We start from the raw sequence: 59345 nt of genomic DNA on the forward strand, positions 1-59345 counted from the left end.
TTTGATTTTAATACTTTAGGCAATTTCTTTTGTAAATTCATCCTTTTCAGAGTCATTCTATTGGCCTCTCAGTGTTAAATATACTGTTGATACCATCTCTTATCTTGTCAGATAAAATATGTTCTACATCTATCATTTCTTCAATAACATTTTTGGACTTAAGTCTATTTGTAGAAGCAGACATCGTTATGGACATTGTTTATGTTGTAGCTACCAGTACTAACTTCAGACTCCATTTTTCAAAAGTATTCTTCATAGCTTTTAATTTTCTTGCATTTTTGTATATAGCAATCTACAGGTGCACAGGCTCAACAATGGCAAAACAAAACAAAAACATCTTTGGAGCTACCATATCAGTGACAGTGCTGAACACAGTTTAGAGAAAGGAAAGCACTCAGATGCTAGCTATTGTTCTTGGTAAGTAGAAGGTTCCCACTCTTTTAGAAATGTAATTATTCAACATCAGTATATAAAGGTAAAGGTTTCCTCTGCGCAGCCATGTCCAAATCTAGAGAATGATGCTCATCTCCATTTCTTAACCGAGAGAGCCAGCATTGTCCAAAAACACTTCTGTGGTCATGTGATCAACATGACTATACACCAAGATAACCTGAAGATCCTGATAACCATCTTATAATGTGAGGGCACTTTCACAAGGACACATATGGAACCACTGGTAAAACAGGCAGGTTACTCTAAAGACTATTTTTCCTGAAGCACAATAAACTATTTGTTTAATAAATCCACTTGTCCCAATCCACCAACCAAATGAGTTACTTCTTTTCATACAAAGAAGTCATTGTAATTACTTGCAATATATTTATTAGGTCAAGAAATTGAATTCAAACAGTAAAATGTGGACTCTGGGTACATAGGACTTATCAAAACAACTTGAAACCAAATGTAGCTTTTCCCAGGATTGAAGGTCCAAATCCGGTCTAGATATCTGGCTGACTGTGAAGCAACTATAAATTTTTTTTTAAAGATGCACTTTACTAGGAAATAAATCAACCCAATGTCAGTGATGTTTCTAGATAATTTATTTACAGTACAATCCTACATTATAATTTGGGTACATTCAAAACTGAGCATACACAAAATGGTTGCCTCTTAAATCTATTTAGGCTCCAAGGATTCCTTGGATGCTTTGGTAGAACTACAGTGCACATTCCCTCAGTTCTGATGACTGTAAATACAGCAATAGGTAAGTTTGTTACTCAAATACAACTGTTTTGGAATATAATAGTATGTTCGGTCTATTACATATTGTAGTGACATTCCTGACAACCTTGACTAAAAACTGACTATATAACTTTCAAATTTTATGTGGTTATATCATAATATCACATGTTCTCGATAGCTGGAATATTTCCTCAGCTCCCTCAAGTGCTGCCTACTCTGCAGTATGTTACTCCTGTTATATTGTGACTATAATTTAATATAATTGTTTAGGGCTTGGATTCTGAAGAATTGGAATTGATCGTCAACAGGCAGTTCATTGTGGTTGACTGTAAAATATCCATTAGATCAAATTTGCATCAGTGCAATATTTTTATTAGTAGTTCATATTAGTCCTAAATGGCTTTTCCAGGAAGAATACTAGCTCGTTTTGCTCAATATCCTCCCTGAAGTAATTCCAGAAGTTGTACATTGTTTACGTGGCTTGATGATTCAGGGACTAGTGTTCAGAATTTATATTAAGGTATAACTATTACCTACTTTTCCTAAACTTATAGGTCTGTTACTCGAACCTCTTAGCTTCTGAATAGCCTCAGCCATGTAGCATTTCTCACAGAAAGGATTCTTTATTTTCTAACATTTAGGGTGTGTGTGTTTCCCTTTCCTTTGAAACCATATACATGGAGAGAGGCACTATAAAATATCAACAGTGAAATCAGTAAAAGAATTAAAACCATTTACACGTATAGATTACTTATTGTACAAATTCACTATATTAATTTTATTTTCCAAAACACGATTTTCCATGTTTCCATGTTCAAGTTCAGAAATGAGAGCTGCGTGTCAAATTTTAGACATACTGTATCTCTTCCTATGTCATTTTACATGAAAGCTGTGATTGGGGATATTGTGTCTTTTCTAAACAAACTAGAATTATGAGTTGGTTTTTCTGCATTACTGAAACTTCCAGAACCACTAACTCCAGAAAGTATCCAAGAATTACAACATATATTGAGTAGTCAAGATAATCAAGTTAACAAACATGATTGACCTTCAGGCTTAATCATTAATAACAATAATTACATACACTACATAGGATTGTTTTAGCAATTGAGAGTTCCATCAGGCCCTTTCTCCCTCTGATTTGCTCTTTGTGAATCTTACCTTGAAGCAGATGATGAAACTTGGTCCCACCTTGAAACTAAATCTCACCTTAAGGGGAAGTTTTCATCTTGTCTTCAACCTTCGCTTTCTGGGGAAGGTCGTCAAGAAGGGAGTGTGCCGCAGCCCCAGAAGATCCTGGAGGAAATGAATTTTTTGGGCCCATTCTGTTGGCATTTCAGGCCTGGATATGGGATGGAAATGCCATAGATCATGTTTTCTGGTGATCTCTGTCAGGAGTGGGATAGGGATAGTGCAGTGTTGTTCTAGGTTACCTTCTTCCTCTGAGGCCGTTTCCAGTCAGTGTTGATCAGGAGCAAGCGCTATGACCCTCTGCATCTGCTTTAGATGATCCTGCAGGGATCAATGGTCTCTTTGCTCCTGTTTAATATCTACATGAAGCTGCTGGGTCATCATGGGGTGAGATATTATCAGTATGCTGATAATACTCACCTGTACATTTCTGCCCATGGTGAGCTAAGCAATGCTATAACTGTCCTCTCCTGGTGCCTGGAGAGTGTTGAGGTCTGAGTGAGGAGCAACAAGTTAAACTGAGCCATGGCAAGATGTAGCAATATAAGATGCAGGGCTCCTTGGTTCTTGGGGACTTGCCATTTTGTGGATTGGATTGCACTACCCCAGACACCTGGTGCATAACCTGAGAGTTCTCCTGGACTCACAACTCCTGATGGCAGTAATGGCCAGGGGAGCCTTTGCACAACTGTGTGTTGTGTGCCAGTTACATCATCACCAGGCCCTTCTCAAAGTCACTTGTGCCCTGTTCACCTCCCCTTTGGACTATTGCAATGTGCTCTACATGGGACTACTCTGAAGAGTATCTGGTAATTTCAGTGTGTTCAAAACACAGTGGCCCACATAATTTTGTGCAAGCCAAATCTGTGCACCCCCACCTTTTACAGGAGCTGCATTGATTGCCAATTTGCTTCTGGGTGTAATTGAAGATGCTGCCTATCACCTTTAAACCCTGACATAGTTGAAACCAGGTTATTTAAAGGACTACCTCTCCCAGTTACATCTATGTGGCCCACCAGAGTGGGAAGGAAGAGCATTTTGTGAGTTTCGTCTATTAAGGAAATACATTTGGTGGTACCAAGAAAAGTGACTTATCTGCAGTGACCATCCTCAACTGAGGAGAGAATATTCCAGAGGATAGGGACTATGACAGAAAAGGTATGTCTCCTAGGCCCTGCCAGCCAACATTCCTTGGTTGACAGGACCCTTAGCATGCTCAACCTAACAGACAACTTTGGACAGGTAGAAATCACTGCACAATGGTTTTAAGTAATCTGGTCCCAAGCCTGAAGAGCTTTAAAGGTGACAACCAGCACCTTGAACTGCATCTGAAAACAACCAGGTAATCAATACAGCTCATACTGTAATGGTATTACATGTGTGAATCATGTAACATGATTGATCAAAACATGAGATAAGGTAAGTCAATTAAGATTTGTTTTTGACAAATTCATATTGACCACTGATAATTACTGCATTGTTTTCAGTAATGCTTAAATTCAGCACTTTCTTAATTAGACTTGGCTCTTACAAGAGAGATGGGGACAATTTATCCTTCCAGTCTTCATATTGGCCTTTTGAAGGATCATCTTGCCTGGTCTTCCCTCTTTCACACTATTTCTCTATTTTATGAGTTCCCTCCCTCTCTTTTTCCCCTCATTCCTCACTGCATATATAATATATGATACAATATAATAAATATAAGATATAATACAAAAATTTAAGGGTTTTGTTAAAGTTCCCCCTGCAGTATAATAAATTTAATAATATAAAAACTTTTAACGTTCAAATATAGTAGTAAAAACTCCAGTAAAAAAGAAAATTGAAGCAAATGATATAAAGAAACCTGAAATATATTATTTGCTAGATTTGCTTTTACTATCAAAACCTTACTCATCCCCTCTCAAAACACTGCCGTAAAAGGATATTGTTGAAAGAGTGCAATCCATACCCTTGAGATAAACAGCCACCTTGTTATTATTAAAATCAGGTTGTCTAATAGGCAACTTACAACATATGAAAAAAGCTCTCTGTTCAACAAGAACACAGAGGACTTTTAAGGAATGCATCATTTTAAAATGTTCCCACCATCAGAAGTGTCCAAGTGAGACATAATCCATAACAGGAACTATTTTTTTTCCTATGATTTTTAGCTACTGTATGTCACCTCTTCCTGATATATTTTTTTAAAAAACCCAAAATAAATTAATATACAATAATAGTACACTTGTATCGCAAGCTGATGTGGCGTGGTTTTCCCATTCTCCTGATTAGTGGATGTTCTTTTCTTCTCACTGAAGTTCAAATGTCCATAAATTATTAATAACATTAATACAATTCAGAAAAATATGTGAATTCTTCCAAGAGAATATTCTTATTTTTATCCTTTTCAAAGATTAATACCTCTGGAAAAAAAATCTCAGCCTTTCCCAAAATTACAGGGACTAAGAAAGTTATACTCAGATATGAGATGTTGGGCAAAATATGGATTTTCGTCTGTCATGGTATCCCTCGTTGTATACCATAATCTTGATCCAGAAGGGTAAGCCAAGTTGGTGAAGCAGGGTTGTTTTTTTTACATATCTGACCTTAGAGGGCTTGCCTGCTGATAATCATGCTCAACTGATCCAACTTATCTTCTTTCAAAGCATTTCGGATAGAAGAAAAGAAACTAAAGTAATGCTGAAAGTTATGCATCGTAAGAAGCACATAAGCCAGCAGCTCTTTGGTCATGAGGAGGTGATGAATATAGGCACGACTGTGGTTTTCACAGCAATAGCATGAGCATCCATTTACTAAAGGGTTAAAATCTTCCTGGTACCTAAAAGAGAAAAAGCACATTCAGGAATAAGAAGTAAATTTTTATATATTGTATTTTATTGTATTGCCCTGTACACCGCCCTGAGTCCTTCGGGAGAAGGGCGGTATAAAAATTAAATAAATAAATAAATAAATAAATAAATAAATAAATAAATAAATATCATCCGTGCAGCTAAGCCTAAACATTTGGACCAATGTGGTAACTCTAAAAACTAACTATAAGCTAATTGCTGAATACAGCATGAACACTTAACGATCACTGATATTATCATCATTATATACCATTATCCATATACATGGTTCTTAAAAAAAATGTCAGAACAGGTCATCAGTATAAGGAGCTTACAATCTAGAGACCTGCTAGCATATTCTGCTGTAATATTGTGGTTAAAATTAACAACAGATATTAGATCAGTTGACAAAAGATTTATCAGTCAAGAAAACACCAACCAGAATATTATGAAATTTAAAAATATGTGCTGTCGTGATCCTCATAATGAAAAATTTTAGCAATTTCTTTTTAGTTTGAATTACTGCTGTTCTCTGTATTTTATACTTTTATTCAGACTTATTTTTGATAAGGATTATATTTTATTGTATTCCCTAGTGGTCCAACCCGCATAGAAAAAAATATGAAAAGGAATGTTTAATATGGGGAACTGCCCCTACAAGTCTGGCATGCTGGATTTTTTTTTAGAATTTTTTTTAATACATGACATGATTACAGCAGGACCAAAGTAGTAGGGGACAAGGAACAAGACAGAACCAGCAAGTATGACCCTGTTCTCTTCTAAATGATGTCACTCATGGAGAAAAAACACTCTGAGAAAGCTCTATTACATTTTTAACATTACAAGAGATCCATGTAACCAGACTGTTAAGCACATAGTTGCAAAAACATCATGATGAAGATATCTAAGTATCCTGTTAACCCTATGAAATTATATGGCTCAACACATCATATAATAAGACAATTAAGCTTTCATGAATGTCTCTAACTATAAGATCATCCCCCAAGAATGTCTAAAGCAGACCATCAAATCCCAAGCCGTTAAAAATGTTGTTTTTTAAAAAAAATAGTTGTGAACTAATTTTTCCTTCACCCAGACAAACCTAGTTTTAAAAGCATCAACAGTGTTTAGTAGCAAATAGGAGACAGGATATTTATTCAATAGCAACTAGGAATGAATGATTATTGGCATTCTGCAGAATTATTGATCAGCCATGACTTGACTCAAGACCCAGTAAATTCATATGCAGAATGACTTAACAGTTCCTTTAAATTCAGTGGTACTTGTTTTCAGATAAATAAATAAAGTATAAAAAGGACCCTTTTGACGACAATGGTTTCCATGTAATTTGTCAGATCGTGCAAAATTTGAAGAGTTAAGGTTTTATCAGAGAATAATTGAGAATTTTTCTTTTCAAATGCTAAACTTCTGTTAGGGCTAAAACTTCACTTTTTGAGTGAAATTGGTAAACAACCACAATAATAATTTTCAGCAACTGTAATTAGTAGTAGTCCTCAAGATGGCAAAAAAAGGTGGGAGTGGGGAATATTAAACAACCACCTGTTTATGAAATTAGGCACACAATGTTCAGGAGAACTTATTTCCCAATTAATGCAAAGACCACAATAACATTACTCGGGATCCACCTATAGGAAAAGCTGGAATTTTAAGTAACTGTCAGAATCCATTTATATCATATTCATAAATGGAATGTTTCAAACATTATCCCATGGATTCTGTCATCTCCCGAAGAGAAGAGGATAGATGTGTATTGAACCGGCAATAGGCATTTCAAAGGAAAGGAGAAGCCTTTTGAACTGGGGAAACAAAAGGGGGGGTTAGCATCTGGGTTTTGTCAGCAATAAACAAAAGGGTCCTAACTTCCTCTTTCCCACGAGATGGATGATACGAGAGGAAGGATGGGGGGGGACTGACCAAATGGGGATTAAGGGGGGTTAAACCGGGAACTCTTTATAAGGGTTTACATCGTGGAAATATTAAGCCCTGTCTCATTTCCTACAACCGAGCACGTCATAGTAAAGATTTCTTTTGGACTAAAATCCTGACTCCAAGAGTTTTTGTCTTCCTAAGACGTGGTTTGGGGTGGGTCCTGACAGTAACCAGAAACCAACATACTTTATTTCTTTCAGACATATTTCAAATGAAGTCATTTCTTGAGCTTCACTGCATGTTTCATCTTTTGTTTTTTCATCATCTTTCCTTACTTCTGTTTTTCCATCTTCTTTTATATCTGCAAAAAAGGAGAAGTTCATACTTAAAGGCTATGGCACGATTTAAAATGTTTAAATAGTTGTCACAAAATATGGAATCAAATAGTCTTGATACTTACAAGGTACTAAAATAGGTTAGAGAGAGACAATCTAATGTTAAAAGCTTGAAATGTAAATGGCTGCATTTCTCATTGTTTTATAACTATCCAGTTACTCAAAATAAGCAACTTTCTAACCAAATTTTATTAAATGCAATGTGGACTTGTACTTATTTTTAATTAAAACATTCATGTTCTATCAATTTACTCTTACAATTTAATCAGAAAAAGGAGGTTGAGCCATCAAGGCAGTGATATAATGTTAAAAAGGAAAACATCCTATTTTCCAACTGTAAATGTCTAGCAGAATGAATCTTTCATAATCATGATCAGGAAAAAAGATATCAAATACATAGAAATGCTCTTCATTTTTTGAATATTCTAAAACTATATGAGTTTGTATATACTTTAATAAAATGCACAGAGATCTGACAGCTTGTCTTATAATGGTGAGCAAAACAATAGATTATTTAATATTTGCATGTTACTGTAGAATCTGTATGACTTGTTAAATTGTGAGAAGCTTCTAAACAATGTTAAAGATAACAGATATAAAAGATCTGAGCTGTCAAGGTATGAAAATCCTAGCCATTAAGAACAAAACAACAAATTGTGCACATATGACTCTGATTAACATATAAGGGTTTTTTACTTTGCTTTTTAAAGAAAAATGCAGCACAAGAAAAAGTCCTTAAAAAGTATCTTGGTTTCTTCACCCTATGGGGTTGAAATGAGGAGTTATTTAAATCTTCTGATTTAAAATGCTAATCATCAGCAAAACCTTGTTTTAATAAATGAATGTGGGGAAAGAGATGTCATTTTTCATAACAAGTCAAATATGAAGTCACTGGGATGATTTACATAATTTGCAAAATCTCATTGCCAATATGATGGAAATTAGATCACGTGTATCTACATATCATTTATGTGATGAAATTATTACAGTAATTGTATAAACTGTTGTAGAACTTTAGTTCACTGAATGCAAAATCTGCTGTTCTGAGATATGCTAAACTGAGGTCTTACTATAAATAATAGTGGTCTTAATATAACCATAAGCCTCCATTGGAAGAAGCACTTCTAATATAAGAAGTGAGGTTTTATTTACAGTGCAATAGGACAAAAAAGAGAAGGTGATTAACAACATAATTAGAACATTCTTAGAAGGATGTTAAACAGAAGAATAGGTGAACAGATTGGAATCTAAGAAATTTAAGGAAAATTTAAAGAATTTTAAAACTCACATTTTATTCAAATATCCCAATAAAATGCACAAAAGGTTATCAAGACCAATACCTGCTGATTCAGGATTCTGTTGATAATCATAACTGAAGGACAAAGCACAGCATCGTTCTGTCACCTGGTAAGGAAAACAACTATCAAAAATATCTATTCCTCTTTTAATGCACTCCAGAACTTCATCTGGTTTACCAATTCCATGGATTAGTCTGCAATGGATCAAAACAAAAAGTAATAATTGACATTTTTGCAATTTATTTTATTCTATCCATATACTCCTTTCCTATTTTACCTTGGTAAGTTCTGGAGTTATACTTACAATTTCTGAGTTATATTTACAGTAATTATGCCTAATAATGAAGTCATGTAGATATTTGTAACCAGGGCTTTTTTTCTCATAGAACGCTCAGAACGGAGTTCCGGCACCTTTTTTGGATGGAACCTTGTAGGGTTGGCAAGGCGGGTTATACAGTATGACATGTGAGTTCCGGCACCTTTTTCTTTTACACAAAAAGCACTGTTTGTAACTAGTCCCAAACAACCAACAAAATTTCTGAGTAATAGATGAAGCATGTCACATAAAGTCTGACAGAAGAGGAAGGCCTTATGTCCTCTCTAAATGTCTTGGGATTCATATACTCTGATTTATCAGAATTCCAAAACAGCCTTGTTCCAAGATTTAGAAGTAGATGAGAAAAACCTCAAAGGCTAACTTCCTATCCTACTTTATGAGGTAATTTATGTGAAGGTTACTCATTGTATAAGCCATTCTCTCAAAACGGGAAGCCTCTAGAAGTGTTGTACTTCTTCCAAAATCTGTCTACAGAAAGGAAGATTGGATGGAAATTCTGGGAATCATCTGAAAGGCACTTAGTTGGCGAAAAAAACTGCTGTAAGGATCTATAAGTTACCAACCATATCTTGAACATCTTGAGCACGTGAAATAGTAGTTGAATCCACTAAATTTAATCAAAACTTTCTCTATAACTATTTTTTTGTTTCTAAGTTCTTCAACATTTCCCAATGAACATCAAATTGCTTTGCATCCCAATGGACATTATATTTGACTAATTACACTATTTTAGTAACACACTGGAACAGGTACTGAAATTGTAACAGTCAAGAGACTGTGTTTTTAATTTCTTAAACTTGCTAGTTTATGCCTTTTGCTGTTTCATAATATATGTTCCCTTAACAGTGAAAGAAAATGAAAAAGGGAACATTCTCATCACCTAAAACTCTGAAGGATACATCATACTTATGTGTGTAATGTGGCCCTAAACATTCCAGCTGCAGACTCCAGTATCCTCAGATTCTTGATGGTGGTGATATTTTTCCAAAATAAATGGAGACAAAATCCAGCCATTCTTTCAAATGGTATTTTAATGATATTTTTGCACTGCCAGAAGCCTCTGTACCATTCTGGAAGTAGGGAAAGCTGCACTGGGCTCCTGGCATTACATCACTACCGAACTATACATAATGACAGTATTGTAATATACAGAGCTTCTCAAAACTTGGTGGAGCAGTGGGCTAATGCCTCCTTAAGTAACACCAGCTGCCTGCAATTAGTGCAGGTTCGCGTCCCACCAGGCTCAAGGTTGACTCAGCCTTCCATCCTTCCGAGGTAGGTAAAATGAGGACCCAGATTGTTGGGGGCAATAAGCTGACTTTGTAATAATGCCACTTGGGGGGGGGGGCGAAAGCCCTAATAAGCAGGCATATACATAGAATGAAGGCTATTGCTAAGCACATTGATTTGTGCTTCTTAGATTGTAAGCCGCCCTGAGTCTTCGGAGAAGGGCGGGATATAAATGGGATTAAAAAAAACAACAACTGAGGATGCATAAAAATATACCTGACAGCTCATTTGATCTAATGGCTAATGTACTGGACTTGAAGCAAGAAAACTTGGTCTACTCTTGCTTTGGCACAGAAACTAACTAAAGGATTTTGTACCAGTCATCCTCTCTTAGCCCTAAAATAAGCCAATGGCAAATCACTTCTGAAAATGTTGACTTGACTTTTCCATACAATCATCCCAAGTCATGTTTGGTTGAAGCAAAAAAAAAAAAAAACAACCCCAACTAAGTTCAAATACACAATACACACAATTTTTAGAATTCTCTTGTCATGGAAAAACCAAAGCAAAGCAAAAGGGATGAATCAATTGCAAAATTGACTTTCAGAATTTCTAATTCAACGTAACCTTGTTGTGATCAAAATAATATTTGGAAATACAAATGAAACAATGTTTTTCCAACAGCATACACCAAAATGTCTCCCTGGGGCTTGAAAATGTAGCTGGGTTTACCAAGCTTCTTGCACTGTTATTAGGCATGCCAGACTCTAAATTCATTTGGCACATCTGACAAGACTGGAGAGGTGAAGGAATAGCAATTTTGCTCTCCACAGGAGTAATGTGCTGACAACTATATAAACTAATTTAGTTTTTAAGCTTCCTGAATAAGATAATTACATTCTGTTAACAAAACAATTACACAATTCACTAACATCTGTAGTTCCTTAAATGCAACCTTTCTAATAGCAATCTAAGATACTTATTAAAAATAGGGTAATGCATACTGTTGTCTCCCTTTATTTGTATAATACATCTTTATCTAAACCTGAGAGAACAAAAATGATAATTATTATAAAAATGACCTGTTTATCACAAGGAAGGCAAACTGTGCTATTATTCAATATAAATTATTTTTGAAAGACTTTTTGGTTAGAATTAAAGAGAAATGGGTTCGCTTAAGGAACATTGAACAATAGGATTCGAAGCTGAACTAGACAACTCTGAAACCAATTCTTCTTTCCATGTACAAACACATACACACATGCACTTTAAAAACTGGAAAGCAAGCTGATCCCTGGGTATGCTCCAGGTGGAGGGGGGTGGATGGGTCCCATTTATTGGTTGAGTCTTTGTATATACAATGCATTGCGTGATCAGATGTTATCTTATTTTTATTGTATTGTGTTTTTGTCTTGTTGCTTGTTTGATATTGTGTACTATGTAGAGTCATTTTGGCAGTGGGTAATCAAATCAAATCAACATTCTTTACCCAAAATGGTTATTTGCAGATGGCTTTATAAAATAAGGATCTGCAATTCACAGAATGAATTGATTGAGGCCTCATTGTCAGTTTGAAGTAGTACTACAATAGTTGAAAAATACTAGTATCATTTGTCATTGGTATTTTTTTTAAATAATAATTTTATGGTGCTAAATGAATTTACAAAAATAATGTAAAACTTGTATGTATCTGTATTAATGATACTATAATAACTTCAAACTTAATAATCACAAATAATGGGATCACAAATTCCAATCTTTTCTCCCTGATTTTGAATGTATTTGGGTGAATGACATAACTTTATAAAAGATTGCCAAATCGCTTTAAAAATGGCCATTTTCTTACTTCCTAGCATAATTGTGGGTGCTGTGGACAATAAAACAAAGGGACAGGAGCAGCTCATGCAGCAAACATCAGCTGAAAATTTTTCAAGACTGTCTTAAATTACTAAAATCTAATTTTGCAATACCACCTAACACAGTAATTCCTTTCAAAGTGCTCTGAGTTTCCGAAAATCCATCCAAGTGCTGTATTAGGTATGCTTAAATAAAAATCCCATTTAGCTCTGACCTTGGTTTATCTTCTGGCAACTCAGCTGTAACTGAGGATAAGAGCTCCAATTTAGTCTCTTTAGTCATGGTATTTCCTTGAAAGGCATCCAAAAGAAATCCAGCCACTGGTCTCTTGGCAGTCTCCCTGGCTGACCTTACTCTTTCCTCCAGCACATCTCCACCTTCAATAACCCCAATCATTAAACTCTGTTGCAATTCCTGGTATAAAAGAAAGTCATATACTTATATAAAATATAAATACATCTTTGGCTCAACAGATGTTAGACAGAGTTGGAATGGCAAGTAGTCTGCTTTTCTGCAAATGGTTGCACCAGTGATATCAAACAATAAGTATAGGGTGAGCATAGAACAAAAAACTGACATTTATTTTTTTCTTCCATCCCCATATCATTAATATTATGATCTTAGGCAATACCTTAAATTCATGTATGATTCATAGTCCTACTATTGATGGCTCTAGTTAACAATATTTTAACTATTTTTTAACTATTTTCCCTAGCAGATTGAAATTTTCTTCCATCAGAGACATATAATTTCCCATTCAGATTTAATTGCCACTTCTTTATAAAAGACTCCTGGGCATTATTTTTCCTACCTGAAATTTAAACTAGTTTTTTTATTATTATTATTTTAAAAGGCCAAATGACTAATACTAGAGCAATTTTTGTTTTGCAAAGAAAAGATAATGTATATACTAGTTTCTCAATACTTATATTAAAGTTATTTTTTCGTTATAATTGGCATTTCTGCCAACACAAAGATAGAGACTCCATATGAAATTTATTTTGTATTATTATTTTAAATATTTATTCCAAGCTTCAAGGGCTTTATAAAGACAAATATGAACATTTTAAATAAAATGATATTCACAGATTCTGAGAGAGAAATTAAGTTTCCATTTGATAAACTGAAATGGTTCCAATTAGAGTGCTGTGATATTTTGCAAAAGGGTTTCGCGGAAGAGTGCACAACAACACAGCTTTAAAATAATTTGGTTTAGTAATATAAAATTAAATTAATAATACAAAGGGGATGAATCTTATATTTAGCGCTATACAACAGAAAAGAAGACAGAAAGAATGAAAAAGGCAGCGTATTTATTCTGTTCTATAAATTCATAAATATAGGAGTTGTCTGAAACAATGCAAAAATTTTGCAAGTTGCGTTGACCAAACTATCTAAAAAATAGCAAGTAACTACAATGTGTATAAACCCCTCAGAAAGATTTAATACTTACTGGAGAATTTTCTTGCAGCTGTAGACATTCATCCAAAAAGCACAATGATCGATCTACAGATTTCTTGGCTCTCTTTCTAGAGGTGTCTCCTGTAATAGTGTCTCCATCTGATAAACACTGGAACCAGTCTGGTTGGATAACCTTTTGGATGTCCATGAACTTTGATGCTGTGAATTCTTTCCGTCCTCTATTGTTCCATATAGATACAGCCTGCCAGAAATAAAGAAAGAAAGAAATTAGATGATTTTATCCACTATGAATTAATCCCACTCACCTACTTGTTTTTTCATCTGGCTATGCAGGAATCTTCAGTTGCTGCCACTATTACAGTGCTATCATTCCTTAAAAAACAGTAGGGAGGGGAGTGAATAGCAAAGACTGAAAAGTCACTAAATACTCAAATTTACTATACCTTCATGCTGTTGTAGCCATGAGGGGAGCAAACAGCAGGGTCTTGAAGAGAGCAATATAATATAGATTCTGGCATACCTGAGTCCAAAATAAAATGTTATCTTTAATATACAGAATGAATTTTTCTATCATAATACTGTATTGTATCACTTAAATAAAGTATTAATAGCCAAAACTTCCAAAAACTATAACATTCCACTAATCATTTCTAGTTACTTTTCAGGACAATGTAAGAGAAAGATCTACCTTGTTAGTTTCTGGTAACAAAAAATCAGAAGGAATCTGATAGCAACTTATCCCAGCAACATTTTTTTTAAAAAAGAGCATGCGTTTTCAGGAACTAAAGCTGACTTCATCATTTGCACAGAATGGCTAGAGTGTTGTATGATGTAAGTGGTATAGAATTTAAGGATTTCAAATTTAATAATAAAAATGAAGAGGCCTCTAGGTTTGACACATCATACAGACTAGTCAAAAATTATATTAAACTTCCAAATAAATCCTAAGTAATTTAATCAACATCCTTTGCAACAAGCAAAAGTCAATCACCAGTGCCATCTCTATCCCATAATTTCAAATGGATCATGTCTTTATCTACCTCATTCTTATTTAAATCCAAAGGCATATCTCCTGGATCATAACTGATCAAAAATTAGTAAACAAAGGTTGCCAAAAGCATGCCTTATGGGGATCGCTCACAAAAAGTATTAATTTTATTTCCAGGAATTCAGCTCCCTAAGCTCTCACATGGGAGTATCACATTTATTGATTTCACTTAGACAAAAAAGATACTTTCTTTTGCAATGTCAACTTAGAGCATTGGAAAAAAACCATCAGAATTTCTTACTGACTCTTACAATTAGTCAAAATGGAAGAAACTTACTATTGCCAATAAAAGTCCTTGATGCTCTCTGAACAATCAAGCTGAGACAGCACCAAGGATTCCACATTTGTTATTGTTCCCATCATGAGAGCTGGAGAGTTATGGGGACAATTAATTTCTGCTCAGATATTTTCTTCCTTTCTCCTCTGTTCCTCCTTCCTTCCATCCCTTGCCCAAGTGGCTGCTGCTAATTGAGGGAACCATAATTCCTTAGAATAATGCAAGCAGCCTGGAAATTATCACTGAATTGCTGAATTTCAGGCTCACACAGTAGCCCGGCAGCACTGAACCAGTTACAACAGATTCATTCATTTTATTTCTTCAGGAGTATTGGATCATGGCATTCTGTAGGTTAGCTCATTTGAGGTACTTTGTTGACATATTTTTGCCCTATGATGCATCTTTTTTGCCCAGTTTAAAGTTAGAGACATAAAGGTTTTAGTGGTATATGGATAACATGCTATTCCAAATAGTTTTCAGTGCAATGACACATACTTTAATATGCTCCTTTAATGATTGAAAAGCCACCCCTGTACTTTTACCTATGAATTTTCCAATTCCTTCTTTATATTCCTGCAAAACCTCTTGAAGATCTGCTCTGCATCCAAACAGAAAAGCATGTTAGATATAGACAGCTATCCAAGTGATGCATTTTAGACATAAGACATAAATGGACAAAAATGTAAATAATGCATTTTGAAAAAACATCTCAGCATATGAATTCACTGAAGTCCGAGGTGATAGCTTCTCACTATCCAATAAATATCTTTTATCTAATATAGTTGAGGAATTATAATGCAAAGTATTTCTTAAAGTGCAAAAACAGCTTCCTCAGAAGTGACTAGTGTTGCTATAGATGGCCAGTAAACTAAAAGATTATGCAATTTAATGCTAGCTCATAAAACCACTGTATCATTGGAATCTCAGGCTGCAATCCGAGAGCTAATTGAAGAATTTTGAGAATGAATCCTGCTGAAATTAAAAGGCCTATATTTGCACAAATAGGACAGCAGTATTTGAATATAATTCTATCAGGAGTGTAAAAATTAATATATTACATACATGATGTGTGCCATTGTTCCCACAGTAAAAAAATGGCAATAAAGGTTATCTTATCTTTTATATACATATGTAAAACACACACCTATCTTAAAAGAAATCAGATCAAAGTCTGCATTTGCCACATCTCTTTTACCTACAAAAGCTGAAATTGCACTCACAGTGTTGTAAGTGGAATCTGGCGAACCACAGGAACACCTTGAACATTCTGTAGTGTATCGTAGGTAAGGTGTGGTGCTGATCCCATTTTGGTATAAAGCAGACATCCTGGAATTTCCATCGACTGAGCCCCTTTCTTGCCGAGATTTGTCAGTGTCCCAAGGCGACAGTTATCAACTATTTTGCAGAGATTTAGTTTCATCTTCATCAACACACCTGAGACAACAGCAAAATGATCAGTAAGCACAGCATTTTGTCAAACAAATACAGCACCTCTCTGACTTTAATAATATTCTTTCAGTAAGTTGAGAAAGTCCCTTCTGAGGAAAACTGTAAAAAGCAAAGAACTTATTTTTTTCCAATAGCTCCCATTCCATTTTATCTTATAAAATATAGAGCATCTATTGATTCTTGTAAAATATAAATTATATTCTATACACATATGGATTTCTAGTGTAATTATAAGACTAGAGAATGTGTTATAATTCTAACATAGAATTATAACAGAGAATGTGGCTGCTGCTGTCATGAAATCATTGGAATGAGAGAGGCCAATATTTTGGAACATTTGTGGAGTTTGTATTTAAGACATTTATTCATAACACTTCCCCAAATCAAGAAAAATAGCACAGTAGTAAATTTTTAATACAATTTTTTATTTTATTAGTTATTTTTTAAAAAAAATCTAGAGAAAATGGAAAGGAAAATAAGAAAAAAATAGAAAACAGGCTGACATACTTCACAATCCTCAATAAAAATTTCAAAGCAACATTTGATTGGTGCTGCATATTAGAGCAACTTATATCAATTAAAATATTTACAAATATTTTCATAGTATCAAGTCAATGTGCAATAATTAACTACAACAGTGGTTAATGGTAATCATGTCAAAATGAAAAATTACAAAATTTCTGCATGATCTAAGAATTTTACCTTTATTTAGGAAACCAAATAAAAACTTAGATATGAAAGCCGTGTATTAAGAGAAACTCAAAGTATGAATGCAATAAAAGCCTATATGTGAGAAGATGCACAGTGTTACAACATATTTTTTCTATGGAGGGAATTATATGTGATTTCCAATTAAAAGCATATAGTATCCTGGCAGCTGTTACCATATGCAAGTCAACTAGCTATACTTTGTACCTTGGGTACCTTTAACAGAAAAATGGCTGTCAGAAAGGGAATTCAACATTTAGAATTTGTTTTCATTCTATAATAAATTATCTTCCAGAACTGATGGACTTTACGATGTTGTCATCAAATATGAAATGTTTCAAGATGATTATGGAATTTCTAACAACTTGTAGAAAATGAGTTATTTTAACTGTCAATACTGAAGCAATATAGCATCAATAAACATCTTGAACCAGTTTTCTCTAGTATAATGATCATGATGTATTATTTATCTTACACTGATATTGCATGAAATTTTGTATCATGGAGGGCATTACTATTTTCCCTGCATTCAAATAAAAGTAATGAATTACTATGCATGTTTTGTTTTCAACTCTCATAAGCACCAATGAGAATGGACTGCATGAAGTAGAATCCAAACTATGTATAAGACAACAGGATACCTTACTTAATTTATACACCAAAACATGCCACTTACATGGACTAGGAAATAATATTTATAACACTGGTAATAGACTGGAATAACACTTTGTGGTACAGGAACTAAATCTGGGCTTCATGCAAATCTATAATGAGCAGTAAAGGGATGGCAAGGGGTATATTTTCTTGTCTCTTTGTATTGACATTTTGTGATCCTTCAGATTTTTGCAACCAAGATTTGGAAGGCCCCACTAGAGTGACAGCCTCATAACACTGAATGCTTTAATTCCATTAAATGAAAAGAGGTTTGTATTAATTTTTTTAAAAGGCTTAATTTTCTCTATATCTCCAAACTCTCTCTCCAAACTACAGTAGTAAAAGCCAAGTTTACAGTAGAAACTTTTGATATATTTTGCCTATAATGTACAGAAAACCCAATTCAACACCCTCCAAATATGCTCCAAAAGTACTTTTTCCAAAGGCAACTGGACTTTGTCAGAACTGAAGAAACTTCTTGGAGGAGAAGCAAAACGTTTTCAAGAAAAAAATATCAAGAAAGCCCAGTTGCCTTTTGAAAAAGCACCTTTGGAACCATGACCTGGATGATTGAGAATCTCCATAGACCTCCAAATGTGCTGTGACAGCATCTCCAGAATCAGTGCACTGAGGGATATAGAAGTCACGATTACGATACAACTGAGGCACCAGGGTTTTTCTTTTGGGGTGGGTGGGTGTTATCTAGTCCTATGGACAAAATAGGTCACAGGTCTGCAACCTGCGGCTCCGGAGCCACATGCCGCTCTTTCAGCCGTCTCCTGCGGCTCCTGGTCCTCTGCCATGTGCAGTCCAAAAAAAAAAAAAGTGGGACTAAAAAAGTTCAACCAATGAATTCAAATATGCAGGGTAGGTGCATATCTCGCCTTGGCTCTACTCTTCAGTCAAACCCTGTTCTGTGCATGTGCGCATGTACACGCATGCGCACATATTTTTTGCGGCTCCCAGTTTTTCCTTTTGTGAGGTTACCGGTTCCGAGTGGCTCTTTCACTGTTTGAGGTTGCTGACCCCTGAACTAGGTAGTAGGAGACGAAACTAGCAAACCCCGTGTTTCCACAATACGGTACCTATCTATGGAGATTCTAAGTCACCCAGATCGTGATTGTCCCAAAGGTGCTTTTTCAGGAGGCAACTGGACTTTCTTGATTTTCTTTGAAGACGTTTCGCGTCTCATCCAAGAAACTTCAGCTCTGACTGAATAGTGGGAAATGGAAGGATTTATATTCCTTGCACAATGCAAATGACCAGGAATATAATCAGCCAGGAATATAAATCCTTCCATCCCGACCATCCAATCTTGAGCTGAAGAAGCTTTTTGGATGAGAAGCGAAACGTCTTCAAAGAAAAAACAAGCTGCCTCCTGAAAAAGCACCTTTAGGACAATACGGCGCTTGCTTTTGGCCAAGAGAGCGTAAATAGCAATTGAATCACGCGCAATTACACTTACACATCAATCCCCGCACGCGACAAAACGCCGTTTCCGTTACGGCCTTTGCTTTTTTTTTTTTCGTAACACTGGTTCTCCAATGGAGAACGTTTACGTCATAAAAAGTCGACGGCTGCGGATTTGATAAGGAAGGAGGGAGAGAAGCGCTCGCGACTTGGCGGAAATGTTGCCATGGCAAAGCTGGGAGACGCCACTGCCCGCTTGACCTCCGAAGCGTTACGGCTTCGGCGCTTTGCCTTCGACGTCGGTCGTCGGTCGTCGGTCCGGCTTTAAGGAAAGGACTTCGCCTCCCAACCCGAACTTGCGCGGGTAACAAGCGCAGTGAGAGGCGAAGAGAAAATCGAGGAGCCGGAGAGGAAATCGAGCAGTCTTCTTTCGGCTTTTTCCATGGCGATCGTACCAGCCCGACCTGAGCTTTATCGTTGGCGACGTTTCAATCAGCCAGCATCGCGACAAAAGGTAAAAAAAAAAAGAAGAAGAAGCCTGTGACGTTGACTCGGTCCGCTGCTTATTGCTGAAGGGAAGTCGCTTTCCAAACAGTCTGTGCCGCTATTCGATGGTCACATTTTTGGATAACGTTAAAGCAGGGGTCTTCAAACTTGGCCCTTTTATGACTTGTGGACTTCAACTCCCAGAATTCCTCAGCCAGCTTTGCTGGCTGAGGAATTCTGGGAGTTGAAGTCCACAAGTCATAAAAGGGCCAAGTTTAAAGACCCCTGCGTTAAAGCGTACCTTTATTTCATGTAACTGAATAGCAAGGAAGCGCATGTACTCACACAGCGCACACGGAACTCCTTGCCACAGGATATGGGGAATTGGACCAATTCAGGGAAAGAGTAGCAGTATCGGGATAGATAACAGTGAGATGTAGCAGTTGCTGGGCAGCAGTAGACTTCCAGTCCCCGGGGGCTTGCTTTGTCATCTGGTTCTTGCTATGCAACCTGAGCTTTTTTGTGATTCGAAGGGCACTGTTGCACTGTAATAAAATTCACGGAGTGCCTTACTACAGAAAAGTCTACTTCAAGTCTAGCTCAGCTATTGTGGACACATTGTTTTCTTGGGAGCAATACAGAAGCACTTGTGTGAGCATCTGGTTTGCTTTTTTGACTTCTCAGTCTATCCCCCAGCTCTAAGATGTCTCAGTGGCTTCCCATCCAAAAAAAATAATTAAATCTCATCCTATGTAACTTTTTGAGATCAAAGCCAGGTTTGCACTGCTATTTAAGTGGACCTTAAAGGTTATGAAGTGATGAAGAACCACTAGAGCCCCTTTGATCAATGAAAGAACAGAAGAAAGCATTTTTCTGTAGACACCTGAGTATGTGTATTTCCATCATTTCTTTAAATGTGCTTGCAGTAATAACTAATATTTTGTCTCATTTATTTTGAGAATATTTACTGTAAAATGAGTTAATGTAAATAAAGACTATGCCTATTGAATAGCATTGCATAAATAAGGTAAAGGTTCCCCCACACATGCGTGCTAGTCGTTTCCGACTCTAGGGGCCAGTGCTCATCTCCGTTTCAAAGCCGAAGAGCCAGTGCTTGTCCAAGGACGTCTCTGTGGTCATGTGGCCGGCATGACTAGACGCCAAAAGCACACGGAACGCTGTTACCTTCCCACCATAGTGGTCCCTATTTTTCTACTTGCATTTTTACGTGCTTTCAAACTGCTAGGTTGGCAGAAGCTGGGACAAGTAACAGGCGCTCACTCTGCTACGCGGCACTCAGGATCCGACCGGCCAAACTGCCGATCTTCTGATCGACAAGCTCAGCGTCCTAACCCACTGAGCCACTGTGTCCCTTTTGCATAAATATATGGTAGTAAATAAAAATATACTAGCTAGTTTCATTAAAGTTTTACAAAATGGGAGATCTTATATAAAGGCATCCATAGAGCTCTCTTAATTTTACTTTAATTTTATCTTTAACTGAAAATTTCAAAAAAATATTCTTTAATTCCCAGCCACAGTTTGATGCTGACAATATAGAGCACTGGATAAAGGTAAGGAAAAATAATGTTCAGTCTTAAATATCTGAAAAAAATAACTTCTTATTCAATGGGAGGAAATCTTGAATTCCCTGGTAAGATTCCTTTAATCCAATAAGACTCCTTTTCTGAATAATTATGAACAATACTGGACTGTTAATTGCACAAATGTTAAAGTCTATTACAATTATTATTAGAAGAAAATAATAAATACATATAGATGTAATTATATTGAGAAATTTGTATAAATCTATAATTTACTGATAGAACCAGTGTGACATAATGGTTAAGAGTTGGACAAGGACAGTCCAAATTCATGCCTGTCTTAGTAATGGAAATTTTGAGCCCCAGTATATATACACCGCATATACTGTATGCCCATGGGATATATACATATGTATATATGCCATATAAATGTGTATCATTCATATATATATATATATATATATATATATATATATATATATATATATGTATGTATGATTTTACTTAAGCCTTGTAATTGCGGTTAATCATGTTCTTCTAAACTGCTGTAGACAACTGAGAAGCAATTGGGTGTTTAAAACCTGGATTTATGGAATTAAAAGTGCCTTATTTTGAAGACAGCAACATTTATTCACTAACTAAACAGCCTCTTGTTGTGGGTGAAGAAGGAGAGTGCAAAACGTGGGTTGAAACTTAACATTAAGAAAACCAAGATCATGGCATCCGGCCCTCTCAATTCCTGGCAAATAGATGGGGAAGAAATGGAGGTAGTGACAGATTTTATTTTCCTGGGCTCCAAGATCACTGCAGATGGGGACTGTAGCCAAGAAATTAAAAGACGCTTGCTCCTGGGGAGGAAAGCCATGGCAAATCTAGACAGCACACTAAAAAGCAGAGAGATCACCCTGCCAACAAAAGTGCGTATAGTCAAGGCTATGGTCTTCCCAGTTGCAATGTATGGCTGTGAAAGCTGGACCATAAGAAAGTCCGAGCGCCAAAGAATTGAGGCCTTTGAGCTATGGTGCTGGAGAAGACTCCTGCGAGTCCCTTGGACTGTAAGGCGATCAAACCGGTCAGTCCTAGAGGACATCAACCCTGACTGCTCTTTAGAAGGCCAGATCCTGAAGTTGAAACTCAAATACTTTGGCCACCTAATGTGAAGGAAGGACTCACTGGAGAAGAGCCTAATGGTGGGAAAGATTGAGGGCAAGAGAAGAATGGGACGACAGAGAATGAGGTGGCTGGATGGAGTCACTGAAGCAGTAGGCGTGAGCTTAAATGGACTCCAGAAGATGGTAGAGGACAGGAAGGCTTGGAGGAACGTTGTCCATGGGGTTGCGATGGGTTGGACACGACTTCACAGCTAACAACAACAACAACATATTTCTAGTACAGTTCAAAGTACAGCTATTAAGTGCTAGACTTCCTTTGGTCATAGTAGGGGTGGGAAAAAAGCTCCTCAGGCCAGGATAGATGAAAATATATGGTTTACATAGTCTTTTCTTTGCTCTTTCCTTATGGAAATTCATCCATATGGCATTTCTAAAGGACTCTTCATGTGTATCCAAAGAATTGAGACCACTCAATTCTAACATCCTCTCAGAATTACAATTGTTGTGGGTTTAGTTATGTTTTAATCAAATTCACTGAAATCAGTGGGACAGATAATTAAAATTCTAGTCATTTTAGTGGATACTATCCTAAGTATTAAATATTAATATGCTTTTCAGTTTCAAAAAACTCTGTGTCTAACAATATTAATATAAAATAATGCATTAATAAAAGAGATACCCTCCAATACATAAAAAGACCAAAATCAAAAAGATAAAGCCAGCAGAATAAATACCATGTGCTTCCAACCTTAGTGCCAATCCAAGTATCTTCTTTTGTGCTACACAAAATTAGTGGATCTTAATAACCTTTCTATTTTTTTAAAAAAACATTTCAGCGGGTGGAACAAGCCTCTGAATTTGCTGTTTCTGAAGCTTTTTCATTAAAAAAGGCATCCCAGTCTCATGGATTTCATGGTCCAGTGCTGGACTTGGAAACAACAGATCAGCTGCTAGATCATGATGAAGCATATGTAGAAGGTATTTTGTAAACATTTTGTTGTGGACTCTAGCTAATCCAGAATAATTTGTGTTTTTTACTATATTGTAGATCATTGAGCAATAGATTACCCATCCCTAGAAAAGCAGGGATCTCTTCTCTCATCTCCCTATTACAATTTTGTAATTTTGTGGGAGATGGGAGTTGGAACATCCTGTTATGCCAAGAGATTGTGAAAATACCTGATTTATGTATGATGGTGGAAGGGAATATCTGTTAACTTTATACAGAAATTTGAAGAAACATGTCTCAGTTATTCAAAATGGTGATTCTGTGTAATTGAGGATAGCTTTAAATTTATTGTATAGATGTTTTTAAATATCTACGCATCATTTTAACTAATGAGATTTATACCTTCCCAATTCCTCCTAGGCTTGTGAGCTTTCAAATATAAATAAGGTCAACTATAAATAATAACAAGAATTTTTAACAAATCAGAATACAAATTTTGGATAAATCTCCTTGGGACTAATAGTGCAGAAGCCAGTATGATTTGCCTCTAAGCAGAGTTTGGGTTTGGGGAGTAAGACTCCTTTTCATATTTCAAACTTTTGCTTATTGATAATTTTGAATCTAATAATATTTTTATTGCTTTCATTACTGCAGCTCAAGAGTTGCTTAATGACTGGATGAATTCAAAATTGAAATTGGAACTGGCAAGTGATGAAGACAACGATGTTCAAAATTCAGCACCTAACTCTGTTCCTTTACAAAATCCTGTTGCTGGCTTTCAGAAATATAAAAAATTTGATGGTGCGTCTGATTTTAAATTTATTTTAAGTATTCCCATAATAGCAAAAACTCTCCTGGTTCACTATTATAATAGCAAGTACTGGTAAAATTCACACAAAACAATTAAATTGAAAGTAAAACACTACTTTATCTAATAATCTAAATAGTCAATAAAGCCCACTCTGAGAAAATTGCATTGTTGTGGCATTAACTAAGCCCCAAAACTATCCTTTTCCAGAAAGACAGGGCTGTCATGGAAGAGCTCTTCTCTCATTTGTTGTGTTCCTTGTAGGCAATCTTACAGAGAAATTAAAATATTTTTTAGAAAATGATGTAACAAATATTACTTTGATTTGTATCCAATCTTTCCACCCTCAGAACAATCAAGGAAAGTAACTGTTAAAAAAATAGCCACTCATGCTTTCAAAGGCTTAGTACCTGTATTTTCCACTCTTATTTTAACATTCTTAAGCTGAAAATCATGCTACTGGAAAGTGATATTTTGCTACTGAATTTCAGAGTTCCAAACTCAGTGTAATTGGGCTGTGTATGGAGAGATTTTTAAGGATAAAAATAAGTGTATTTCAGCTCACAGAGGCTTATGATTTCCACTATAGTTTCTAAATATAAATGCCTTCATGAAACAAACATTTGTAGCTCATTTTTGGTGTTGTGGAGTGCTCTAGGAAACACAAATAGGACATTGGGGATGGCACCTGTGGAGATTGCAAGTTGAAACTCCTGATTTAGGATAGAAACATGCCATTTTATATTCAATTTCAATATGATTTATGTTTTCTAGATTTCTATGGTTATTTGGAGCAAGAGGTGGAAAGCACCACGGTACAAGATTTTTTACAGCATCTATTGCAAAGTGAAATTGTGAATAGTGGTATACTGGAAGACCTTAAAACTAAAGGCATCAGAGAGGAAAAGGAACCCAGAGACTTACGAATTAACATGGAACTAAGACATAAACAAGTAATAATAGAATGTTTATGGAAAACCTTCTAAAACTCACTTTATATTTCTTCATAAATTTGCTAAGTCTTGATATTGTTTAAATCAATCCCATAGAGGAAGGAAAGAAACGCAGTAGGAAAATAATAAATTGAAAGTATAATGGCCTGTAATGTGGTTTGTTGGGTTTTGGCTTCCACCTATAATGCTTAGTCTTCTTCTTCCTAGTGCAGGGGTCGGCAACCTCTGCTCTTTTATGACTCGTGGACTTCAACTCCCAGAATTCCTGAGCCAGCATAGTCCACGAGTCATAAAAGAGCCGAGGTTGCCGACCCCTGTCCTAGTGGCATTCCCATGCTATGGCAGGTTCCACTTTTATCTGAGGAGCAAAAGAGTCTTAGATAAAATCAAGACTCTGTGCGTTAAGACTTTGTACAGAGGAAAAAAGTGCATTTTGCTCCAGAAGAAAAACAGAATGATGCATTTAAAATGTGAACCATGCCAGAGATAGACAGTAAAAATTGCTATTAACGTGATTGGCTGGAGATTTTGCACAAAAATTAGTGGAAGGCTGCTCTCTCTTTTTACTTCACTGCTTGGTGTTGATTCCTTTCATTTGCCCAGCACATCCATTTAGTGCCAAGGTTGGATTTGGGTAGCTTAGGAACATTTCCCTTCTTTATCAGGGAACATGCAAGAATTAGGAGCCAAGCAGAGTCCCCCAAAATACCTTACCCTAACCTATTATTGCTTAGTATCATGTGCAAATCAGATATAATGGCTTGTTCAGGAAATCATGAAGCAGAAATTCATAGCATTTTTGTGAGTTCAACCTTTATTGCCCACAATCTTCCAAAAGTGCAAAATTTTGCTGTTGTTCACTGTTGAGAAGGAAAGAACAAAAGAACTTTTTTCTATCCCTTTCAACCTTTGATTCTTCCTTCTCAAGAGCACCTGCAGAATATAAATCAAACAAATTGTACACTTTTACTTCATTTCTCTTCTTCACTCAAGAAAAGAAGCAGGACAAGAAAGGGTAGCCACATAAGTCACAAAAAAAAAGAGCAAGGCTAAATGAGAAAAGGAAAACTTCAGCAGTAGCAGACTCTGCTTGGATTTCTCAAAAGTATCCAAGAATCCAGTGTTCAAAAAATGACTTCCATTTTAGTCCATTTTTTAAGAAAAGATTTCACCCTTATTTCAAGGGAGAGAGCCAGGGAAACTCTCTGCTCTTTAGACAAGGGTTATTTCAGAAAAGGAAGAAGATAATTTGTTTCCCAAAGATTGGAGTGTATCTTGAACCTCAGGCTGCTAAGCAAATTCATCAGGCACCGAACCTCCAGAATGGAGAAATTAAGGTCTGTATTAGAAGCCAACATATTGGAATACTTCCAGCCTCAATAGACCTATCAGAAGCCTACCTGCATATTCTAATCAGAACTTTTTACTGGTAGAAGAGTCAACTTTCTCCTGTATAAATCCATCATCTAGTGATTAGAAGCTACTTGCACCTAAACATCGGCAAGACGAAAGAGATGGTGTTAGACTTCCGGAGAAAAAAGGAGGGACCTGCCCCACTTTACATCGGAGAGAACTGTGTAGAGAGAGTTTCCTCCTTTAAATTTCTGGGAGTCTACCTCTGTGAAGATCTGACCTGGAAAGTTAACACAACTCAGGTGGCTAGAAAGGCCCAACAGAGGCTTCACTTTCTTAGGGTCTTGTGGAAGAACAGGGTAGAACAACAGCTAATGACCCTCTTTTACCGGTCTACTATAGAGAGCGTCCTCTCGTATGGTATTGTGGTCTGGTATGCTGGTCTGACAGCCGCGGATAGGAAAGTATTACAGAGGGTAGTGAGCACAACACAAGACATTGTGGGCTGTTCCCTGACACCACTGGATGACATCGCCAGGGCTCGTTGCCTTGGAAGAGTGAGGAAGATTCTCAGGGATGACTCACACCCTGGACGGTATCTCTTTACTCTCCTACCATCCGGTAGGAGATATAGGAATATAGCCAGCCGTACCAACAGGCTGAAAAATAGCTTTTATCTGTGGGCTGTTAGGCTTTTAAATGGGACATAATCTTATGCAGAATTGACTTGGGAGGCCGGTGTGTGGTGTAGTTGGTTCACATAGTGTGGTGGGATGGAGGGTTTGTTGTTACTGCGTGTTGGGGGGAGAGAGCACGGGGGGAGGCTCAGCTAATCTCAATGTACACATGTACTTTGACAATAAAGATTTATTTATTTATTTATTAAATTCAGTGGCTGGTCTGTGCTTTAACACTTTTTTGGTTCTTGTTTTCCAGGTAAAAGAAAATCGCTTGAAAAGGCAGAAAGAGCTTGAACGTCTAAAACAAGAAAAAGCCTTGAAAAAGTTAGCAGTATCAGAGGCTCAAAAGCAATTGCAAGAGGAGATGAAGAGGAAAGATCTGAAAGCCAAAAAAGAAGAAGAAGAGATAAAAAAACAGATGGTAATACTGCGGAAGGAGTTGGGAGAGAAAAGACATATCATGGAAGAAGCACGGAAAATGTAAGCTTTGGTGAAAGATCAGTTCATTCTGGATGCTAAATCTAGGAATTCGAACAACCGTAATAGAGCAAATACATTGTAACTAAATAGATGAAAGATCATCTAAAAATCATTTAGAGTTCTAAGGAGTGAGGGTGGATTTAAATGTAAGACAACTTAGAATCTCATCTCCAAAGATGCTATGGAGATTGATTAGGTTCCAAGCATAATTAAATATGAGATTTGTAGACGTGGAAGAAACTGGCCAGTCTTCCTTTTCCAAACCATCTCTTTATAGTTTTTAAAACAACTGACCAAGTAGGTATCATGTTATATGAACTGTAAAAATGAAATCAAAAATCAAATTATTTTTCGGATGTATCCTTATTTGACTGCAATTGTTTCTTCAAATGGCCAGTTTCTGTAGCTGCAGATGATATTAAGATGATTGAAAATCTCTACAGAAACTTCTTTAGGCATTATGGGAACCTACTGAGGCAGTTTTCCTTTTATGCCCCTATATAATTCTTCTTTAAGTGCTAGTATCTTAGTTTACTCCTTAAGAGCTACCTATAAACATATATTGTGTAATACTAGCTTATGAAATGGAGAACATAGGAATAACTAAATGTATTATAGCAGTGCTATAAAACTTGCTCAGCTGAAATAAAAAGTACATCAAATAAGGATTGGTCAACATATGCCTCTTTCTCTATTATTTTTCTCTAACCCCTCACTAACTGTCTTATTTTAGGGAAAGAAAGAGACACAATTTAAAAAAAATTCAGAGTCTGATAGACGTTGGCCTGCCTCTTGCTGACCTTATCTATCTGAATTGTGACAATGAAAGACAAAAGAAGGAGGAACAGGACAAACAGCAGGAACTGCTAAGCAAGGTCAACACTGCTGATCAGAAGGTGAGGACACTCATGATCTTGGCTTCAGCACTTTGAGATGGATTGTTTTAGCTTTAGCTAAAATTGTGAACAGTCTCACTAAACCAAGATACTCAAGATGCCATTTATGTTAAAATGCATTGAGGGTAAATGTATAGATTTATTTATTTTATTTATTTATTTATTTTAATTCCATTTGTATCCCGCCCTTCTCCGAAGACTCAGGGCGGCTTACAAGCTTAGCAGTAGCCTTCATTCTATGTATATGCCTGCCAGTGGCGTAGCGTGGGTTGTCAGCACCCGGGGCAAGGCAACCGGAAGCGGAAATAGAGGGGCGGGCGGGCGGTGACGTCACGGCACCGCCGAAAAGACGCGCCCCGCAGCAGCGTAGACTTTCCAAGAAGAGTCGCGTGCATGCGGGATGCTTCCGGGTCCCTCTCGAGGGCGGCTGGGCGGGGCTCCGACCTGCAAGAGCCGCTGCATTCAAGCTCGCACGTGAGCCCTGCTAAATAAAGCCATGCATGCGCACGAAGCTAGGCCGGCCGGCCGGCAGGTCCGTCTTCGCTCGGCCAAGCCTGCCGGGGTGCCTGCGGGGCGCTTGCGGTTGGCCTGAGCCTGGGCGGAGAGTTGGCCGCTTCTATTTATTTTATTCAGTTTATGTGGCCGCCCATCTCACCTGCCGGACTCATTTCGCTTTGCAAGAAAGAGCAGCTCAAGAGCGGAGCCAAGCCAACTCTGTGCAGCCCTTGGGGCTCCCTGAGCAGCTCAGTGCGAGCGCGCCCCCCCCAGATGTTGCACCCGGTGCGGCCTGCCCCCCCTGCACCCCCCACGCTACGCCACTGATGCCTGCTTATTAGGGCTTTCACACACACACACACCCAAGCGGCATTATTACAAAGTCAGCTTAATTGCCCCCAACAATCTGGGTCCTCATTTTACCTACCTCGGAAGGATGGAAGGCTGAGTCAACCTTGAGCCTGGTGGGACGCGAACCTGCACTAATTGCAGGCAGCTGATTTGAGGTTGAAAGGTTATAGAAGGTTAGGAGAGCAGATGGATGCCAAAATCTGTTGCCCTGTACACCACCCTGAGTCCTTCGGGAGAAGGGTGGTATAGAAATTAAATTAATAAAATAAAATTAATAATAAATAAAATCTGGAACCTGCTGTGAAAAATGCTTGATGACTAAGCTTAAACCTGAGGATATAGCACAATGTTATGTCAGCCCAAGTTTTCTTATAAACTTTTTTCTTCCTTCTTTAAAGCAAGAAATTATTTTTCCACTTGCTAAATGACAATTGCTATATACAACGTGTATTTATATTTATTAGCCACATAAAAGCTACTAATCAATAGCAATGCAAAAGATTTGTAGTATATTTGCTATTTGAAGACTTATAGCTCTCCTGCTTTAACTTATTTTGATTCAACTAAATATAAGTTCACACTAGCTAATATTTTATATGCATGTCTTAAGGGCCATTGTATAAGTGTGTATGTGTTTAATATTTGTTTAAACAATTTTGCCTTTTCATAAAACATGTAGCTATATGAGTGATCTGTTAAAATAAGTGAGCAAGTTTTTAGGTCAAAGGTCAAGAGTGAATAAGCTCTTCAAGCACTTGGTGCTTTCCAGAATAAAAATCTGAAAACTCTTACAAAAATTTATACAAGGACATTGAGTTCTCATATGGGAACAACATTTCAGACATTAAAAAAATATTTAATTTGTAGGGATTTGTGGTTGATTTTAGGGATATCACACATGCTTAAGCAGCTAAGATCAGTGCATCCTGGATCACTTGCTGAGATGAGATGTAGGTTCTCATTAAAAATGATTGTTATGTGATCAATACATATGAAATAATGTTAACACGTTAAAGTTAACTGAAGAAGTAGGCAATTGATATTTTCTTTAAAAAGAGATTTATTTTTTTAATGAGAACTCACCACATATAAGTTTGGGTGTGGAGGATGAGAGCTCTTTACTTCTTTAAATCTACATTTGAAAAATGGCTATTTCTACTTTTTCACTATTAGCAATATTATGGAAAGCACAGAAAAAGAAAGTAGTAGTAAACAAAAGAAACACAAAGAATCTAGATTGCACCAATACCATTTACTATACTTCTTAATGCATTTCAAATCTTGTTTTCCATACCACTTCAGCATATATATCTTATATATTTATTTTTTGTGATATAAATTTCATCCTTCCATGGCTTTCTGAAGTATGCTTCTCAACCTTCATATATTTGTTTTACATATATCAGTCCTCATCCTCATCCTCTCCACATAACTTAACTAGTGTATTTCTTTCATACTTTTCTACTCATTCTGACATATCTAACATTTACTTGTTACTTTGTACTGTAACAAATCATTACAATTTATGGAAGGTGGTACAGTAGACAGTAAACGTTTAAGGTATTTAGTGCATTACTCCTACATTATCAGAAATGTAAATATGACACAATGGAACATGGTTATTTGATTCCCAATGTAGTGCCTACGGAAGTATTTTTCTGCCTGGTACAAGTTTATTCTGGATCTCAGAATTAAAATGGGAAAAGCAAGAGCCCTTGCAGACTGGAAGTGCCAGCTGAAGATTTTGCGAGCCTGGAGAGATTATTCGTGGTCTCACAGACTGGAGAAGGAGACTCAAAAAATGGAAAATCAGCTTCGGGATCAAAATAGGTAGCAATATTAACACAATTCCTTCCTGTCAAGTTGAAAATTTGGTTTAATTATTTTGATTTGGTTTGTTTATTGGAGTGCTTTTAAAATAGAAAATATAAGATGTAGCTCAAAAGCAATTATGATGGTATGTTTTCAAATTTTTCACCTGGGCTATTGCATTTTATTCTTTTATGAAGAAGCCAGCAATATTAGTATTCATTAACATGTAATTAGTGCCATTGGTGTGTAAGATGTTTTCAGAATACTGTGCCACTTATATAAATTCATAAGGACAATTCAGCTGGTAGAATTAATACTATGATTACCGTATTTTCCGGCGTATAATGGGAGAAGTTCTCCCGAATGGGAGAAGTTCAAGGCCTGCGGGGGGAAGCAGGAGGGGCGCCGGCCGTGCCCTCCGGTGCTGCCTGCCGCCTGGGAAACACTGCGCCTCGGGGGCCGGCAGAAGCGCAGGAGCAGCGGGAGGGCCGGCGGGGCCAGTCGGGCCTTTGCCTCCTCTGCGACGGACAGGGAGGGCAGGGCATGTAAGTATTTTCCGGCGTATAAGACAAAAAACCTTGAAAAACTTCTTAAAAGTAGGGGGTCATCTTATACGCCGGGTCGTCTTATACGCCGGAAAATACGGTATTAAAGTTTTTCAAAGTGTTCTCCTCCCCCCCCGTCTTTATTTATTTCTTGACTCTTGCAACATGAGCATGACCCTATAGTTTTGATGAGTAACCGTTCCTGGATGAATATTATTATTTCATTGAATTCCAAGAAATTACATTAGGAATCCATTAACCTAATGCAGGGAAAGCAAAGTACATTTGATCTGTCCCAATTAGCATGCTGCATTATGGCCACAATCATTATTGAGTAAAAACTTGTTAGGAAAAAATATATATTTCAATAGGCTTGTGAAAGGCCTAATGGTTTCCCTTAGAAATATGCTGATATGGCTCTTACTAAGAGCAATTATATTATGCTTGACCCATATTATTGGAAATATAGTGGAAACTACAACAAGCAGAACAATATATCAAAAGTTATTACAATAGAAAATATACTACATAAAAATACACTATATTTTTTTTATCTGAGGGCTGCATTTCATTTTAATTTCCTACTAGGGACTGCAACAGCCATGGTTCCTGATGTCAGGATATTTGAGGACTGAAAGTTTTAGTCTGTTTGGGTGGAGGTGGAAACCAAATGGATGCAAGACTTAAGGCATCCATTTTATCTTTTAAGCTCCAAGAGAACCTTATTATGTAAACAATTCAGTTTTGCCTACTGCAGAGGAACTAGGACCTGCAAATAGGAAACAAGAGGGCCACGTCTACTAATGCATGCTCAACACTTTTATAAGTAAATAAAAGTCCAACAGTTATACCAGGGATTCTAAAACTATTGTTAAAAATATCTTAATTTAGGAAAAACCAGTTGGCTATAGAGTTTAACCGGAAATGCATTTTGCGTCATTTCTTTGCTGAATGGCAATGCTGGAGCCGATTAGAGATGGAAAAGAGAGACCTAGAGGCGAAAAAAGAAAAAATGAAAAGAAAAATGGCAGCGCTCTTGGAAGAAGTATCACTGGGGCAACTAACATCAGATTTCTCAAGACCTACCAATAAAATACATGAGACAGAAGTTACCCAGGATAAACCTGCAAGTGATACAGAGATAACCCAAATAGAGGTTAACAAGCTGACTGAAGTACCGTTTGTTCAAAATAATCCCACAATTGCAAAATCTGAAAGAGAAAATTCCTATTCTCCAGGGACAAGTAAAAAATGCAATGTCCAATCACCAAGTCAACCCAAATGGCCATGGCAAATCACCAGAAAACATGCTGTTTTCAATCTTCAGGACTATGCCAGGTTTGGGAATCAAACAAAGCATTCCTTGCAACAGCAGCGTCTGATTGAAGAACAGCAACAACAGCTTCAAGAGCAGCAAGAGCTGATCCGTAAACTTCAGGGCCTTCAGAGGCTACACACTGCTTGGGAGGAGGTTGAGCAAACTACAACTGCTACCACAGTACTTAACATTAACACTCCAAAAATTAAGAAAGAAAAGCAACTGAGAGAAAATCAATCAAATTACAAGAATATTAAACCTGTAAGGTACAATAAGGGGATCACTGGGATTTTGTTATCTAATAGCTAAGGAGCATCTGGTTTGTTTGCCTTGAAGCACACTTCAAGGCAGCATGATGATGTTTGTAATTGTAATTAATAGCTCAGTATAAAATATGATAAAGGTTGAATACTCACTATTATTTGATTAAGTTTAGTTAATAGTTTATTTCCATTGCTTTAATAATAATAAAATAATAGTGACTACTAGTCTAAGAAACTTTCAGTCCAAAATAATTACAGGAAAACAATAGAAATGAGCAAAGGAAAACTGTATTCAGTTGCATGTGGCTTGCTGCCTTACAGTAAACAAAAGGAGGGTATTTGTAATTTTTATTCCTATCGCTCAAATACATGGCTAAGAAATAAGATGTCTGTTGTCATGCAAAGGACATTTTTTCTTATGATCAATAAAAAGGGGGGAGGAGGAATAACTAGATTAACAAAATCATACAACAAGATGTTTACAAAGGTTTTTTGTAACAGAATCAGGGATCTTAAAATGCTTTCATTTTTAATTTTTGTAACATAATTTATTTAAATTGTTACAATTTATTTAGCAACCCCACCACTACCCCGAAAAAATGTACATACTATAAAGTTCTAAAAAAAAATGAGGCTACAAAGTACAGTGGCAGTCAATGAATCCATATATAGTCATGGAGTATGTAGAATTGTGAAACCAAAAAACAAAAGGACAAAGTCTTGGTATGGTATCTTTAATAGGTAGTCATTCTAGTTATTTTGAGTTGGATTTCTAGCCTCATAGAATGTAGCAGAAGATAGAGATCTAATAAGTGATCTAGTCCAACTATCTTCTGAAAATAATGAACTACTGAATTATCCACAACAGATGCCTATTCAGCCTCTAGTGTGAGCAAGTCCAGTTGTTATGGGTAGAACTGCTTCACTTTTTACAATTTTTACTGTCTGAAAGTTTTTCTTAATATATACGGTCATGGCCGAAATTGTTGGCACCCCAGAAATTTTTCCAGAAAATCAAGTATTTCTCACAGAAAAGTATTGCAGGAACACATGTTTTGCTATACACAGGTTTATTCCCTTTGTGTGTATTGGAACACAACAAAAAAGGGAGGAAAAAAAGCAAATTGGACATAATGTCAAACAATACTCCAAAAATGGGCTGGACAAAATTATTGGCACCCTTAACTTAATATTTGGTTGCACACCCTTTGGAAAAAATAACTGAAGTCAGTCGCTTCCTATAACCATCAATAAGCTTCTTACACCTCTCACCCGGAATTTTGGACCACTCTTCCTTTGCAAACTGCTCCAGGTCTCTCTTATTGGAAGGGCACCTTTTCCCAACAGCAATTTTAAGATCTCTCCACAGGTGTTCAATGGGATTCAGATCTGGACTCGTTGCTGGCCACTTCAGAACTCTCCAGCGCTTTCTTGCCATCCATTTCTGGGTGCTTTTTGACGTATATTTGGGGTCATTGTCCTGCTGGAAGACCGAAGATCTCGGACGCAAACCCAGCTTTCTGACACTGGGCTCTACAGTGCAACCCAAAATCCTTTGGTAATCCTCAGATTTCATGATGCCTTGCACACATTCAAGGCATCCAGTGCCAGAGGCAGCAAAACAACCCAAAACATCATTGAACCTCCACCATTATTTCACTGTAGGTACCATGTTCTTTTCTTTGTAGGCCTCATTTCGTTTTCGGTAAACAGTAGAATGATGTGCTTTACCAAAAAGCTCTATCTTGGTCTCATCTGTCCACAAGACGTTTTCCCAGAAGGATTTTGGCTTACTCAAGTACATTTTGGCAAACTGTAATCTTGCTTTTTTATGTCTCTGTGTCAGCAGTGGGGTCCTCCTGGGTCTCCTGCCATAGCGTTTCATTTCATTTAAATGTCGACGGATAGTTCGCGCTGACACTGATGCTCCCTGAGCCTGCAGGACAGCTTGCATTCCTTTGGAACTTGTTTGGGGCTGCTTATCCACCATCCGGACTATCCTGCGTTGCAACCTTTCATCAATTTTTCTCCTCCGTCCACGACCAGGGAGATTAGCTACAGTGCCCTGGGTTGCAAACTTCTTGATAATGTTGCGCACTGTGGACAAAGGCAAATCTAGATCTCTGGAGATGGACTTGTAACCTTGAGATTTGCGATATTTGTCCACAATTTTGGTTCTCAAAATCCTCAGACAGTTCTCTTCTCCTCTTTCTGTTGTCCATGCTTCGTGTGGTGCACACAGACACACAATGCAAAGACTAAGTGAACTTCTCTCCTTTTTATCTGCTTTCAGGTGTGATTTTTATATTGCCCACACCTTTTACTTGCCCCAGGTGAGTTTAAAGGAGCATCACATGCTTGAAACAATCTTATTTATCCACAATTTTGAAAGGGTGCCAATAATTTTGTCCGGCCCATTTTTGGAGTTTTGTTTGACATTATGTCCAATTTGCTTTTTTCCTCCCTTTTTTGTTGTGTTCCAATACACACAAAAGGAATAAACCTGTGTATAGCAAAACATGTGTTCCTGCAATACTTTTCTGTGAGAAATACTTGATTTCCTGGAAAAATTTCTGGGGTGCCAACAATTTTGGCCATGACTGTATTGTAGTCTGAATCTCCTTTCTTTTAATTTCAACTGGATGGTCCTTATCCTTCCCTTAATTTAAACAGAAAGTTTCTCTTTTATGATGTGACAGTCTTTAAGAAATGTATAGGCCGTATCATCTCCTCAGACTTCTCCATAGCACGTTAAAGAGTCACAGATTGTCTAATGACCCTCATAAGGCTTAGTTTCCAGATCCTATCTAGGATAGGATCAGGAAACCAAGCTTTATAAGGGTTAATTTATTTATTTTAATTTTGAATCTCATGCGTCTGCCTATAGTCTACGTTATTTGCAGAACATCTTTTCTATTTGAAGTCTTTCCTTTCTAGAATGTTAATCCCAAGTCCCTTTCTCTTCTATTGTCATTTTCCCCCCTCTCTCTTACACTTTGGCTTATTTAGGTCAGATGTTCAGCAGCCAGTCGCTCAAAAGAGAAGGATTTTGAAAGCACTAGTAACACCACATCCTTTGCTCAGAGGTATGTACCTAAACTTCTGGAGTCTTTCCTGGATGGCTATAAAAAGCTTTAGTAAAATAAATGATTGTTATAATACAAATATTACAAATAATACAAATACTATATTATAGCACAGGAATAGTCGATCAAATGTGTAATAAATATAGCTGAAGGGCTAATTTTTTTATTGGCCTTCTTTACAAACTTTTTCAACTCCTATGTGTGAATTATTTCAAACCCTAGATTGTGTGGTTTTCTTTGAATTAAACAATTAAAGTTTTCTTTTTTTCCTGGACACTATGTTAAATAATATTATAACTGGACAGGGTGAGGTCACTAGCATTGTGACAGTATATTATAATTCATGCACTTTATATGACCACTGACAAATAATGCCAGTGTATTTCAACCAGTCTCAGAAAGATTAGAACAACTACAGCAAGACATAATTGTAAATATACATATTTCTTCCTGAAATATACACACAAAAGTGTTTAAATGTTTTCTTTAATTAAGTTGATGTGTGTTCAGAATCACATTACATGTAATGTGTATTGTAATAAATAATTTGTTTCTCTTAATGTCTTATGTTATAAGTCTAAGTACCCTTTATTGTTTATATTAGTTATTAATAGTCTATACCACATGACTAGAGCAAAACTATTCTTATTAGTTATGAAAAATGACATAGACGTGTCCAACTTCTTTAACTGGTTAAATACATGTAGTGTTTGACTTACAATCATTTAGTGACCTGGCGAAGTTACACCACCACTGAAAATAGTGACTTGTGACCGTTTTTCACATTATGTTGTTGCAACATCCTCATGGTCACATGGTCAAAATTCAGATGCTTGGCAACTGGTTCATATTTATGACGGTTGTTGTTGTGTCCCAGGGTCATGTGATCACCTTTTGCGACCTTTTGACAGGCCAAGTCAATGAGGAATCCAAATTCACTTAACAACCATATTACTAAGTTAAGAATTGCAGTGATTCACTGAACAACTGTGGCAAGAAAGTTCTTAAAATGGGGCGAAGCTCACTTAACAACTGTCTCACTTAGCAACAACAATTTAGGGGTCAATTGTGGTCGTAAGTTGAGGACTACCTGTACTGTTGGTAGTCAAGAAACAGCAAAAACAAATGTGGATGCTGGCCTTTTAGATGATCATAAATTCCAGTTGCATTCTAGAGGTTGCCCACTTACAACTATAGTATAGTCCAGACATGTCAAACACAAGGCCCGGGGGCCAGATCCGGCCCGCGAAGTGGTTTCATGCGGCCCGCGAAGCCATCCTGGAAACAGTGAGGGAACGGCCCCCACGGCCTTGGCCCTGGCCCAGAGACCCTCCTCCTGCCAGAGACCCTCAGATCTGTCCCACTCCTGCCCAGGCCCCCATAGGCACCCTTGATGAGAACGATGTAGAGCTGGCCACGCCCACCCAGTAGGCCATACGCACTCTAGTCACGCCCACCCAGTAGGCCACACCCACCCTGGCCATACCCACCTGGCCCCCTGAGGGCAACCGCAATGCTGATGCGGCCCTCAATGAAATTGAGTTTGACACCCCTGATAGTCTCTTTAAAACATTTCAGACTTAGCTGCCACTCTTAGAATCATCTAATATTTTTTTTCCCTTGAAATGCAAGATTCGGTTTGAATTTCTAGTTAGAATGTTAGAATAATAGAAATAGAAGTTGTAACTAAGAGTAAACATTACAGTGAAGCATAAAACAATAGCTAATAGCTAATTGGAAGACTGCAACATCTAATGCTGAATTCCTAAAGTAGAAATTCTTAATTATATTAAGATTAATATTCTATGGTGTTCCCTTTTCCATTCAAAATTATTTGCTATTTTTTATAAAACATAAATTACATATTCAAACTATTTCTTCCAAGTGGTTCTTAAAGTGGTGAAATTGATTTAAATTATTTTCTTGATGAAATCTTTCCTAATTATCATCTCCTGAATCCATGTAACCAGCATAACTTCTACTGAAACTATAAAATTGTAAATTGAAAAAAGATAAGGGTACAGACTGAAAAAAACCTGAACATTTATTGGGAGAAATGAACGCTAATAGATTTTATTCTTTTGGAGAGAGTGTCGGAAGCCATTAGCCACTAGCTGTAGTCCCAGCAAATATATTAGCACTTTACAAATTCAAAAAAAGTATTATACCAACTACTTAACATTGGTGTAGGTTGTACCTTAGATAGTTTGCCAGCAACATGAGAGAATATTGCTGGGAAATAAATGGTTCAACAAAATGAGAGAGAGAGAGGGAGGGAGGACGAGAGAGAGAGAGAATATTGAGTTAGTTGAACAATCTGGCTATATTTAGTTTGATATGGATCAGTCAGAAACAAAATTTAAAGCAAAACTGTGCATTTTTCAGGCCTCAGAATTAATTTATCCTCATCATTATGCACCTTTTCCTGAATGTTTTAGCTATGGAAGAGAGAGCAGTTCAGCGAGCAGAACGAAGGAAGCAGTTGGAAGAAGCAAAACAAAAGCGAGAAGACGAAAAGCTGGCACGTAAAAATAACTTTGGTCTTAAACATCCAGCAGATAGACAATAAATATCAAAAGGGCCAGTGTAATTTTTAAAATACAAACATGAAATTTTATGTATTAGCCTTTTATTTTTTAATCAAATTTGTGTGACAACTCCCCCCTCCCAACTATCCAAGGAAATGGGTAAAAAAACAAATTGCAAACCATTTAAAACCAAAATAAAATCTCATCCAAGTTGAGGCACCTATAAAAATTTCAGTCTCACTTTATAAACTGTATACACGTGCCAGAGCTTTAATAAATTAATACCCTGGCCCCTGAAGTTGCTTTGCCTTAATAACATGAAAATGACATTTTATACTGAAGAGCAGTTGATAACTTTTATAGAGGAAGAGAAACTGCATGCAAGCAAGAGAGCATGTTAGGGAGAAAAGCACCTCATCTTTTTCTTCTTCCCAGCATAGAAACCAAACTGTCTGTGAGAAGATGGATACAATAGAAAGTGTATCAGATGCAGTTAAGATACCCCTATTTTTCCTCAACAGAACAGCAAACAATTTAGCAACCCACTAGTGTAGACTTAAAAAAAAGTAAACTTTTTATCTAACTAGACTACATCTCCAACTAACAAGTTATAATGGTTGTTACTTGTTTTTTATACTTACATTTCATAAGGGAAAACCTGCTTTGAAATGTGTAGCTTTCCTGACTAATTACTGCTGGTAAAGCTGTTCTCCACCGTAACTGAAAAGGATTCTGAATAAAATATTATTTTTTACCCTCTGCATGTGCAAAACACATTAATGTATCATTATTTAGGTAGGCATCCGCTTTGGAACTTTTGCATTTCTTTAGGACAGGGATTTAAATAAGATTTAGCTTGTCTTGTCCTATCCCATCTAAGGCTGAGATGCAAGCCAAAGAAGAAGAACGTCAAAGACAAGAAGCAGCAGAAAAAGAAGCTAAATTAGAGAAGAGGCGAGAAGAGAAGAGATTGCAGCAAATAGTGAGTAGAAGATTGTGCTACCAGCTATCTCACAGATCTATTACTGATTTTCGAGATGATTGTGTAATGGCAGTAGTCTAATTCCAGCAATGTCAAAGCTGCTCAGGAAAAAAATATAATTACTTTCATTATTTGAGAAAGAAAATTAAAACATCTGTATATCAAGGCTATATTCCTTGGAAGACCACATAACAGCTGTGACTAGGGGAGCCTTTGCCCAGGTTCGCCTGGTTCGCCAATTACGGCCCTATCTAGACCGAGATGCCCTACGTACGGTCACTCATGCACTCGTGACCTCTCGTTTAGACTACTGCAATGCTCTTTACATGGGGCTGTCCTTGAGGACCACTCGGAGGCTCCAACTGGTACAGAATGCAGCCGCGAGAGTTGTGTTGGGAGTCTCCCGATACTCGCATGTTACACCCCTACTCCGTGAACTGCATTGGCTCCCAGTTGTCCTCCGGATAAGATTCAAGGTGCTGGTAATGGTTTTCAAAGCCCTACATGGCATGGGTCCGGAGTACCTTAGGAATCACCTGCTGCCAGCGTCAACGTCCCTCCGTCCAGTGCGCTCCCACAGAGAGGGCCTCCTAAGGGTGCCGCCATTCGGAGAATGCCATCTGGTGGCTCCCATAGGGAGGGCGTTCTCTGTGAGCGCGCCTGACCTATGGAACCATTTACCGGTTGAGCTCCGGATGGCTCCCGACCTTCGCTCCTTCCGATGCGACCTAAAAACATATCTGTTTAAACAATCTGGTCTGGTCTGACGGGTTCTGTTTTAATTATTGTTTTAAGATAACTATTTGTGCATTCTGTTATTTATGTTCACTGTTCACCGCCCTGAGTCCTTAGGGAGAAGGGCGGTATACAAATCAAATAAATAAATAATAAATTAATTAATGGCTGTAACGTAACGTACTAGCCCCAGTCCTGTATTCTAGAAGTACATTAGCCTAGCATTATTGCTTAAATGATATAAAGCTTCTGAATGGCTTGACTTGAGATTGTGTTCAAACAGTTGGTGGCAGATTGGGAGGAATATTTAGACAGTGAGTATGCCCTCGGCTGAACCTCCTGAGGTATGAATGAATGACTTCCTTGCCACTGTCATTTGATGCCCTTGCTCTTTCAATCTTATTCTGTCTAGGAGGAAAGGGCAAAGCAAGTGAAAACTGCTACTATTGCTGGTTGTTGTTTTTAAGTCTTAGAGCTGACAAGAGTAAATAGTTGATAGATAGAGAAAGCAACAACAGAGGCAGAAATACGGCCTGGAAAATCTAAGGCTCAAATGATAACGCTTGAGGTTTTGCAACTTTCAAAACATGATATTCATGGTCATTCTGTCTCTACAGTCCCTAATTTAAAAAAAGATGCTCTATTCAAAATGGTCCAGACTGGCATGAAAGGGATGCTTTTGGCAATGACATTTGGAGCCATGTAGATGACCATAACAATATCTCCGTTTCATGCAGTTCAGAAAGAAATCAACAACTGAGCACATGGGTTATACCTGTTTGCCCAAGAAATAGTAATATTTTTAACGAACTTTCCAAATTCTCTAAGCTGCTTTTCTGATTTATTAATTACAGAAAGAACTGGAAAAACAGAAAAGGCTAGAGAGAGAACAGCAACTTTTATCCAAAGCTGAAGACCATTACATTAAGGTTCTGCTCAAGCAGGGGTTAAAAGCCTGGAAAAGTCTTACAAAGCAATCTGAAGAAAATATGTTGGTAAGAACTAGAGTAAAAATGGGCATCTAAAAAAAAATTAGTTTCATGTGCTGAAGATGAATCCTCTGTTATTTTCTAGTGTGTGAAGTGTTGCTGAGTGAAAAGGTTTTTTCCATCAAATCAGGTTTCTGTGTTGTGTTGGCACAGCATGGACCAACACACCGAGAAGGAACTACTCTCTAAGTCTAGTTTATACAGCCTTGATGGAAAAGCTTTAAAAAATCCTGTAATTTCCAACCAAATATCTGAAGACAAGTTTAAAAGAAAGGGGGGAATATAATAGTAATCCAGAATGAACATTATGGTTAGCGTCCGCAACGGTTTTGGCCCAAAAGGCAAATGTCAGATTGTGACAGCATTTGCAGAAATGGCTTGTATAGCCGGGGTGATTATTTCCAAAATTGGTGCTGTGGAGCTCATTTACTAACATTTAACTTAGTATTTAAATAAATATTTTACTTAATATATTTTGAGTGGTTTTTTAAATATATGAACTACCCACAAATCAAGTATACGTATAAACCCCCTCAGTTCAAAGCATATTTCCAGCTAAAGTAAGTAAAGATGCAATTGTGTTGTCAGACTATAACATTGAAATGGAGAAAAAAGAATGTTCTTGTTTTGTGAATCTGTGTACTTAGTCATTGGACAAAATAAAAGGGCCAAGTCAGTGATGTTCCAGTGACACAATCTTAGTTACAGGACTCTCCTTGCATCCATTTATACCAGTAACCATATCTTTTCTTGATCTGTGAATTTAGATGGCACAGAGGCATCATTGTACTAGGTTGCAGCAGAAGTGTCTTCTTGCCTGGCTTCATCATATGCAAGAAATCCAATCAAGAAAAATAGCTCAAGCTGAGGATCTATATTGCTCTCAATTGCTTAGAAGGTCTTTCAGGAGTTGGATAAAGGTGAGCAAGATTAAAAAAAACATAATTCTAGGCATTTTCTAAAAGATTCTAATCTAATCTAGACTGGAGGCCAGTAGATTGGAGTAATGAAGAGGGAGGGAGCATAAAGCAGTGTTTCTTACTGTGTGTTCCTTAAAATGCTAGTATTCCCTGAATAACCTCAGGTCAAAGACAGGTCGAAGACAAATCTAATATAGAAAGTGAACTTTCAAGTGGAAAGACACTGAGGGTTTTACTGTATTTTCCATCTCTGTGAAAATGGACTTTCCACAGTAACTCTGGTTGGTCAGTAACAAATATTGAATCAAGCTGAAAATTTACACCAATACTATGGTATTCTTTTAGCAATTCTTAGTCTAGATGTTAATTACTTGTTGATACCAGTAAGTCTTCAGTTAATAACAGCAATTGGGGTTGGAATTGCCACCGCTAAGCAACACATAAGTAAAACAATGTCATATGACCATGCTACTTAGTAATAGCAATTTCGGCAGACCCTATTGCCATCAATGTGAGGTTGTTAAGCATAGGCTGTTAAGCAAGGACCGGTCAACTTTCTAAATTCCTGCTGGCTTCACTTTGACTTTGTTTGTGGGAAGCTGGCAGGGAAGTTTGCAAATTGTGATCATATGACTGCAGGATGCTGTGATGTCATAAATGCAAGCTGGCACCAAGAGCCCAGATCAGGATTGTGTGACTATGAGGACTCTGCTGTGGCTGTAATGCCAAGGACCAGTTGTAATTAGCAGTTGTTCAGTGAGATTGTAAGTTTAAACAGCCTCTCAATGAGAGGTCATTAAACGAGGACCACGTGTACTGGCAAATGCACACTCATATATCCCATTATGATTTATAATCAGCAAACCACATATAAATGAATAGAAAACAAGTTCTAATAATATTCTTTATTGAACTATCCATTTTTTTCAGGAAAGGAGAACAGGCTCTCCCCCCTCCTTAAGAGAAGTATTGTCTTAGAAAGTTTTGAGAATTTTTTTTGTGTGTATTGCATCACATGCTAAATTGTACATTCACACGTGTACATTGTTAGGGGTTTTTCCTGTGACATATGCAGTAGAATATTTTGTTTCTTCCAACTACTTCTTTTGGTATATTGTTGTGTAAAATGTAAACATACAGTAATTGAGTGACACCTTTTTCCTTTCATTGGACTTCTTTCAGTATAAGGATTACATACTTACTCTGGAAGAGAGCGCAAGCATAGTCCATGAAACTGCCTTAAAGAAGAGGTTATTTGGGTCTTGGTTTGATTTGGTTAATGAGGAGAAAAGTATATTGTGGGCAAAACAAAAGACTGCTGATCAATACTTCAACAGGTAAAATTGAATATACTAAAGGCGTTTTCATTTAGACTATTTATTGCAAGAATTATGCAATATGTTCCTTGTTCTTTAGTTTCCTTTGGAATTATCTGAACATTGTGTGTGTGCATGCATGCATGCATTTTTTAATGATTCTTTGTCCTGGGAAACAAGATGCAAATCATGCTTATAGGTCTAGGATATATAATTTAGATGCAAATTATATGTTAAACTTAACTTTGCATACAAACCAGCCAGAGAACCATATAACTATACCACTAAATAGAATGAGCCATACCAGTTTGAAAATCTGGTTCTTACATTCTTCTAGTAATGTGCTTAGGCTGTTGGCTGTTACTGGTTACTGTTCAGCCCATATTTTGCTATACAGAAAGCTAATACTCCTAACAATACAATATTATTCAAAGGTATCCTTTACTGAATTCAATGCTTTTTTTTACATTTTAACTTCTGCATAACACAGTGTAGAAGTTTGGTTCTAGCATATGTCTGTCCTCTTGTCATTTGGCGCAGATGCTGAGAATCAACAGCCATTGAATAAATTTGACAGAGAAAATAATGGACCCAATACCATGGTGTGGGAAAATTAAGATTTTAGTAAACTTAATTTCAGTCCATTATATGTATCAACACTTCATCTGGAAAATCCATATTCAATTATCATCATACAAAAAAATTCTAAGCAACAGCCTTTATATAAGACTTAAAAACTAAATAAAGTTCCCTTACAGGTGTATATAACACTTCATGGGAACAGCCATGGACTTTTTGTAACAGAATAAATGTAGTATGACATCACTGCTTAATTTCTGAATTAACCCCTAGCTTTGAATTATCTGGATATCTCAAGTTTGACTGATAGTTCCTAGTTCAAGAAAAAGCCACACAGATACTGTCACTCATTTACATGTGTAAAAAATACAGGTAACTAGAGTTTATCCAAATAAAAATTATATTCAAAATGTACTGTAGTCAGGTTTTTCTTACAAAATGCTGAGGTTTACTTATCAAAATTAGTCTTGCATTGTTTAGAAGGCCCATTCCCATTTGGGCACTGTGTTTAATGTTTGGCTAAGCATGTGTCTAATGGTAGATGCTTTTACTAATATATATGTTTTGCTCTATACTAAACAGAACACAGGCTTATTTTAGACTGAATAAAATTAGAATCTTACTATTCAGAGGAAAAAGTGGTATTACAAAATAGAGGCAGAATTCCAAATCCTTTTCTTTTAAATTTTAGAACTAAAAAGGGGATTAGTCAGAGCAAACCACAGAGAAAACTAAATGTATGTCTCTGTCTATTTGAGTGTATCACTTTTAAAAAACCACAAATAAAAGTTATAAATGGAAGAGAAGCATCTCTGCATAAAGGTCTTTTGGAAGGCAGTGTGATGGATTAGTGATAGGCTGAGTTGGGAAGAATCCAGGTTCATATCCTCACCTAGCCACAAAGCTCATTCTCTGTTTAATTTACCTCACAGGGATAGAAAGATGTGGCAATAATATGTTTTGGGAAGAAAAAGTGAAAGGCAACCTAATAATAAGCTATTAGGAATATATTCCACTCATTAGGAATGATGTGCAATGAAAGAAAAAAAAGTGTTCTGATAATACTTAACAATTTAAGTAACTGTTTTTCTAGAGTAAATTTAGCTAATGCCCTCCTGTCCCTATCTATGAGGTATAATACAGAATGCTGGATTACATAGGCCCTTGACAAATATTCACTTCACTTTCATGAAGATGAAACAGCTATTATGTTTGAGATACCATTCCAGACATAAAATCTTGGCAACTAGTTTTCTGCATGGATAGGGAAAAACTTTCAGTATCTTTTATAATGATTATAAATATTGAGATACTGTGGTTTCTGAGCATGAATAGACTCCCTTACATTTGTTTAGATTAGCATGTCAAACTGCCGGCCCACGGGCCAGATGTGTCACTCTGAAACTGCGCCCATCCCATTGCTGGCAATGGGGGAAAAGTCACGCATCATGTGATGACACGTGACGTCGCGAGTTTGACATGCCTGGTCTAGAGATTACTGACATTTAGCATCTCTTTTCTTTTGTCTAGGGAAATTCCCTATCCAATAAGCTGACATGTTCCTGAAAAATGAGTAATTAGTACATTGTTTCATAACCACCTCTGCCTCAATATAATAACATATTTTTAAAGCTGTTTATTAAATATGGGGCAAGTATGAGAATAATTTATTTTAATAAATTATTAAATATTATTTTAATAAACATATGCATGCCTGCTTACAATTCTACTGCATTTCCCCCCTTTTATACATTGTGTGATACAGGAGAATGATACTACTTGCATTCAGAGCCTGGCAACAGTTCCCAGCTCAGATGAAAGAGGAAAGAAAAAAAGAAGAAAGACTAGAAAAGCTAAGAAAGAGAGTATCTGAAATTTTGCCAAATTTCCAAGCATGTCAAAAGGATTTCAGATCAGAGGACAAATGGAACTTGGAAGGGGAAAAAAGTCCATGTGACCAATACTCTCTTGAGACTGACTCTGTAGCACCATTTCAGTAAACTCATTCCTGTGTGCCTTTTTCCTTCTATCAGCAATATGGCAGCATCTTTGGTTTGCAAGGAAATCCTACTGAATGTCTTCTTTGCATTCAGAATCAACCTTAAGAACAGAACTTGCCTATCGCTGTCCAGCTGTTAAATGCCCACAATGTGAGCATCGTGATGATCCTTACTCTTTACCTACATTAAGGCATTTTCTTGTTGTCTATGCCAAACAGCTGTAACATAAATGCAAAAACAACCAGTTGATACTAGCTACCCTTGGCCTTATCCCTAGTTGCTGTGAGGCAATCAGTTTCCACAATACAGGGATACACTTCTATGGTCTCTAGTAATACAAGATCTTCTCAAGGGAAATAGCATCAGCCCCTTGTATATGTAATTGTAAAGGAAGTCTAGAGTTGGTAGAAAAAAATAACAGACAGTGATTTCATTGGTAAAATATGTTTAGAGTGGAAATCTTGCTCACATCTGAATCCTTTCCTCCTTTCTAGATAATGGCCTTATTGCATGCAGCTTTTTTTTAGTTTCTCATCTGTCACAAAACCAGATCATACAGGCAATTATTTTATAAAATGCTTACTTAGTTTAAGCATAAAGGTATGGAGGGTTCTTTGTCCATTAGTGATGTAGATATGATTTTACTCTCAGATATATAAGGTCCATGTTGGTCCTGGCTTTCAAATTCAACTACTACACATACATTTTTGGTAGTAGTCAGTTTGAAATAGAAACTTTGGCTATTCTGGGATCGTTTATCACAAAAAATGCTATAGGAATTTTTATAATTAAGACACTGTCAGTTATCAGCAGGTTTCAGGAGTTACCGTTCAAATGCTCAGTACAGCTGAGGTGATTAACAGTATAATCTTATATGTATAATTTTTGTGTTTTAATTTCTATAAACTACATGATTTTTGAATGCACTTGAAGGCCTTTCTCTGCTAAAGAAGTTAATTGGCTGCATCCAAAGTTGTTCCAATATTATAATTAAACTTATTAAATGGTATATGTTATATAGATATTTTTTAAAAAAATCTACGGACGCGGGTAAGAAGCAAATCTCTACTACTCAGATTACAGAATATGTAGTAAAGTGCCATTTTCAATTTCTAAGGTTAGTTATTGCAGTGAATTAGAACCTGCTTATTTTTTTTACCTAAGGTGAATATAAGCCGTATTTTCATGTCCTATGAAATCTCTGCCTTCTCTGCTGATGCATTATGTTACTGCAAATGTCACACTAATTAGAATCCCTGTTGTGGAAATCTTAGAAATTAATCTACAATGTTACATTGATGAAACCAATGTTTCACCTTCTCCTGTTGCTAAAAGAATCAACCAGCTGGTCAGCTGAAAAACTATTGAATCCATATATTGCAATTCATGAGAAATTCTAGTTTAGAGAAGGGTGAAAAAAGCCAAAAGCTGAAGAGTGGTCCCCTCTCTCCTCTACAGACAAGATGGTGTCAAAACATGCATCATGATACAAAATTGGTGACTTACACGCTTGTGTTCAAACACACGGGAAGTATGCAGCAACAGAACTTGCATCATAACACCTTCACATACCTTGTTTTGACAATCTAAATTTGCTGGAGGTGCCCATGTCAGTAGGCGTCACTACTGTTTATCCATGTGTGCCACAGATTTCCCCCCCCCTAAAACGTCTGGTTTAGCCAGGAGAAAATCACATAGGTAGGACAAAGACTAGATGCTGAGGGATGTGCTAAGTGTTTAGTTTTGCTCACCTAAAATGGCTGTTATATTATTCAAAGCTGAAGGAACTTTTAGCTTTAATTGCTACTGATATATTGACTTTGCCTTTATTGAAAGAAGACACTAGTTTTAATTTTATTTGGAATTTTGCCAACACAGAAGTGCACAGTTCTGTGTAGTACATGTGAAAAATTCTCTAACTGCAAGAATACAGTCATGGTCAATTTGGAGAACAGTCAAAGCCTAATTTCACTGCATGCACACTCATTATTTCTCTATACAAGCTCAGATCTGTAATCCAGACATTTCCTGATAAGCCATCATACTGTTGCTGACATCCCACAAACAGGAGGTAAATACAATGTACTTGGAAGACTTGGGATCCATGTTAAATTGCCATAAGGCTATAGCAACTAATATACCCCAAATTTAGTATATTTTTTAAGTAGTTATATTATCACCAATTTTTATTAGCCTGCTTTCTTATGAGCAATAAACTCAGTAACAATCATTGTAGATCAGTTGAAGAGCAATACAGAGAATGAAACGGCCTGAAAACAAAATTCTGGCAGACAGCTTAAAATAGCTTTACAGTATTAGATACCTAAATATTTGCCTTCTTATAGTTACTATTTTGTTGAAATACTATCTTTTCCCTCTGAACAGGTTGCTGATAATCTTGGGTTTATATAGCCTACTTAGAAAATACCATATCCAGAGATTTACAAAACTAAATGTACTATTTGCATTGAAAGTTCACCAACTCATAAGGTAATCTCCAAAGCCAGGCAAATTATTTTGACAACTAAGGTAATTCATACAGATGCCTTTCACTGGCAGTGTACAGTAATAACTATGGTTTCAGCATTCACAACACACAAAATAGCTGCCTAAAAGGGTCATTGTTCAATCTATTTTAAAAAGTGCAGCAGTCAATCCCAGATTTGAGGCACATGGTAAAGATCTGTGTGCTATATTTACACATTTGTAAGACACTTTTAAAAGAGAAATTTATGTTTCTCACATTCATATGTATCCTTCAGCCATCTGAAGCCCTGGGAATTTGCCAGTTGTCAGTCTGAGAATCCTTTGTTGCAAGCCAATCATTATTGACCTCAACTTCTTTATCAATGTGGTTACTAAGAGTTCATATTAGCCTGCTGGTTCACAAACAATCCATGTATAAGTCCTCTAAATCTAAAGTGCCATTTGCTGGTCATCCACAAGTTTGCTTTGCCTGAAAAAATATTTATTGTTTAAAGAATAAATAGAGACAACTTTAAATGATATTCTTCCATTTGTAGTTCAAATGTGTTCATCTATTATTAGAAATGATACACAGAATAAACATACAAGTTTTTTCTACAGTTTATAGGGAAATTTACTCTAGGGAGATTTGTAGAACTTCCCTATTAGTACCCTAACTTTTTTCAAGTAACTTTTGACTGCATAGTTAGTAATAATTACACTTTTTATTTCTAGCTTCAAAAATTCTGAGTATAAAACATCAGTTTAAATTCCCTCCATTCCCTGCAACCTATTAGCAATTAGGCTTATCAATATACATATAAAATTTAACCCATCTTCCCATCACCCTCATATTTTAAAAAACATAAAAAGAACAAATGAAAAGGATAGCCACTGTGGTTTATTGAATCATTGTTTTTAATGGTGAAATTGTGCTATAGCTTTATTCACTTGAGTAATTATATATATTTTCAACATTTAACATTGTATTAATATGAAACATTAAAGTTATAAAAAATAAATATTGCACTATGCAATCAAATTTATAAAATATTTCAAAATTAAATAACCAAATAATTCAGATAGAAGCAATTTTGTAATATTCATCACATATTCCAACTGTGAAAAAAAATCTAAGAATTGTAAACCAACAAGAAAGCAAATGTCTTGTTTTCTTAACATTCTCTAATGTACAGTGAGATGGAAAAAAGATTTTGGAAAAGATAAGTTATTTATATATAAGCAAACCCCCCTTTATTTCTATCCTGCAAGGGCAAAATACATTCATGATTTGATTAAAATCAGAGAACATATTAGATGTTAGGCAGTTATTACTTGCTTTAGAAAATATTTTCATCACAAATTATTTTAAAGACAAATTAATTTGGTATAAAAAAGCACCATTAAAATAGTTTGTGTATGTGTGTGAAAAGCTGTTGATCCACTGAGATATATATTACTTACATCAAAAATATGGCAATGGACTTATAATTGCATAAATGCAAACTAGCAGCTTCTGCTTCTCAAGGAGCTCACAGCAAGTTTCATATTACTACCATTTGATGTTGATCAATGAAAGCAACACAGGAAGCCTACTCCTTAAAAATTCACCATAACCTCTGGACTAAAATTCACTAAGTAACACAGAAGAGATTTTAAATAGAAAACGCTGTTATACAACCTTATTTTTTTCAGAATAGTAGAATTCCAAAGGCTAGTTGGTATTTATCAAATTTAGGCACTGCCCATCACTATATCTAAACAATTCTGGCAACACTATATTATATTCAACTTCACTGCAATACACAATAAGTACTTAGAAATCTCTTTGTTAGCTTAATTGTAGCTATGCTGAATTGTCTTTACATGGCAACTCTTCCTTCAAAAAATTGTGCTTTATGTTTCTGACATTCAGGAGACAATCTTTTCAACTTTCCCAAGGAAAGCTAAAAAGTTGGGGTTTGTGGTTTTTTAATACATTCCATTGTTCCTTGCAACATTCCTTCATATTGTCAATGTCTAGCTTATCCAGATTGTGTTCGGACAGCAATATTTTATCAGCTTCTTTGGGGCTCTATGAGGATGAGGCATGGAGGCGACATTGCACATTTTAGTGCTTTGGAGGGGGAGGGAATCCTCTTAAGCATATATCAGACATGTCAAACTCGCGACATCATGGGACATCACGGGGTGGGCACGGCTTCTACGATGTGTCTGGCCCACAGGCCAGCAGTTTGACACTTCTAGCATATATTAATAATAATTTCTTCAGGTATGGCTATCTACACTAAAACATATTTTGGTTGTATAGTTAAAATATGTACATTTCATTATTTCAAGCAAATATTAAAAAGAGACGCTGGAATTGTATGCATGTTTTAAAAAATTGAGGATTTTGGTTCTTGTTACTGGCTGGCTACTCAGATTACATTTTTATTGGACTTTAGCATGTACATAACGGGGTTAATATCTTTGGAATTATATATAATTCTATAATATATATATATTATATATTAGGTTGATCCATAATCAGCTGATTTTAATCATGTGCAATTTGCAATATCCTTTTTCAATCAAAAATAGTTGATTTTATGATTTTGAATTTGGGTGTTTTAAGGGCTTGCTTTTACTACTTCATTTATTAGAGATTGCTGTTGTGACTAAGACATCAGGCTAGAAACAGGAGACTATGAATTCTGTTCTTGCCTTAGATACTAAGCCTGCTGGGTGTCCTGGGCTATTCAGTATCTCAGCCCTGGGAAGGAGGTAAAGGCCACTGAAAAAAACCTTGCCGAGTAAACGAAGGAAAATATATATATTGGGTAAAAGCATGAAAGTGACAGAAGTTGTCTTTTTAATTCCTTGTGTCCATTAACAAAATTCAGGATTTATAACAATAAAGTTTTAAAAATTCAAAAGTTTTGGCTACAATATATCATGATTAAACAACACTGAGAACTTTCTCCACTATCCAGTTAATAACTCTCTTTACGTGAGGGGCACATGACATGGATTTTGTAATTTATTTTGTATTTTAATTTGACTTATTTTCTCTCTTTTAAAATAATGTTCAGGTTCATTACAGTTTGGAATGTAGGAAAACTTGTATCCTATGGTTGTAGGAATTGACTAGATAGCTTTTAACATTCCTAAACTGAAAAGATAATTTACAGAAGATACTCTCTGGATACTATCTCCTGATAAGAAAAAGCTCCTTACTGTCAAATGGTGTCTGGTTATCTAACTTCAAACAAGCTTTGTAGTTGATTTACTGTGCAAGGAGGGGTTACTCTTATCTTATCCAACCAATATTCCTCTTTCATTTTTCTTTGTTGTGTTAACTATAAAAAGGAATGTAAAATGGGTCTCAGGGTTCTTCCTTTTCATAGAGAAATCCCAGTTTAACAGGGTACTCTAATAAACTGCTTTTAAATGATCTTCCAACATGGTTGCTTATTAGGAAGGTAAACCCAAGGCAAAACCTAGGGCCAGATTTGGCTATCAGCGTCAGAGAAATGCATAAAATTAAGTATGCAGCCTGTTAAATTTGGGGTATGAATCCAAAGAAGACAGGAATCCCAAATAGAAGAATTAAAACCAGAAAATAGCATATAAGGATCACTCATATAAACAACCTGCTTCTCCACAATTCATAACTGACATAGGAGATTGGAAAGTTGTGGTGTGAAACTCTTGTGCTCAAAGCTGAATACCTTTGCCTTCACAATAAATGGTCCTCTTTTGAATCTTTAGTCAGGCTATATGAAGAAACCATATATTAAAGGCAATTCATTCTGTTGTAACCGTATGACTATGCCTCCCTCAAATCTATAGCTTCCCAGCATAATACTCTGACCACGTGATTCATATGTCCATATATGCCACAGAATGAGCTGAGAACAGAAAGTATGAGCTGCCTTCAAAGAAATGCTAAAACCTCAAGGTCATAGCAACCTCAACAGGGAAGTCTCTGCTTCTTTCACTTGTGATGGTTGTTTTTATATTTCCATTCAGGTGAGGACCTGACACTAATAGGTATCAAGTGAAGAATATAAGCAATCACAATCATACCGAGGTCGTCCTACAAAACATTTGGTATGTGCATATTTTTGAGAAAGTGGTATTGCAGCTTGCTATATGGCTTAAAAGGATCCTCATATTCCAGTCTTCATTTGTAGTAGATGAGAGCTATTTGCCCAGAATGCCTTTAGGTACATATGATAACATTAATAATTAAAAACTCCTTCATACAACATTTTCAGCAGTCTGCTGCAGATCAGATGAGCGCAAGGTGAAAAACTGAATCCAATTGTACAGAAAACCTCGATTATATTGGTCCGTGTCCACCACCATACCCCATAACAACTTCCGTCCAGTGTTCTCCCGTAATGCAATACGAGCTTCCCTTTCAGTCATGTTATAGCTGATATTCAAGAGCTGAAGAAGAAAGATGTAGCTCATACCAGAAGTTACAATGGCACAATACCATACACAGGTGAATGTCAGGGCTGAACTAAATGAGGAAGAGAAAGCAAGAATATTTTGTTTAATATAGGCATGATTAATACAAAAATTCATGAACAAAAATAATTTTCCAATGATAGTCTGGAGCATTCTCCTGTTTCTGGTAAATTTCAATAGCAAGTAAACCACGTGTGTAACTTTAAAGCAGGAGCTCCCAACCTTTTCTATACCCCACACCTGTAGAAGGCTTCCGATATATTCTCGCAACCCTTACAAAATATATGCACATACGAATATATGCATATACTATAATTTTGAAACTAAACCCAAGTTTTCGCACCCCCTGGAATATCGTCTTGCATCCCAAGCAGTGAGAGCACACACACCCCTGTTGGGAACCCCTGCTTTAAAGCATCTAACTCTATATTTGTTAGATTAAATATGGGAATAGAATGGATATTCTTATTCTATCTATTCTAACAATGTACAAGATGGAATTATTTGTAGTGACTCTCTGCCACCAAAATCACTTCTCCCTCAGAAGATGTGTTTGTTTCCCTTGTTTTAATATAAAGCTGATCTAGGAGGATAACTAAGTCCTTCAGTATGCATGTGTTATCTTGCTAGTTGCTCTATTAATACTATTGTCAGTGTCTTTTTATTAATATTATCTTTAGCACACGTGTCTATGACTACTTTTGGGATGAAACATATATTTAAATGACTGCAAATAAGTGTTGTTTTTTCCTCCAGAAATAACTTAAGTGAACTCAAGATTTTTACCCAATAAAAAGTATAAAAAAAGTAAGCCAATGTGGAAGCACACCCCATATAAAGGAAGCTAGAGAAATATGCCCTTTTCAGTTAAAAAAAAGGTAACAAAGAATAAAGTATGAGAGCTCTCTCTAACAGACAAAAAGAGACCAGGACATTTGAGATAAAGGAAATTTCCTTGCATCATCTTGGACAGCAATTACATTTTCCTTATGAAAGTGCAAAATTTCTCATGTAAATTAATAAATAAAATTATCATAGAATTCCCATAATTTTCGTTTTAGGGATTATCTTGACTTGATCCTATCAGTTAGTAAGCATTTCTCTCACCTGTATTCCCCATAGACACCAGGACAGTAGAACAGAGCACTGAGGGTGTTTTTTCCCATACAAATGGTATCCAAAGTCAAAGAAATCCCATATACTGAAGTGAGCAGAAAAAGGAAGAGAGCAAGAACAAAAGCTTGATGGTTCTGTTCTCCAACACAGTTGTTAATCCTCCAAGAAACAAAGGGAAAATGCGATATGATAGTAACATTGATTTAGAAAAAGTTAGAATCTGAAGTGCCCATTAAGTACTTGGCTTCATTTTTTAAAATTTGAAATATCTAATCACAATTTACAAAGAAAACACAACTACTTCGCTAATTTGGACAAAATAAAGGTACAAGTCTCAAATCAGAAAAAGAAGCAGATCTTTCTTGGGGGGGGAGTTCAATAGACACTTGTATAAAAATATCTCAGGAAAAGCATGCTGTACCCCTTAAGAGGAGCTGCTAGGGGGAAAAAAACAGGAACGGCCTCAACCAATCAGAAAAGGTGAGACCAGAATTGTTTATGATCTATATCCCAAAAAATTGTAACTCTATTTGTTTGCTTCAAAGACTATGTGCTTGCGGTTTAAAAAATGTCTTGCACTAATCTTTATAAAATAAACTTGGGTAAGAATTGTCCAACTTAGCAGATGCTGCATACCATTCACCGTCTGCTTACCTTCCAATTGGTTCTTCTGTTCACCTCTGCCAAGTTCCAGGTCAGGGTTTTTTTTTTTTTTGGTAAGGAAATCATTCCAAATCTGTGATAGCCTTATATCCATGGAGGCAATTTAAATAATAGAAAACAGGCCCAAGATGATATGTGCAGATAACTCTGATTTTTCGCCCTACAGAAGCTCTGAAAGAAATCATTCTGGTTTCTTTCATGTGAATTGGAAAATTAGTGATAATGCTCTGATCTATTATATCGCCCTGTTTATATCATTAAACAGGGTGATATAATAGATATTCAAAGTCCCTTAAGTTTTACATCCTGGTGGTATGATTCACCTGCAGAAAATCCTGTGTTTCAATTCTGCCACCTCTAGGCAGTAATGGGAATGCTGACATTTGTAACTTTGCACAGAAATTCCCCAACTAATGGCAAATACAGGAAAGCTCAAAGATAAAGGCTTTTCAATCTGTTCAACAGAGATAAGAAATCAATGGTACTACTCACATACAGATAAAACCAAAGTAGAGAAAAATATTTCAGAGAGAACTACAGCTTGCTGGCAATTTTATCTTAATTTCTGTATTTATTGTATATTATTGCTGTTAGCCGCCCTGAGTCCTTCGGGAGATAGGGCGGGATATAAGCCCCATTAATAAATAAATAAATAAAATAGAAGTGTTAGGAAAAAACAAAGGCCAACTAAGGAACGTACCAGACACAGTGATGATCCAGTCTCTTCACACACCTGCCACATATTCGGCAGTGCCCGGCTCGAGCTGGTCTAACCAACTGACATTTGGTGCACCAGTCCTTTGTGGCCTGACCTGTCCCTGCTTCCAATGTTCTGGAGTTGCTCTCAGTGTCATGGTGTATAGTAACAGCAGAGGCAGGTACTCTGCAAAGCCCACTGGAGTTTCCCAGGCCATTCTTATTCAACATGTTATTATTGCAACTATCTTGGCAAAGTGTTTTGTCACTGCTCATTTGGCTGAAAAGGTAGCCAGGATCTTCCTTGGCTCGACGTAAGGCTGCAAGCATCAGGATTAACCCAGAAGTAAGAAGAGCCACCTGACTGTATTCCACATGGCCCCGGGGAACCACTTCCAGGAGAAATACATAGTACATGTAACCTAGGGAAAATAGCCCCAGGCTTAAGAAGAAGAGAGTCCGACCTTTCTTCCTATGTGTGAGGTAGTAATACCATAGTACTAGTATAGGAAGCGATACCAGAATGACCAGGGCCAAAAGAAAGTGCAAAGCTGCTATATGAAGGAAAAAAGGAAGCAAGATGATTGGCGGGAGGAGGCTGATATCAATCTTTACAGCCCCTCGAATCCATGGGAAACGAAAACGATCTATGAAGGTGTCTGTGATTCTCTCTAATATTCCAGGAGGTAAAGATTTGCAAGTCATCCACCTGTTAGGAAAAAGCACAGATTCTGCTCATATTAGACCAAACAGAGCAAGAAATACATTTTTGCTGGCTTCTGTCACATTTAACTTGTACCGCATCAGAACTTTAGATTCTACTTTTACAGGAGATAAACATGCTTTTCTAAGGACATGTTTATACAAGAAAAAGCAGCAGCACCTTTGGACAATCACCAGCTGCAGACAAGTTTCTGTTCTTTACATCACACACAAGAGAAGCAGAGCCATAGTCCAGAAGAGAACACATGACACATTTCAGCATTTCTATCCTACCATCTGCTAATTGAATTGGACCACAACTCCCATCACTTTCAAATCCAGCAGTGATGGATACTGTAATCCAACAAACCTGGGGGACAGTGGTTTAGGAAGCACCCAACTATGCTATCACCAAAACTACAGCCGGTGAGGAGTTCATCTTGTGCTTTAAAATTTTAAGCTATGCAAGGCAACAGCATCCCTAGCCAACAAAGGTATTTGCGCAGAAAGAAGGGACCTGGAGATCCAATGAATCAGAAAGGCACCAGGATGGGAAGGATAAATCTGTTTTGTTTTTTTATCCACCTGGACTACCAGCCACGTGGATTGGACCGACATTCTATCCTAACACGTACTATGTATTCTAATTTAAACCACGTGAAAATCCAGAGCCAGTGGATCAAGGCCAGTGAAATGCCAACAGCAACAACAACAACAACAACAATAATAATAATAATAATAATAATAATAATAATAATAATAATAATAATAAGTTGGAAGGGACCTTGGAGGTCATCTAGTCCAACCCCCTGCTCAGGCAGGAAACCCTATACCATTTCAGGCAAATGGCTGTCCAGTCTCTTCTTAAAAACCTCCAGTGGTGGAGCATTCACCACCTCTGGAGGCAGGTTGTTCCACTGGTTAATTGTTCTAACTGTCAGGAAGTTTCTCCTTAGTTCTAGGTTGCTTGTCTCCTTGACTAGTTTCCATCCGTTGCTTCTTGTCCTGCCTTCAGGCGCTTTGGAGAACAGCTTGACTCCCTCTTCTTTGTGGTAGCCCCTGAGATATTGGAACACTGCTATCATGTCACCCCTCACCCTTCTCTTCATTAAACTACACATACCCAATTCCAGCAACCGTTCCCTATATGTTTTAGCCTCCAGCCCCCTAATCATCTTTGTTGCTCTTCTCTGTACCCTTTCTAGAGTCTCAACATCTTTTTTACATCGTGGTGACCAAAACTGGATGCAGTATTCCAGGTGTGGCCTTACCAAAGCATTGTAAAGTGGTATTAGTACTTCACTTGATTCTATCCCTGTTAATGCAGCCTAGCACTGTGTTGGCTTTTTTGGCAGCTGCAGCACACTGCTGGCTCATATTGAAGTGATTGTCTACTCTCCCCACCTCCTCCCTCACGGAGTCCCAAGCTTGAGGAAATTCTCAGAAAGAGCCCCCCCCCCCGCCTTACCTTTCACAGCACTCATCGAGGTCCTCACATTCGCAGAGACACGCCGCCAGGTGGCTCCTTTGGCCCTTCCGATCGAGATACTCGCAGCAACAGAGCGTATCTTCCAGCTCCGCGGCTCTCGCTCTTTTGGCCGCCCGTTTGACCATGTTTCAAGCCACGTCGCAACAGTTAACAGGACCTTCTTCCCCTGACCCTACGGTCCGCATCGAAAAGGAGCGTGAGAGCGGGTGGGTAAGAGACACCCCTACTTTCCGATCAGACCGAGGGACGTTCAACTCTAAAGAACTCTTGCGAAAGTAGTGAAAGTTAAGCCGCCGTAGGCTGAATTTGGAAGGAGGAGGAGGAGGAGGAGGAGGAGGAGGAGAAAGAGAAGAAGAAGAAAGAGAAGAAGGAGAAGGAGAAAGAGAAAGAGAAGAAGAAAGAGAAGAAGGAGAAGAAGGAGAAGGAGAAAGAGAAGAAGAAGAAAGAGGAGAAGGAGGAGAAGGAGAAGAAGGAGAAGAAGGAGAAGAAGGAGAAGAAGAAGAAGAAGAAGAAGAAGAAGAAGAAGAAGAAGAAATCCGCGCAGACAAAAGACGTCGGTAAACGCTCACGGGCCGGCGGACTTTCCCCAGGGTTTACTCCACTCACTATTAACTCCACGTAACTACCTGCGACCGAGCGCCGAACGACCCGGCATTCCTGTCGGAATGGATCATTAGACAAAAACGCAGCGTTCCACCCCGAAGGACGCGCTACTTGAATCCCCCTGGCCGTTCAATCAAAGCAAAGCAAAGCACCGCCGCTACGACCTTCGTCGGAGAAGCAATTCTTGCCAAGTCCGTGACTCCCTCCCTCCCCCCCTCCCTCCGGCGATTCTTGTTGCCATTCTGACTTGCGACTAACTCCCGTGAAGGCAAGGAAGGAAACGAGGAAACGCTCCCAGCCCCGGGCGCTTTTCCTGGGCCACGACGATCGGTGGGAGTCTCGAGACGCTCCGCCTGGTTTTATTTTAATCGCTCGCTGCTTCAAAGGCACGAGCCCTCCCGCCTCCCTTCTTGCGCTTCTCCCCTAAGTGGCCTCGAGGCAACCCGAAACTTCCGGCTTCCTTAGAACGCCGCTCTTTTCCTTTCGCTTGGTGACGTCACGGAGCTCGGCCCGCTGCCGGGAGGAAGGTGTGGTATACCTTAAACCAGCGTTTCCCAACCTTAGGAACTTGAAGATGCGTGGACTTCAACTCTCAGAATTCCCCAGCCAGCTATGCTGGCTGGGGAATTCTGGGAGTTGAAGTCCACGCATCTTCAAGTTCCTAAGGTTGGGAAACGCTGCCTTAAACTCAGTTAATCGCCGAGGCTCGCTTTGTGGAACCGCTGCGAGCGGAGACTTTGGAGAACTCGTCAGCGATAGGGAAGATATAATAATAATAATAATAATAATA

General features: G+C 37.2%; 3 protein-coding genes across 6 annotated transcripts; 1 reads left to right on the forward strand and 2 right to left on the reverse strand.

Annotated features, from left to right (window-relative positions):
* Positions 1 to 4063: 4063 nt before the first annotated feature.
* QTRT2 (queuine tRNA-ribosyltransferase accessory subunit 2) lies at positions 4064 to 19283 on the reverse strand. Its single transcript, XM_083362762.1, has 9 exons — positions 19235 to 19283; positions 16179 to 16392; positions 15501 to 15556; positions 14077 to 14153; positions 13665 to 13874; positions 12426 to 12625; positions 8830 to 8981; positions 7341 to 7455; positions 4064 to 5194 (listed from the first exon to the last, which is right to left on the reverse strand). Exons 1-9 carry the CDS (start codon positions 19236 to 19238, stop codon positions 4963 to 4965), a joined length of 1260 nt encoding a protein of 419 aa, XP_083218888.1. The 5' UTR covers positions 19239 to 19283; the 3' UTR covers positions 4064 to 4962.
* A 141-nt stretch (positions 19284 to 19424) lies between these two features.
* On the forward strand, positions 19425 to 47368 carry CCDC191 (coiled-coil domain containing 191). 4 transcript variants are annotated; one of them, XR_014492536.1, is made up of 17 exons: positions 19429 to 19693; positions 21201 to 21239; positions 23158 to 23299; positions 23925 to 24071; positions 24853 to 25031; positions 27321 to 27544; positions 28278 to 28440; positions 30926 to 31116; positions 32535 to 33227; positions 36234 to 36310; positions 38749 to 38831; positions 39719 to 39820; positions 41410 to 41550; positions 42312 to 42464; positions 43647 to 43801; positions 44321 to 44382; positions 46125 to 46185. XR_014492536.1 is itself a non-coding variant. In XM_083362759.1 (16 exons), exons 1-16 carry the CDS (start codon positions 19622 to 19624, stop codon positions 46357 to 46359), a joined length of 2658 nt encoding a protein of 885 aa, XP_083218885.1. In that variant the 5' UTR covers positions 19425 to 19621; the 3' UTR covers positions 46360 to 47368. The 4 variants fall into 4 exon arrangements, 3 of the variants coding, with proteins under 3 accessions (XP_083218885.1, XP_083218884.1, XP_083218886.1); XM_083362759.1 differs by lacking the exon at positions 44321 to 44382 and having other exon boundaries at positions 19425 to 19693; positions 24853 to 24893; positions 46125 to 47368; XM_083362758.1 differs by lacking the exon at positions 44321 to 44382 and having other exon boundaries at positions 46125 to 47368.
* Positions 47369 to 49698: 2330 nt separating this feature from the next.
* Positions 49699 to 59090, reverse strand: ZDHHC23 (zDHHC palmitoyltransferase 23). The gene is made up of 4 exons (XM_083361769.1): positions 57932 to 59090; positions 55766 to 56470; positions 54394 to 54561; positions 49699 to 53338 (listed from the first exon to the last, which is right to left on the reverse strand). Exons 1-4 carry the CDS (start codon positions 58075 to 58077, stop codon positions 53071 to 53073), a joined length of 1287 nt encoding a protein of 428 aa, XP_083217895.1. The 5' UTR covers positions 58078 to 59090; the 3' UTR covers positions 49699 to 53070.
* Between the last annotated feature and the right edge of the window lie 255 nt (positions 59091 to 59345).

Source organism: Vipera ursinii (assembly GCF_947247035.1).
Source record: "Vipera ursinii genome assembly, chromosome: 4".
Classification (NCBI taxonomy): domain Eukaryota; kingdom Metazoa; phylum Chordata; class Lepidosauria; order Squamata; family Viperidae; genus Vipera; species Vipera ursinii.

Bases quoted from the DNA above. Each gene is read 5' to 3' on its own strand.
- QTRT2 (XM_083362762.1), bottom strand. The intron at 14,154-15,500 runs GTAAAAGTACAG...TTTTGGACTCAG, and splicing joins AGGAATTGGAAAATTCATAG to GTATGCCAGAATCTATATTA. The intron at 8,982-12,425 runs GTCAGAGCTAAA...GATCCATTGCAG, and splicing joins TTGCCAGAAGATAAACCAAG to ACTAATCCATGGAATTGGTA.
- CCDC191 (XM_083362758.1), top strand. From the start codon at position 19,622: ATGGCGATCGTACCAGCCCGACCTGAGCTTTATCGTTGGCGACGTTTC. The intron at 27,545-28,277 runs GTAAGCTTTGGT...GTCTTATTTTAG, and splicing joins ATGGAAGAAGCACGGAAAAT to GGAAAGAAAGAGACACAATT. The intron at 36,311-38,748 runs GTATGTACCTAA...TGAATGTTTTAG, and splicing joins ACCACATCCTTTGCTCAGAG to CTATGGAAGAGAGAGCAGTT.
- ZDHHC23 (XM_083361769.1), bottom strand. From the start codon at position 58,077: ATGGTCAAACGGGCGGCCAAAAGAGCGAGAGCCGCGGAGCTGGAAGAT. The intron at 56,471-57,931 runs GTAAGGCGGGGG...TTTTCCTAACAG, and splicing joins CTCGATGAGTGCTGTGAAAG to GTGGATGACTTGCAAATCTT. The intron at 53,339-54,393 runs GTGAGAGAAATG...TTCCTCATTTAG, and splicing joins GGTGTCTATGGGGAATACAG to TTCAGCCCTGACATTCACCT.